Source organism: Harpegnathos saltator, unplaced genomic scaffold (genome assembly GCF_003227715.2).
Source record: "Harpegnathos saltator strain DR-91 unplaced genomic scaffold, Hsal_v8.6 scaffold8, whole genome shotgun sequence".
Classification (NCBI taxonomy): domain Eukaryota; kingdom Metazoa; phylum Arthropoda; class Insecta; order Hymenoptera; family Formicidae; genus Harpegnathos; species Harpegnathos saltator.
This window is the reverse complement of record NW_020230648.1, coordinates 674,995-747,083: the sequence shown is the minus strand read 5'-3', so window position 1 is coordinate 747,083 and position 72,089 is coordinate 674,995. Positions and strand designations below refer to the sequence as shown.

Here is a 72,089-nt window from a genome sequence, read left to right as displayed (position 1 = left end):
TCATAATATACTACGCCGAGCTGGTCCCACCAAATACAGAGCATGACCTTGGAGCCGTGAATATTCGGTTTGGCCGTCGACGTGAAAACATGGCCGGGATATGCCCATGATTTTCTGCGCTTGGGGTTATCGTAATGAATCCATTTTTCGTCCCCAGTCATAATGCGATGCAGAAATCCCTTCCGTCTTTACCTTTCAAGCAACTGTTCACAAGCAAACAAACGCCGTTTAACATCTCTCGGTTTCAACTCGTACGGCACCCAATTTCCTTGCTTCTGAATCATTCCCATGTCTTTGAGGCGTTTTGAAATTGCTTGTTGAGTCACTTCCAATGATCGTGCTAATTCTTCTTGACTTTGACATGAGTCTTCATTAAGTAATACCTCCAGTTCTGCATCTTCGAAAACCTTCTCTCTTCCACCGCTATGCCGGTCTTCGACGTGAAAATCACCGTTCTTGAAGCGTTGAAACCACTCACGACACGTTCTTTTACTAATAGCAGCCTCACCATAAGTATTTGAGAGCATTCGATGAGCCTCAGCCGCAGATTTCTTCTCTAGTACTCTAACTTTTGTTAAAATAATAAATTTGAAATTTCCAAAGGTCGATACGATAACAGTTATTAGGACATTATTATAGTAATATGTTCTTGATAGTAAATAAAGTAAAAAAGTTTAATACTATTTTTCCTGTCGAGAGAATAGTTAGCGAGATATCGTAAGTTAAATGTTGAAAAGTTACTAAGTTTTCCTTAAATATCTCAAAAAATATTAGGCAAATAAAAAAATATTTCAGACAAAAGTTGTTCAAATTAGTTGGTAAAAAAAGATGATACAATAAAAAATTGGAATTTCTATTTAAGAAAATTGATGATCAGTGAATATCTCGAAAGTGGCGCTATCTATAAACAAAATGCTATCGCTGTCTTATGTTCCCTTTCAAGCCAAACAACTTTTGTCTGAAATATTTTTCGCTTGAACGCTGTGTTTTTGAGATATTTGAGTGGATCCTTTAAAATGGGACACCCTGTTCCCTGCATCTGTTCGGTAGTGATTTTCTCGTCATTCGCACCCATCGTTCCAAATTTTTGCTATGGATCCTATTCCATCTATCATCCCACGTCGTAGATTAATCTGTGGCTTGTATATTAGATCGATGCTTTTTAATCATTTCTTTACCCATTCGATGTCTTTTCCTATGGCGATGTATAGGTTGTAGGTTCTCATGTGATTCTCAAGTGGTTCTCATGGCATTCCCTAGATTCGGCTTGCTGCATATCCTTTTTGTCTGGCGTATTCTTGAAGTCTGTTAATTCTAGTGTTCAGAGAGTGTATTTCCAACTTGATCACTAATTTCCATACTGATTTGGTTTTATACAGATGTCCAATTTTCTCAAAGTAAATTCCGAAGTTATATTGAAATTCCTGTATCTCGTATGCTGGGTCGAAACTGGATTCTGTAGCAGTTAGTCCTGTCGTCCCAAGGATTAATGCCCTGTAGTTGGACAGAAAGAGGTGTCTCGGAATTTCCCTTTTCTCCCTTGTCTTATGTTAGTTTTCGATGAAAAGTTTTAATCTATTCGCATGGGTGCGTATTGTTTTTCGTCCCCTTTTTATCGTATAATTTATGTCAGAATTTTTCTCAATTATCTCATACCGTCCTATCCATAACGTATCTAATTTTTTTAATCGTCCCCTCCGGATGGTTTTATCGTATAATAATATTTTATCACCGATTTTAAGCATGACTTCTTTAGTTTTTTGGTCGTAGTATGACTTGCTTTCCTGTTTTTCTTGTTTGAGGTGTTCCTTGGCTGTTTGGTTTGCAGCTCGCAATCTTTCTTTGATTTCCTGAGCGTCAAGGGTATAAGAGGGTTTGGGAGGTTGTAATATAGCGGATGATAAGAGAGCCTGATGTCCATATATTAATTCAAATGGAATAAAATTCGTAATTGTATGGTGTAGTGTTATAGGTGAATATAGCATAGGATATCCATTCGTCCCAGTCAGTTTGATCAGAATTAATATAATGTCGCAAATATTCGGCTAGTGTTCTATGAAATCGTTTTAACGAGCCATTACTCTGGGGATGGTATGCAGCTGTTTGAATTTTTCGATTTTTAATCATTTGCAAATATTTTTGAATATGTTACTTAAAAAATTTGTCCCTTGATCTGTTAATACTTTGTCGGGTATTCCGTACTCGAGTATAATTTTGGTCGTGGAATTCCTTAGCAATAGTAGATGCTTCTTGATTCGGAATTGGGATTGCTTTACTGAACTTTGTTAGATTGTTTCGGAAAGTTAATAAATATTTATTTCCATTATTGATTACCGGTAAAGATCCTACAATATCTAGAGCGCATTTTTAAATGGCTTATCAGGAGTGTCGATGAGCACTAAAGGTGATTTGATGCGGGGCGCTAATTTATTCTTCTGACAAATTCTAGACGCATTGGTTAATGTAATTTTTTACATCTGCTGTGATGTCTTGATTTAGTCGAAGCCTATTCAGTGTCCGTTGTATGCCTTGATGTCCTCCTAAAGAGGCATCGTGGTATTCATATAATAATTGCCTTTTTTCTTCTTCACTATATGTTCGTGCAGTACCCGGTTCTTCTTTTTCTTCATTTTAGATAGTGTCCTCTTTAGTTTCGGTACTTACTTTGAAAATAGGTGGGGCGACGTTTCTGCTTACAGCATCATCGTTCGAGTTTGCTTTACCTGGCTTATGGATGATTTCGTAATTGTATTCTTCTAATTTTAGTCTTCATCGTATTAATCTTGATCCAGGATTGGTAACATTGAATAGCCATGTGAAGGGCTTGTGGTCAGTAACTATCTTAAACTTAGTCCCATATAAATAAAGTCTGAAATGTTTAACAGACCATACGATTGCTAAAAGTTCCTTTTCCGTAGTATTATAGTTCTGTTCTGCCCGAGATAGTACTCGACTGGTGTATGAGATAGGACGATCTTGACCTATTGGTCCTTGCGATAATATCGCTCCTATAGCATGATCGAAAGCATCGATGATGACAATAAATTCCTGGCTAAAATCAGGATATTTAAGGATGGGCGCTGTTGTAAGCTTTTCTTTTAAGGCGTCCAAAGTGTTTTATTGCGCTGTGGTCCATATAAACTTCTCACCTCTTTTCACTAATTTCATGAGAGGTTTTGCTATATTCGAAAAGTTTTCAATGAATTTACGGTAATATCCTGCTAACCCGATGAATGATTGAACATCTTTTATTTTTATAGGAGTAGGAAAATTACGTACGGCTTCTAATTTTGAAGGATCTGCCTTAATCCCTTCATTGGTAATGATGTGCCCTAGATATATTCCTTTCGGAGAAATTCGCATTTTTCGGGTTGTAGTTTGAGGTTGCAATCTCTTAAGGTTTGCATTACTTCTTCGAGCCTCTGGTTGTGCTCTTATAAGCTGACTCCGTATATAACTATATCGTCCAAATATACTAAACACTGAAGTCCTTGAATTCCATGTAAAATGGAATAAAATTCATTAGCCGCTGAAATGTAGCGGGTTTTCAAGCCGAAGGGCATTCGGTTAAATTCATAATGTCCGTAAGGTGTGGAGAAAGCTGTCTTACCTTTGTCTTGCTCAGCCATGGGAATTTGATGATATCCCTATGTGAGGTCCAATGTCGTAAAATATTTAGAGCTGCCTAGTTGATCCAATATGTCAGTTATATTAGGTAGAGGAAAGGAATCTCCAATTGTAAGGTCGTTCAGTTTTCGGAAATCTACGACTACTCGCAATTTCGGTTCTGCGATAGCGCCACTTTTCTTCGGCACTACTAATAAGGGTGCGTTCCATGTTGCGACTGTTGTTTGAACGTATAATATATGTTATGCAGCATTTCTTTTATTTGACAATTTACCTCCAGTTTGTGTTTTTCGGGTAATCGATAAAGTCGAACGTTAACAGGTGCAGTATCAATAGCTAGTCCCACTCGGTTCGTGCATATCAGAGGTTCTCCTTCTAGCAAGTAAACCGTCAGAACTGTCCCTCAACAATTTGGATGGACTTTGGATATGTTGTAGAGGAGCAAAAAGTAATTAGATCATACTTTTTTTATCTGCGTATCTCGACGTTTAGGGATTGAAAACACCCCTCGAAAATAACGGATTTTTTCATTTTTTGGGAATATGTTCTAAACTATAAGATGTATGAAAAAATGATTAGATCTAAGTTTAATGGTATTTTATGCTCTATGCAATGGTATATTTAGATTTTCGAAAAATACCAAATTTTTTAATTTAACCCACCCCCCTCCATTATAATTTTTGCCAATTTCAAAATTTTTGCAAGGATAAAAATTAAAGAGCTTAAAAAGACTAATTCATCCATATACAGGGTGTCCCATTTTAATGTCCCGTTCCAAATAACTCTTCAGTATTGAAGTTTCAAGGAAAATGATCTACATAAAAGTTGTAGGGATTTAAGTGAGCTACCTTATGATGACCTTGACTTTGACCTTGACCTCTATTTTCAAGGTCATTTGAAGGTCATCTTGCGTTTTTTTAATGGGAACCCTTATTTTTTATTATATTGTTTTTTCTACTAGTTAATTTGAACAATTTTCGTAAAACATTTTTTTGTCTAATATTTTTTGAGATATTTGAGGGAAACTTGATAACTTTTTTAATATTTAACTTACGATATTCTCGCTAATTATTTATCGGAAGAAAAAGTGGTGCTAGACTTTCTTGCTTTATTTAGTCTCAAAAATATATTGTTACAATACCGCCCTGATTTTTGTTAATTTGATTATTTTGAAATTTCCAAAAATCAGTAAGTTAACAAAAGTCAAGGCGCTATTTCCTCAAATATTTAAAAAAATATTAGACAAATAAAAAAACGTTTTAGACAAAAGTTGTTCAAATTAACCCTTTGGCCTACAATCACGAGTGAGACTCGTGGTAAGCAATTTGGTCCATAAACAATAAGCACGAGTCTGACTCGTGGTACTTCGTTCAGACTAAACGTAAACAAGACGAGCCTGGTTCGTGGTTTGTCACTTGGGACAAACGAAAACAACACGAGTCCGACTCATGGCTCAACTGTTCTCGATAATCTCTTACTTTAGTTAAGTGTAAACCTTCGTTGCGTTCATACGTTCCGGTTATAATTCTCTAATAGAATTAAACAACTCTTATACTTATCATGTACATATACATGTCATATACATGTCATAAGAAGCATACATTTTGCGCAAGTTCGGGCACACGGCTGAGTAGCTAAATGGTTCGACGCGCGACCGACCTTCCTGTTTACTATGGCCCGAACAATCGGGAGATAGCATGTAGGTCAAGGGGTTAACTAGTAGAAAAACAGTATAATAAAAAATAAGGGTTCTCATTTAAAAAACGCAAGTTGACCTTCAAATGACCTTGAAAGAGATCTAGGTCAAAGTCAAGGTCATCATAAGGTAACTCACTTAAATCCCTACAACTTTTATTCAGATCATTTTCCTTGAAACTTTAATACTGAAGATTATTTGGGGTGGGACATTAAACTGGGACACCCTGTATAATAATATTATATTTGACCGATTACATTTTTAGAAAAACGCATTTGAAACTTCGTATTATAGGAGTTGCGCTGCGTTACATTGCACTATAGGCTTACATATCATACTATGTTATTTCTTTTCTGTAACATGATATTTACACAAACAATAACTGCATCTTCTGCGTATTGTAAATGAGCAAAAATTATTATTAATTACATCGTATGCAATGTATTATATAACATTATATGGCATTTGATAAATTATGCTGCGTAAGAATGGAAACGTATTTGGTGTCGCTATTGCATGCTATGAGTGAGTCTTGGAATAAGAAATATATACAATACACACACAGAAACATACTGAACATATATATAGAACATACACAGTTGTTTAACAAGATTTAAAATGAGACTTGATAACTCGTCGAGAATTATACAAACATTACATATGTATAAATAATGCACATGCGTAGTGTATTTTATAATTGCATATTCATCGCAAAGATGATGTTCATGGAAAATATGTGTTACACAAAGAGATTTCTTACACAAGAATATATAATTATTGCAGTTTGGCAAATGTCGCAATATATTTTTGTATTATTACTTTTGTACTATTACTATATTAATACTTTTGAAACAGAATTCGACAGGTGTTTGAAATTCTGTCGGTTTATTTTGCATATATCCACTTTTAAACCATGCGTATTTAAATAGATTTTAAAATCTAGGTGATGAGAACTGATTATGCGTTAATGATTGCAATTTAAGTATATTATTTCTGACATGAAGATCTATTGCAAGATCTAACAACATAACCATATCTGAAAAGTATTTAATAAAATTTTTCCACATTCGAAATCCATACACATCTAATGGCTGTATTTTTCCCGTTATACCAGTCGGAATAGTTAGTAAAACAATATCTGTTGCAAATTCTGATCTAGTTTCTGCAATAATATTAGGAAACTGATCAGTCCATGAGTCTAGTAGTAAAACTGATTTCGCTCCAATATTTGGAAAATATACATTTTTTAATCAAGTTTTTACATGTTGCGATGTTAATTTGCCTGATTTTGAAGCCATAATATAAATATTAGATGCTTTAAATATATTTTCCTGCACTCTTGGACCAAATATTCCACCTATTCTTTTAATACTATGAAAAGAAGCAACAATAATCTACCATCAGCGGTGATGGTCAGCTGTATAGTGTAACTATGCGTGGTTGATGATATTGACTGTACTACAGTTTGTACCTTCTTTTGTCAATTCTTCTTCTTTTTTCTCAATTGTTCTCACGGCTACTTAAAATCAGTTGTTCTCACTGCTACTTAAAATCAGTTGTTCTCACTGCTACTTAAAATCAGTTGTTCTCATGGCTACTTAAAATCAGTTGTTCTCACTGCTACTTAAAATCAGTTGTTCTCATGGCTACTTAAAATCAGTTGTTCTCACTACTACTTAAAATCAGTTGTTCTCACGGCTACTTAAAATCAGTTCTCACAAATCTTAGGCAGATTAAAAATTAAACGTTTTAAAAATGGCTGGCGAATTGTTGGAACCACTGAATCGTGAGGAAGTAAACAATAATTCAACTTTTCGCTAATATAGACACAGGATGCAGTCCTACAAAATATATATGAAAAAAGTATTCTAAAATATGAAGCATGAAAATCCAAATATTACATAGGCTGAAAAGGATTGTAGAAATTTGCTTAAGTTTATTAGAATGTAAATAACTTTGTTGAATTGTTGAATATTGTCGCGTTACGTGTTGGATTATTTTATGTGATTATTTTATATGACATGTACACCACAGCACAAAAATTATACATATAAAACTGCAGAATAAAATAATTATTTGCTAATTTATAAAATTAGAATAAAAAGTAATTTAAAATTATTATAAAATATTTACACGTTTATGAAAACACATTGCCAATAGATATAGTGTTACCAGGTATGTAAATATGAAACCGGAATTTTTGTAGAGAAAATACACGTTTATTGTATGAAAATGATAAAAAATATTTTATTCGAAGTATTGCCCATCGCTAGCTATACATTTTTCCCACCTGTCTGAGAATTTGTGGATGCCACGCCAAAAAAGCTGTTGCTCTTTTGAGGCAAACCAGTCATCGAGCCATTTTCGTACATTTTCGTAAGAAGTGAAGCGCTACTCAGTAAGTGCATGTCCCATCGATGCAAATAAGTAGTAATCGGACGGAGCCAAGTCTGGTGAGTAAGCCGTATGCGAAAGTATTTCCCAACTAAACGCCTCAATCGTTTCCTTGACCAGTTTTTCTGTGTGTGATGGTGCATTATCATGAAGCAAAATCACTTTGTGTTGCCTTTTTTGATATTCTGGTCGTTTTTCACGCAAAGCTTGATTCAAATCGATCATTTGTTGTCGGTAGCGTTCAATATTAACGGTTTCGCCAGGTTTTAGCAGCTCATAATAGATCACACTCTTCTGATCCCACCAAACATAGAGCATTGTCTTCCGTCCATAGCGATTTGGCCTTGCAGTCGATGTCGATGGTTCGCCTGGAGTCACCCATGATCTTTTACGTTTAGGATTCTCAAAATATATCCACTTTTCAGTCACAATTCGATGGAGAAATGACTTTCTTTTGTACCTGGCGAGCAGCATTTCGCAAGCGGTTTTTCGGTTTTCCTGCTGTCTTTCATTCAGTTCATGTGGATCCCATTTTCCCATCTTCTGGATCTTTCCCATAGCTTTCAAACGTATGGAGACGGCTTCTCGTGTCACATTTAATTGATCCGCGAGTTGTTGTTGCGTTTGAGCGTTATCCTCATCCAACAATGTTTGCAATTCGCTGTCTTCAAACTTTTTCGGTGATCTTCCACGTTCTTGGTTTCTCACGTAAAAATCGCCACGTTTGAATTTTTTAAACCACTCGAGGCACTGTGATTTACCAAGAGCATGCTCACCATAAGCTTCGACAAGCATTCGATGCGATTCTGCAGCAGTTTTCTTCAAATGATAACAGAAAATCAATGCTGTCCACAAATCGTAGCTTCCAGGCACAAAATTCGATATGTTCAACGCTATTACAAACTATATGAAACTTGTATTGTTGTGAGTTGAAAACTTTTTGTCAGATGTCAACAAATAGAAATGGCGCCAATGACGCGGTTTGACGGTAACTACATTGACAGTTAGGGCCATCTATGGGCAAATTCCGGTTTCATATTTACAGACCTGGTACCTAGTCCGTGATTAGTAATCATAAGTAGTGTCTTTTAAGACGCTCATACGGTTCTCTTGTGATTAGTTTACGACATTTTAAGACTGTGCTTAAGACGATTTTAAATAATAAGAATCAATTATGAACAATACCGGGATTTGACGTGCTTTCGTATTTGTATTGCGTAAATAATGAAAAGTTAATAAAATAAGTACTGCCTTTATTTCTTACGTAATAAATGAATAAAATATTGTCTAGTTACACAATATTATCTGAAAATAAAGACAAATGTAAATATTAGGTTGTTCGGAAAGTTCGTTTCAAATTTTTGAAATATTGGGTAAGTGCAAAAGTTCGTGCGGAGTTTCAATAGATGGAGTTATAAGCGTCGTAAAGTGTTGTCATTAATACTTCCATCTACATATTATATAACGTTGGAAAGGTGACGTCTTCAGCTGTTATTAAAAAAAAAATCATTTGTTTTCATACAAACTGCTTCGAGAAATATCACTTTAAAAATGAGTATCGATAAGGTGCATTTACGGCATGTTATGCTTTACGAGTTTCGGAAGGGAATAAACGTTGCCGCAGCCGTAAAAAACATTCAGGATGTTTATCAGGATGAATAAATTAAGAGCGTAATATTTTACACAAAGAGGAACTTTATTGAAGCAAATATGTACCGTTTTGTTCAACGACCTTGGCCCATCTTTCAGGAAGCTGCATGATGCCTTTGCTCCAAAATAAAGGTTTCTTATTGGCGAAGAATTTATCAAGATGACTTTTGAGGACTTTCAAAGACTCGAATTTCTTGTCCCGAAGAAAATTTTTTAAAGAAAGAAATAGATAGTAGTCAGATGGGGCAAGGTCGGGAGAATATGGAGGATGAGGAAGAACGTCCCATTCGAAGTCTAACAGCTTCCTACGGATAGACATTGCGACGTGAGGTCTGGCGTTATCATGATGGAAAACAATTCCACGCCTGTTGGCCAATTCAAGGCGCTTCCGTGCGATGGCAGTCTTCAGTTCGTCCAGTTGAAGGCTGTACTTCGCCGCGTTGATGGTTTCGTTTGGTTGAAAAAGCTCATAATATACCACGCCCTTAAAATCCCACCAGATACTCAGAAGAACCTTTTTCGCGTGAAGCCCCGGCTTGGCCACTGTTTGCGTAACCCCTCCAAGGGTCGGGGGTATCCATGATGGATTTCCCCTGCGTTACCAAAAAAAAAAATCAAGCGTATACATAGGAGTATACATATTTGTAACAGTGATTAAAAGTAATATATTTGAATTAACGTTTTTTAAGAGTTCTCTTTTTATTTTTTTATAATAGAAAATACAAAAAAGAACTTATTTAAAATTCAAATTGTGTGATATACTCACGTCATGGTCTACATTTACTTATTATTGCTTATGCACGTTAGCCTTTCAATATATATTTTCCTTACATGTTCGGCTTATTGCAAGGAATATTGCTGTAGCCTCAATGGTCAAGTTGGTTAAGAAAATAAATCATTGAGGCTATAGCAATATTCCTCGCAATAATCGAAATATGTAAGAAAAGTACGTAATGAAAGGCTAACGTGCATAAGCAATAATAAATAAATGTAGACCATGACGTGAGTATATCACACAATTTGAATTTTAAATAAGTTTTTTATATTTTCTATTATAAAGAAATAAAAAGAGAGCTCTTAAAAGACGTTAATTCAAATATTTTACTTTTAATCACTGTTACAAATATGTATACTCCTATGTATACGCTTGATCAGTAAATTATTCTTTAAATTTAATGATACTATTTAATTATCACGTAATTGTGCAATATTTGGAATAATAGAACGCTCACAGCTCGCAAAACATATTATACTATTTACATTTGTCTTTATTTTCAGATAATATTGTGTAACCAGACAATATTTTATTCATTTATTACGTAAGAAATAAAGGCAGTACTTATTTTATTAACTTTTCATTATTTAAGCAATACAAATACGAAAGCACGTCAAATCCCGGTATTGTTCATAATTGATTCTTATTATTTAAAATCGTCTTAAGCACAGTCTTAAAATGTCGTAAACTAATCACAAGAGAACCGTATGAGCGTCTTAAAAGACACTACTTATGATTACTAATCACGGACTAGGTACACGCGAGTGAGGCGCGCGCGTCGGCCCTGAGTGTTATATAGACAAGAGCGCTTATTCGTTAAATTTAACACGCTCTTCTGCAAAAATTACTTGTCGGACGCAATTTTGCTAAAGGAAAAAGTTGTTTGTTTTAGCATAAAGTATCATGTCCTGTATTCCGAATGCGGGAATTTCGGATCACCCAGTATATACTGCTCAAAAGAATTATGGCATAGATAATTTATTGTCGAAAATTGGCCAACTTTGACTGGCGATTACTTCGCGAAAAATTATTGTAGACTAATGACTTTTTTTCAAAATGAAGCTTGAAGTCTCTACTTTAAGAATGTATCTCCATCTTTTGCATGTGATGCACCTCTACTCCTGTAACCCTTGACATCTGAGGGCATGTTTGGTATACTGAAAATTGCAAAGTTTGACGGAATGCACGGACGTGGACAATTTTTTTCGGGGACGCTGTTTGTATCTTCATAAAGTTCAAATATTCCCCTTCAATTTGAAAAAAAAAATGGAGTCGCTACAATTTTTTTTCGCAAAGTTACAGCCTTTCAAAAATATCGTTGTTTTTGGCCTTCAGGCCAAGTGTGCATGCATGTGTGTGTATCGGTGACAGAAGAGATAAAGAGCCCATGATTCGTCACTTCCACAGTAATTATTGACAGTCAATTTTGAGATATAGCACAATAACCATAACATATCCAAAATTATCTAATTAAGATATCTTATGCAAAATCTCTAAAAAGGTATAGGATAATATTTAACGGACATCTATTATATATCCAACGATATCAGGGATAATTTTGAACATAATATGTACATAACATAAGTTTTTACAAGTACAAATGATATCATGTTATAACAATTTTACACGTTTATTAGTAGTATCCAATATTTAATTTATCATTATTTATTAGAACACTGAGTTATATGATTTTTTTACTTGTTATTATAACAAATTAATTATTATAACAATGCAATAAAAAATATTTAATACAAAAAATCTTGGCGCGGCTGCACCAAAAACTATTTCGAAGATGTATATACATAAAAGTCTAATTAGATATAAAATATTACAAGTACAAAATTTACAAGTACATTTTATTATAATAAAAATGCTGTCATGTATGTATTAAACAAGTTTTAGTCCGATATAGTTTTTGGTGCAGCCGCGCCAAGATTTTTTGTATTAAATATTTTTTATTGCATCGTTATAATAATTAATTTATTATAATAACAAGTAAAAAAATCATATAACTCAGTGTTCTAATAAATAATGATAAATTTTGTAAAAATTAATGTTATTGACATCTTTTGTAGCTAGTTTTTCTTGAATTTTCTTGAATAATAATAACCTTTAAAAGATATCTTTTTAAAATATTGGACAAATATTATTAATAAACATGTTAAATTTTTATAACACGATATAATGTTTACTTGTAAAAACTTATGTTATGTACATAATAAATATATATCTTAAAAAAAGGAAATAATTTGAATTTGAGATTTCTAATATCACTTCTTTTGGTATAAGTTTTACTTGTAAAAACTTATGTTATATACACATATATACTTAAAAAAGATAATTTGAATTTGTAATAATAACCTTTAAAAAGATATCTTTTTAAATATTGAACACTATTAATAAACGTGTTAAAATTTTATAACACGATATCATTTTTACTTGTAGAAAGTAATGTTAAGTACATTATAATAATAAGTAAAACAGTCATATAACTCAGTGTTATAATAAATAATGATAAATTAAATATTGGACACTACTAATAAACGTGTAAAATTGTTATAATATGATATTATTTGTACTTGTAAAAACTTATGTTATGTACATAATGTACAGGGTGATTCAAAACAACCTTCTATTATTAAAAGTATAAAATCCTGATAAAATTCTAAAACAACTTTTCCTTTTGCAAAATTTTGGCAAAAGCTTAGATTTTAAATTATTAACAAAAATAGTAGACCTATTGCGGGTCGGGTACGGGAGGTAGATAGGTGCGGCACAACTCACCGTCAGACGTGGGCGCTAACGCGGAGTACCCGCAGCAATCAGCTGATCACACTACACATGTTATACACTAGCTACGTTCCAATATTCATTGCCAGCATAAAAATCTGTATTTTGTATCTGTAATGTGGTGCGACGGATGTCTTGCTCGGTTGGGATACAGCTCGGCGTATCTTCGAGCAGCAGCGGCGACCTGGCCATGACAGGCTCCGAGTGTCAATAGCATGTCATAATATTCTTCGTTCGTGCATGCTGCCATATCGTCTTGACGTTAACGCTTCCAATAACCGCAGGATTATTGATTAACACATCGATTGTTCCAACGCATTTATACGATCGTCGCGGGATGTCCATTGGTCCATCCCCCACCACGCACGACCGCCGCTTCGCATTGGTCGTGCAATGAATACGAGTGAATGAGTGAGAAAGAGACAGAAAGACTCGGAGAGACCGAGAACGTGCTTGCATGTGTGTGCGCGTACAATCCTGGCTGTTTTTCAAAATTTTTGCCAGTTATAACAATCACCTTACGTCACAGAAAATACAGATTTTTATGCTGGCAATGAATATTGAAACGTAGCTAATGTATAACATGTGTAGTGTGATCAGCTGATCACACTACACATGTGTGATTGCTGCGGGTACTCCGCGTTAGCGCCCACATCTGACGGTGAGTTGCGCCGCACCTGTCTATCTCCTGTACCCGACCCGCAATAGGTCTACTACTTTTTTTAATAATTTAAAATCTAAGCTTTTGCCAAAATTTTGCAAGAGGAAAAGTTGTTTTAGAATTTTATCAGGATTTTATACTTTTAATAATGGAAGGTTGTTTTGAATCACCCTGTATATCTTAAAAAAAGGAAATAATTTGAATTTGAGATTTATAAAAATATTAAATATACGATTTCTCAGTTGGCGCTACTGTTTTAATATATCCCTTTTTTTGTATAAGTTTTACTTTTAAAAACTTATGTTATATACACATACATAAAAAATAATTAAATTAAAAATTAAATTAAAAATTAAATTAAAAATTAAACTAAAAATTAAAAATAATTAAAAAAAATAATTTGAATTTGAAATTTCTAAAAATAGCACAATATGTGTTGCGCTTGTACTTGGCGCCTTTTTTACCTTTTTGTTCAAAAAGATTATAATAAATTTTACATGTAATCATTTTTACTTGTAAAAAGTTATGTTAAGTACATTATAATAACAAGTAAAACAATCATATAACTCAGTGTTATAATAAATAATGATAAATTAAATATTGGATACTACTAATAAACGTGTAAAATTGTTATAACATGATATCATTTGTACTTGTAAAAACTTATGTTATGTACATATTATATATACAGAGTGATTCAAACCACTCGTACAGCCCTTTTATTTCGATTATATATACAGGGTGATTCATTATCTTATACAGGAACTTAATACCTCGCCTGTAATAAAATTGGATATCTGATGTATATAGTCATCGACAAGTTTCAAAGTCTGCAAAAAACAGTAAATACTATATAATAATATATAATATATAAGTGAATATTATAATCCGTAACCTTTGCATCTGCATCTGCTTCTGTATAATCAATTGCAGTAGTAAATATTACATTTGTTTATTATTATCTAAAAATAAATACAATTCATTAATTATATTATAAAGATTCAATTTGTTTTAGCGTAATATAAATAAAATATACTAATATCAAAGCTGAATCTGTATCATTCAAAGGATCAGATATATCCAATCCATTACTTGCATTTATTCCTATTTTCTCAGTCATAACATCTATTTCGACAACCTTATCGTGTGAAATATTGTAACATGCTTTAGCCTTAGAGAAATTTTTGTAATTATTAGTATCTGATATACAGTAACTAATGCGTTTAAAACTTCGTTCTGTATGCCAGATCCAGGAATTACTCTATAAGAATAAGACTGTAAGTTAATTACATACAAATAATATTAATGAATAAACGCATAAAACCTATTTCAACTAAAAATATATTAAAAGTATAAAACTTTATATTAAAAAAATTATATTTACTTGATCGTCTTGTTTTCGGTGAGAATGTGAATATCCTCCATCGGTGGCAGATATCGCAGATACAAACTATATTATCTGTTATACAAGCAATTGGAAAATTGCCCAGATATAGCGCATGAAGAGGAAGAAGGGGCCGACAACCTTATTGAAATATATTTTTTTTTATCTTTTATTTATTCTTAATATTCTTTCATATAATTAGTTTTTTGTAATTTGAATGTATTACAACTTTATTTTATATTACTTTAATCCGTAACCTTTGAATCTGCATCTGCTTCTGTATAATCAATTACAGTAGTAAACATAACATTTCTTGTATTATTATCTAAAAATAAATATAATTCATTAATCATATTATAAAGATTATTATATTTGTTTTAGTGCAATATAAATAAAATATACTAACATATCAAAGCTGAATCTGTATCATTCAAAGGATCGTCAGATATATCCAATCCATTACTTGCATTTATTCTTATTTTCTCAGTCATAACATCTGTTGTTTCGACAACCTTATCGTGTGAAATATTGTTACATGCTTTAGCCTTAGAGAAATTTTTGTAATTATTAGTCTGATATACAGTAATTAATGCATTTAAAACTTCGTTCTATATGCCAGATCCAGGGATCTGATATACAGTAACTAATGCATTTAAAACTTTGTTCTATATGCCAGATCCAGGGATTACTCTATCTATTAATGACATACAAATAATATTATTGAATAAACACATAAAACCTATTTGAACTAAAAATATATGAAAAGTTAAGTTTAAAACTTTATATTAAAAGAATTATACTTACTTGATCGTCTCGTTTTCGATGAGAATGCGAATATCCTCCATCGGTGGCAGATATTCGGCATCGTTCAACAACAAATGAAATGGTTCTCTTATGCCAAATATCTTAGAGATCAATCAATAAAAATTTTAGCAGATCCGACGCACATCGTGAAAAAACTTGGACAAGTCAACTTTCAGTCGAAAATGTGAGCGCAGCATTGTGATATCTTTGAGGTTAGGAAGCTTCAAAACCGAAATGAGTGATTGTCAAACCTTCGCTGTCGCTCATTGCTCGACGTAAACTACCAACGTTGCGATCACGTTGCTCGTGTTCGACTCGGGGTGCGTTTCACGCATATGCGCGCATTATCTATAGTTATGTCACATATACTATAAAAAATGCGCGCATATGCGTGGAAACGGACGCACTCTAAAATTCACGTGCTGTATAATATAATATATATTTAAAATAAAAACTAGCAATATTTTATTTTTATTTCACCTCCTGTTCTACCAACCGATATTCTTCTCTCTCTTATTCCCTATCGCTTGCTCACTCGCACTCGCTGCTCTTACTTCTTCAGCGCGCTCGTAACGCCTCTGGTTCGGAAAAACGAGAGTACAAATCCCCTCTCCTCGGCGGTCTATTCTTCTCTCTCTTATTCTCTATCGCTTGCTCACTCGCATTCGCTGCTCTTTGCATCTTCAGCGCGCTCATAACGCCTCTGTACCGCGATTCTGTAACTCGTTATTGGAGTTAACGACACTTTCGTTATCGTTGCGCAGCTTTTGTATACCGTAGAAAAGCTGCGCAACAATAACGAAACTGTCGTTAACTCTAATAACGAGTTACAGAATCGCAGCACTAGTGTCGAAAAAACGAGAAGCACAAATCCCCTCTCCTCGGCGGTCTAGCGTTTCTTTCTTACTTTCTTACTGAATCGTAATTTCTGTGATTCAGACTTTAATCTTAAAATATATCCACTTAGAGACAACGCAAAAAGCACAAGAACACTTTTCTTCCTATTTTTTAAGGCTGAATCGATTGGGACTAAAAAAACGTCGATCGGTTTCAGCCATTCCTGAGATATGAATATCTCACCTCGTTTCAACTCGCAGTTTCGCGTATTAATAGCCCACCGTGCCTCTTGATATGTTATTGTTATCAAAGAAGCACGGTAGTGCTTTGCGCCAAGTTCAAGCGCAACGAAGTGGTGCCTGAACGGCGCGAGCACACCGTGCCTATATTACGCGAAACTGCGAGTTGAAACGAGGTGAGATATTCATATTCAACCATGGTAAAATCGATGCAAAGTTTTTTTTAAGTCCCCTTACGAATTCGCGGGCTCCAAAAGTAGGAAGAAAATGTTCTTGTGTTTTTTGGATACGTTGTTTCTGGATAGAGTATATTAAGATAAAGTCNTGATTGCATTAAAACCTTTTTTTTCCGTGATACATTTGCTAGTCTATGTGATTCATGCAATTATTTCAACTGTGAGTGCGATCTTGTATTACATTGAGAAACATATTTCTTTTTCTCTTTACTAAAAAGTAATACTTATAGTAGATACATGATTTGCATACTTGTAACACTCTATACATGTATAGAGGTACATTTTAAATGCAACCATGATACCATGTTGTAATATTACTTCGCACAATGACGGATATATAAGACACAAATAATAACAAAATAAAGAAAGAAAATCGTACATTCCCTAGTTTTCGTAATTATGAATACGTTCGCGAAATTTGAACATTTGTGCTTCTTTTGTACAATTTTATACGTTCTATGTTACTTATTTTCTTTATTTTATTAAACGTATTTATTTTATTTGATATGTTTGTCCTTTATAAGTTTTCCTTCATAAATCTTTTATTTATTCGATAAATTTTTTAATTTTCTATTGAATACATTATTTGCTTTTATACTACCGTTATTATATCGTGTGCGGGAATATATCTTAACAGTCATTAAAAATTTTAATGCCTGCATACGATGATTGTAACACTTTTTATGAATGTCAAACCATTCAGCATGCATTTTATTAGTGGCATGTATACCTTCATTTATCATCTTTTCAAGAAGTTGTGTGGATGCCCAGTGATGTTGCCACGAACGATTAAAAGCCATTAACTGTGTTTTAATGATATTTATAAAAAGATTGTTGGTCGAACTAATTTCGTGACCATCGGCGCATCTTCGTCCGCATTAGGATATTCCCGATATTCGATATATTTTTCATTAGCTGTTACATCTTTTATTGGTGTTTTTAACATTATTTGACGACAATAGTTACAATCATTTTTTTCAATACATCGTCGTGCTACATATCCTGCAAAGAATGTAATAGCATTTTCATCATAATTACTTATTATATTCATATTTTCAATGTCTACATCATCGTATTTCTCTACAATTTCTGCATGTTTATCGAACAATTCTGTTTCTGAATCAACATCATTATCAACAACAACAGCGTCAGTATTATTAACACTTATGCAATATTCAATCGTTTTCATGAGATGATTCGGCTGATTAATAAGAGCCTCACTTTCAGAACATTGAACGTTGCCCTTATCGCTTGCCAGAATGTAACCCATAGAAAGAATAACAGACAGTCGTACCATTCTTGCGGTTGGATTAGGATTAAATCTTCCGCATTGTCGAAGTTTTGAAAACAAATGTTTCACTGAATCTTGATTACATAAACCTGTTGCAAGTTCAAACTTATCATATTTACGTGAAAGTATCTTATACAAAGTAAGAATAGCTTGTGTTGTAATCACGAAACCTTTGAAGCATGGAACTTGAAATACTTTATTCGGAAATTTTGACCATCCTGAACACCACTGCACAAAATTAGTCAAAAGTATTTCAATATCAGGATTTTTTTGGGATAATGGCCGTTTTCCACCAAATTTAACTTTAATATAAGAATTGCAAGCATCTATTACGTTATTCATATATTCAGCAAAATCAGCCGTAGCTTTCCATGTATTAGAATCTAATTCTTTTTCGTCACCGGCTATTTTAATTGCAGCTGCGAATTTATTACTAAATAATTGAAACGCTCTTTTCACGTTCATTGCTTCAAAACTATTTGGACGAATGTGTGCCTCTGTTATATGGGATAATAAATTTGAGCCTCCTTTTGTAGCATTATCGATACACCACGTCTTAATAAAATCTGAATATGATGCAATTATTTCCCCGTTGCAATATATCTTATCATGTGTTCTAAGGAAACTAGCTAATCTTTTAATTAAGTGCGGGAAGTCGAAGGAAGCATAATAGTTTTTATTTTTATATATAAAAAATGGTGTTTGTACTTCAACACCGAGTTGACTAAACGCAGCTTGATTGTATACACCTTGATCACATGTCATGAGTTGCACATCAGCACCTGTTTCATTTAATTTGTCTAAACATATCTTCACTAATTCAACTATTTCCTTTAATTTTAAAGCATTTCAACAAGTTCAACAAATACGCTAAAGGTTGTCGCCACGGATGATGTGCATTCAAACTATCAAGGCAAAGCACAAATACGCACTTAGCTCTTTCGTTTATTCTACCTGGAGGTCCTAGATCGACAAGACCTTCTATTTCATCTAATTTTAAAGAATATTCCTCATAACTTTTTATATACATTTCATCCCATTTTAAGGCACACACTCGTTCCTTCTGAGGTATTTGCGATATTTTTTCTTTTAATTTTTTAAATAAAAAATCGCAAAATCCCGGTTTTATATCATACTTTTCTAACCATCTTCTAACTATCTTCTAACCATCTTCTAACTGTTCGCTGTCCGGGAAAATTGCAACCTGCTTTCTTTAAGCGACAAAATGCTGACGCTGAATGATAACATAATTGCTTAGAAAGCATTTTTTCTTCCTCTTGTAACGGCCGAACTCCGCGGTTCGGTCGTCGCTACGCGTTTCACGCGGATAATGCTCGTCGGAGTCCGGGTTCGAGGAGGAGTAAAGCAGCGAGACACTTGAAAATGGCAATAGAAATAACTTAGCTTTATTCTACGCTTACTGAGATATAAGAGTTCGGTCCCGAAGGCGTTGTCGCGGGCCGCGTCTATTAGGCGCGTCGGTACGGTACGGTGCGGTACGGTGAGCGGTACAAGCGCGCGTACGGACGGATAGGCCGCGCGGAAGGTGGGGCCTATTACGCGACGCGTGTAGACGGTAACGACGGTAACGGCGCAGTGATCGGTCTCGCTTCGCGACGCTGGACGTCTCGGACAATTATCGCCCAATACTCGTCTCGCAATCGCTCGCGTATAGATGGTCACCGGACCGGAGATTTCGACTCTCGGACGAACGCACGCACGCAAGTCGCGGAATACGCGAAGTGATTTCGTCCGTCGGGGCCGAGGACTCTCGACAGAGAAGGCGTACGCACCTTCCCTTTTCCCTACGTTCGCGGAGGAAAGCGACTAAGTGCTGCGGACACTCAGTGGAGACGGCGGACACACCGTCCCGGGTTCTTGGTCGTTAGACGGATCGCCTAAAGGCTGAGTACGCTCAGCGGAGGAGTTCGCCGACGGACGAACCCCTGACTCAAGGCGGCGGGTAAAGGCGAGAGACTGTCGAGTACGCTCGACTGAGCACGCGCACGCACGAACCCAGGAAGACGGGAGACGGCCAAGTATCGAGTACGCTTGATCGAGACTGCGGACGCACAATCCCGTTTGCTTAGTCGCCGGTCGGGTAGTCGGAATACGGAAAGCAGAGCGAAAGGGTCCGGATATTCTCTCTTTCGGCATACAAGCGTCTAGATCGAATCGGCGGTACGGATCGGTCTGCTGTCTAGAAGCTCGATCGCCGCCGTTTTATAGTTGATCGCGCTACAATTGATACGGCGGCGATCGAGCGGCGCGCCTATCGGCGCGAGGCACGGCGACGGCGCGTGATCGCCGCGGCGCGCGATAGCGGTGGCGCGAGATAGCGGTGGCGCGATCGTTTCGATAGCTTAAGGTGGCAAAGCGCCGTTCTTCGGCCCGACAGGTGGTCGGTCGGGCCGGTAGTAACGAGGTGCATCTGCGCCTCGTTACACTCTGTATATTGTGTGCGCGGAATATGCAGTTGCAAATGTATCATACTTTTTGCAACAGGATTAAGTTTTTGTTTATTTATCAAATTCTTTAATATTTGTTTTTCCGACTTTTGACTTTTACATTTCTCACGCGCTTGTGTCATATATCGCAACTGATAATTTAAACGTTTAATTTTTTTTCGTAAATTAAGATTTTCTATTCTTAAAGCCTTGATAATTCAATCTGGATTGTTATCTGGATTTTCTTTACTTTGCATGCATTTTTCCTTACGTTTCACATTCTCACGTGTATGTGGTTCTGGTTCCAAATGCATCCATTCCATGACATCTTCCTCTTCTGCAGTAATGTCGAAAAGTACAGTTCCAGATCCATATGTTCGTACTGCAGACTGTTGAAGTTCTTCCTTTTCTAATATAATATTTGGTGATTGGGTAAAGATAATTCTACAACGTCCCTTTGTACCTCTCTTATTTCTATATTATCTTTATGTGCAGAAGAGGCATCTTTGTCGTACGGAATTGGTACGGCATCTCTACGCAATTTTATTTTTTGTGGGTTTTTAAAGGACGTCACAACAAAATGATCTTCGCACAATCCCGCAGCTCGAAGGGTATTCGGATACCATGTCTCCAACTTAGTATTTTCTGTAACAAAAAATAAAAAAACAAGCGATTACGCGTTTATTTCTGACTTTCGTAGCAAGAGATTTGTATATGTATTCCAGTAGAATAATTGTGTATTATACAGTAAGCATCATGAAATGAAGAATTTTATGATGGTTGCACTAAGATATTTGGCATCAAGTCATGGTTTCGTCTGAATATAATTTGAAAATAATATTTGTTCTAAATATCATATTACACATTTCCAATTTAGGATTTTTTGTTTTTCTTTGGATATTATTATATCAATTATTTTTATATTTAATAATTAATAATAAAGCATTTAATATTTAATAATGAAATCATAACTGTCAGTTTTTCATACTACAAAGCAACAATCACATTTTTCAATATTTAGAGCATTTTCAGACAAAAAAATTGCAATTGGGAAATTATGAAATAATTTTAATAAAATAAGAAAAAGAATTATAGGTGAATGTTATATAAATATTTCAATAATCTTTGTATTTATTAACGTTTTATTACATTATTTTTAAAAACCAACTTAATTTTTTACTGAAAAATTATAAGCACTGTACAGGGTGTCCCGAAATTAAATGTCAAAACTTCAAAAGCGTGTAGAGGATCGATAAAGTAAGAAAAAAGTCCTTTACAGATTTGCTCGTTTTAACTTCCTTGTGAAGAAAATCACAAAAAAACAAAAAAAGTGTTTATTTAATATTTACACTTATTTTTTTATTAATTTGTTTACACTTATTTATTACTTTACTTAATAAATAGATTGTTCAAAATGTTGACCTTTTGCAGCAATGCAAACATTGCATCTATTACTGACAGCTTGTATTGCAGCCAAACACTAATCTTATGATATTTGATGCACAGCAGCCACGATTCGATTTCTTAGCTTTGCCCCCCACACAAAGAAATCCATAGATGTTAGATCGAGTAATTGTGATGGCCAAGATATAAAACCTCAACGTTCAATCCATTGTCAAAAAATCTAAAATAAGTTTTATCTGAAATAAAATTTCAGTGAAATCTTACTTCCACTGATGAGAAATAATAAAATATAAATGGAACAAAAGAAAAAGATTTGTGTGCAGTGACACAGTCAGTATTTGCAAACTGCATCAATAACATGAACAATCGTTGTTATTCACTGATTCTTTTAGCGAAATTTTTGCAGTGCTATATTTAGAGCAAAAGCTTCTATTACAACTATAATGTTTCAATAAAGAATGCACTGATTATATTTTAAAGAGTATCGCGCGGATTGTGAGAATTTTGTGGTACTGAGATTTAGAATGCAACGTTGTTAAAATAATATGTAATATTAGAATGATAATAAGCCGAACAGTTGCAATTACAAGGTATCAAACTTTTTTACCATTTCAAAATTGAAATAGCAAAAAACGGTGAAATATTCCTTTTACTGATACAATAAAAAACATTTTTACTGATTCACTTTAAGAGAATACATATACGAATCTGCCTTTCTTTAAAAAAAAGGACGTTAATATATGAAACAGTAAGATCCCTGCGAGGAATGATTCGTCGATCGACATCGAAAACCACATAACACAAGATCTCCAAGGAATATGCTAGAGACTTTACGAAGTTTGGAAGACGTTTTGAAGTCTTCAGATTTCTTTCGGACGTTCTTAGGACGTAAAACATCCTCTAGACGTCTTTCGGACGTTCTTGTGATCGCGTGCTGTCTAGGAACGACGTCAGTTAGATGGTTGCTCGTATCAATTATCAATGATATATGGCCTTTCATTACATTCTCTAAGTTTCAATTGTTAATTTAACGATTCCTTTCACAAGTCAAATATTAACATGCTGATTTGAAACATAATGCGAAAAGCTCGAAAATAAATGCGAAGCAGAGAAGAGATTAACAATGAATGATTATTATTTAATATGCAACTTACAATTAAATGGACGTCAATTCGACAAGTCATTCTTCGCTGAGATAAAGATCTACCTGTATTGTATATCCATTGATGATATCTTGCGTCGTTTTGCATGGGAAACCTGAATAGGCGCTTTCCATTACATTTCCCATTACTGCAATTTTTGTACACACAGGTATTTGAATAGCGAACTGCACGGAACTGATTTGACATTGTATATTAATTTAGAATATATACAGTGTTATACACTGTATGAAAAAAAAATATGAAAAAAAAAAATCACAACACATGACAAGAAAAAGAAAAAAAAGAAGAAGAATAGACGCGATTCAACACACGCGTAAGCATACGCGATGTTTATATATAATCGCGTTAAGGTAAAGAAATCTGAAAAAAATAAGTGTTGTGAAATCTCGTTGACTCGCTAAGATAAGAAACACTGAAAATCCGCACAAGAACGAGAATCGTTAGAATACGGATTACGAAGTGCAGTCGTAAAGCTCGCCGCGAGTACTGATGACTGTCGCCGATAGATTGCCACGCCGCTCGTGTCAGAATACCTCTCCGAGGGGAGAGAACGTTAAGCGTTGCGCTTCTGTTGTTTCAAAGCCAGCAGATAATCACGATTGAACACTCGTAAAGTCAACTGAATTTTAACCATCTCGTAGAAACAAGTGCTTCAACTCATCAATATAAATGTAGAGGAAAGTAACCGAAACAGCCAAAAATCTCCTACAGAAAGGAAGAGATTTGAGCAGAAATTCATATTCAGTAGCTTCGAGACATTAAGTCAATTAGACATTCCATGTTAATGTAAGTTGCATATTAAATAATAATCATTCAGTGTTAATCTCTTCTCTGCTTCGTATTTATTTTCGAGCTTTTTGCATTATGTTTCAAATCAGCATGTTAATCTTTGACTTGTGAAAGGAATTGCTCAATTAACAATTGAAACTTAGAGAATGTAATGAAAGGCCATATATCATTGATAATTGATATGAGCAATTTCAATCGGTTCAATCGAAGAGCGTTCCATTGTGTAGGTTACAATTCGTTATATAGATAATATTTATAATCGTAACATCGTGAAAGATGCCGATGATTCAAAAACGCTAAGATTTAGTTTCATAATTAATTTTAACCGGAGTTTAAGACTTATTGAGACAAACTTGCATAGTCGTATTGTTCATATGCATAACTGAAGTAGAACAAATAATTATATGAAAGTGAAGATGATGTCAAAATTAAGTCAAAATAATTTTGACGTTATCTTGACCTTTGATGATTATTTGTTCTAGAGAAGGAAACAGATTAATTAAATGTATTGGGTGAGTGCAAAAGTTCGTGCGGAGTTTCAATAGATGGAGTTATAAGCGTCATAAAGTGTTGTCATTAATACTTCCATCTACATATTATATAACGTTGGAAAGGTGACGTCTTCAGCTGTTATTAAAAAAAAAATAATTTGTTTTCATACAAACTGCTTCGAGAAATATCACTTTAAAAATGAGTATCGATAAGGTGCATTTACGGCATGTTATGCTTTACGAGTTTCGGAAGGGAATAAACATTGCTGCAGCCGTAAAAAACATTCAGGATGTTTATCAGGATGAAGCACCAGCTAAACGAACTGTGGAAAAATGGTTTGCTAAATTTCGGCGCGGAGAATTTAACCTTGAAGACGAGCCACGCTCTGGTCGACCTTCTGACATTGATGACGATGTTTTGCGTACTTTAGTGCTCAATAATCCGCGAATTTCAACAGAAGAAGTTGCTACAGCACTAAACGTTGACCGATCAACCGCTTTTCGGCGTTTAAAAAAGATGGGATTCGATTTGAAGCTCGATATATGGGTGTCCCATTTGCTGACCGAGAAGAACAAAATCAAGCGAATTTCTGCAGCCGTTTCTTTACTCGGGCGGCTCAATAACGAGTCGTTTTTGGATCGACTAGTGACGGGCGATGAGAAATGGGTCCTCTACAACAATGTTCAGCGCAAACGGACATGGAAACAATCAGGTGAGCATGGTGACGCAATGCCAAAGGCCAGTTTGCACCCGATGAAGGTGATGCTCTCTGTTTGGTGGGATTGCAAGGGCATAATCTATTTCGAGCTTTTCCCCGCTGGCGAAACGATTGATTCGGACAAGTACTGTCGCCAATTAACCAATCGAGAAATAAAAGAGAAACGTCCGATTTTGTCAAATCGCAAGGGAGTCGTCTTTCATCACGACAACGCCAGACCACACGTTTCGAAAAAGACGCTGCGCAAACTGAAGAGCCTGAAATGGGATGTCTTAACGCATCCACCGCATTCTCCTGATATCGCACCATCTGACTATCACTTGTTCCGGTCATTGCAAAATTATTTAAATGGAAAAAACTTTGACTCTTTGGAGGCCTTAAAAAACGGCGTCTCTTCGTTCTTAGAATCTAAACCGCGCAGTTTTTATGATCGAGGCATCCGTATGCTGCCAGAATGTTGGGAAAAGATTATAGAAAACGATGGAGAATATATCATTGATTGAATAAAGATTTTTGTTTGCCTAATCACTGTGTGACTTTTACTCACAAACTCCGCACGAACTTTTGCACTCACCCAATAAAATATGTCTAATATAAATAATATAAAAGGCACGCTTGTACGGATTATGATTGGTTGATTTCCTTGTGCATATCAATGATGCGATTATGTAATTTTGTTTAGATAGGCTTTTAAAGAGTTGTCTTATTCAACCCAACAAAAAATATGTATATTTCGTTAATTTTTTTTGCGGAAGCGAAAAAGATCACATGATTAAAAGATTACGGGTTTTGAGAGTTTGCTTAATGATGTTTAAAGAATATATATACATTTTTCTACAAGTATGTAAGATTAAAAATATATAAAATATTGCAGTAAAAGCAAAGAGGTTGCAAATAGACGATTCCAAGGAATTTCTAAATGTGTGTGATTTAATTTTTCACAATTATTTTAAATAGCTTTTTATTTTCTATAAGTATAGCTATCGTCTGAACTACAATCGGAACACAAATAATAAAATAGTAGCATTTAGTACAAAAATCGTCTATTTCTGGCCTCTCGGTAAAGTTTAATAAAAAATATTAATTATTAATGAATTTGGTTAATTGTAGTTAAAACGGTAAAGAGAAGTCTATTTTATAATGCTGCCAAGTTGCAAGTCGATTGGTCAAATAGTTATTGAGATATCGTGCGCACCGTGGAACCTTCTTGTTTTCACTGCAATATTTTTCATATTTTTAATCTTATATGTAGAAATTTATATACATTCTTTACAAACATCACATTAAACAAACCCTCAAAACAAAAATCCTGTAATCTTAAAGAAACAGGATATTAATCTAAAAAATAGAAACGATCAGAAATAACCGCTCGGTACTTCTAATATTAACGAATTATATTCCGGTTAAAATAATATAAATCGTATAATATATTCCGGTTAATATAATATAAGTCGTATAATATATTCCGGTTAATATAATATAAGTTGTGAAACTGGACCTAAGTAAGACTTACGTTAAGCGAATGTTCTCTTGAAACTGAAAACATTAATAATAATAATAATGATAATTATATTTCTATTTATCTTTTTTTCTATACTATCTAACTATCTATCTATCTATTTCTCTATATCTATCTATCCATCTATCTATCTATCTGTCTATCTATTTATCCATCTATATCTATCTCTATATCTATCTATCTATCTATCTATCTATTTATCCATCTATCTTTTTTCTTCCTATGTATCATTGCAACCTATCCTGTTCTATCCATATTTCTTGCAAATGCAAACAATTAATATTACATTAATTTTTATATTAAAATATATTTTTTATACTATAACATGCTGAATTAATAATTAATAAAATTCAACAGGTTATACTATAAAAACAAACACTTACGTAAGAAAATTATTATATTATTAAAAAGTTTGCATTTATTTTTTGACGGAGATCACCATTTTCTCGCGGTTTCCGTTGAGCAACAATATGCACGTTATCTATTCGTAAAATTAAATAATAAAGTCGTAATTGAAATATGATAATAAAACTAATTTCTTTTTTTACTAGACTAAATTTATTTTTGCTACGAAAAGAAAAATGTAACAATGGAATATCTTTTACAAAACAAATAACATATCATTTAATTTTTAATTTAAATTTATTAACATAAATAAATTATTCTGTCATATACTTTAATAACAAATCATTTTTAAAAGATGTATATATTGGCTAAGAGTGGATTTCTATTAACTTTTCGTCTCTCATTATAATTCTCTCTTCTTTATTTGGGCATTAATACTAAATATTCTTTATATACATATACACTATATATGTGTCATTTATTTATATATATATTGTCATGTAATTAATATATTTAATCAAGCCGTAAGAACACGAGAAGAGAGGAAGAGCGAGCAAGTGCGCGAGAGAGAGAAAGAACGAGCGAGAGAGAGAAAGAGCGAGGTGTAGGAGTAGCGAGAAAAATCTCGCAGCTCACGCAGTCAATAAGCTAGACGAGCGGGAAAGAAACAGATAATATGTCGACGCTCGTCTAATCTCCCATGTGCTATCTCGCGTGCGTGAAAAATAATTCCTCGCTTCGCACGTTCCCTTGACACGAGACGCTACCGCGTCTTTTGATGTCTCTGGAGTGTGAAAGATGAAAGAAAAGCGGAGAGATGTTCACTTAGCGATAAGATCGCCACTACCTCGCCTCGTGTTTACTGCCGCGCGCCGCTCAGTAGTGAGACAAAGACGGAACGATTGTCTGTCGTCTGTCTTTTTCTAACCTACTATCCATTGCATGGAAGTAGTACGGACACGAACCTAGGTGCATTTTACTTTTATCACCGCGAAAGTGCGCCTAGCAGACGTAGTTTAGGCGCATTTTGGTCAGATGGCGTATCTAAAATGCGCCTAGCCGTACCCCCGAAATATGGCCGGTGGCCGCTCATTCTTCTCTCTGTTATTACATTGATGTAGTAACTCAAAGTCATTTAGTGAAGAGGCTTAAGGCTCGTCTACAATAGCTGTAAGAGTAAGGCTGTAAGGCTGTAACGTAAGCTGTCAGCGAATGAAAATATTTCATTTCGTGCCTTGCAACCTTACAGCCTTACTCTTACAGCTAATGTAGACGAGCCTTTACTCTTACAGCTATTGTAGACGAGCCTTTAGAGTTTCTACATCGACGTAAGGAAGACGTGTAAACGGACGCAGTGTAAATATGACAATAATACCAATATAAAAATTGAACATCTTAACTTGATTGTAAAATTGATTTATGTCATGAAAATTGTAATACGGGGTCCGAGATCAAGCAAATGATTTGGTGGTGTTAAATTCAACAAATGTAATATAATTTTTTTCTGACGCTTTCGCCGTTTAATCAAAATATTGCATCATCATATTTTCTACAATTTTCAAATATATAGCAACAAACGAGCATACGCTTTCCATATTTTCCATGATTAATTTTTTCCAAAATTGATAACCTAAAATTTTAATTTCATTTTTAGTTAAATATTATATTTTATTATATAAATTTTACTATATAGATATATACATATTTTATAATTTTCAAATTCATAATATAACCTAAAAGTTCACTTTATTTGTTGATTTATTTACATACTATTCTTTTCATATTCTAATTCTTTTATATTCAGACTACAATCACAATTATTTCATTTTTCGGCCTTTTATATTGGTACTAATGGAAATCCTTAACTCACTCGAAAGTTATTAAGTTATTTCAAATAGATTCAAATAGACTACAATCACAATCATTTCATTTTTCGGCCTTTTATATTGGTACTAATGGAAATCCTTGACTCACTCGAAAGTTATTAAGTTATTTCAAATAGATAAGCGTAAATGTGTAAACGCAACTCACCTTAAGTAGGAGTTATAACATTAGTGTTACTAAGTCGAAGTTAGAAGCCGTGTAAACGTAGTCTATATTACATTTATTTAATAACGTAGACATATGTTTATATAAAATTTTAAAAAATTTTAAATTAGCATTTTTTACGTATTTAAATATGTATTTTATCCCATACAAATAAATTTATATTAAATGTAGATACAATATTTTTAACCTTTATCTTATAATTATTGCTGTTGATATATTATTTAAAAATTATTTATTTAAAACTTTCTTGTACAAAAATACTGATGTAAATATCTTCATAAATATTTAGGACAGTTTTACGTTTAATCCATTTGTTTTATTTTAAGATATTACAAGAGGATGATGATTGTAATATATACCCACATAGCACCGCAATATTGCAGGAATATTACAGAAATGTTGCAGGAATGTTGCTACAATATTTCTTAAATGTTGCTGCAATATTGCAGGAATATTACTGAAATATTGCATAAATATCACAGCAATATTGCAAAAATACTTAATGTCCTAGGCATAAATCTCACAAAAATATCTCAAGCGTGGTCTACAATGGCAGTAAGCAGTAAGTAAACGTAAGCGATAAGAAATAAACCAATCACAGTCGATTATGACAAAAATAATCAACTGTGGTTGGTCCATCTTATCTTACTTACTACTTACTATCAAGAATATATTATTATAATAGTGCCCTAACTTTTGTTAACTTTTGTTAACTTTTGTATCGACCTTTGGAAATTTCAAAATTATTAAATTAACAAAAGTTAGGGCACTATTAATATATTCTTGATATTAAATAAAGTAAAAAAGTCTAATACTATTTTTTCTTTCGACGAATAGTTAGCGAGATATCGTAAGTTAAATGTTGAAAAAGTTACCAAGTTTTCTTTAAATATCTCAAAAAATATTAACCAAATAAAAAAATGTTTCAGACAAAAATTGTTCAAATTAATTGATAGAAAAAGAAAATATAACAAAAAATTCGGATTTCCATTTATGAAAATTGATTGTCAGTGAATATCTCAAAAGTGGCGCCATTTATAAACAAAATGCTATCGTTTTCCTGTCCTCCTTCAAGCCAAACAACTTTTGTCTGAAACATTTTTTTATTTAACGCAGTGTTTCTGAGATATTTGTGATGTGACATTAAAATGGAACACCCTGTATATAAATTATTTCACACTGCAGTATTGCGGCGATAATCAGAAATATTACGTGGCGGCCTGTCATGCTGGAATATAGCGGCAATATTCCTGTGATATTGCAATGAGATTTATCATCACGTGCAATAATGTTGTAATATTGCCACTATGTTGCCATACGATAGTCACATTGTAACATTGCAGTAATATTCCAGTGATATTGTAATATTCTAGTGATATTGTCTGATATATCGCTCATCTGTTAAGTCAAAACGCAAATATTTTCGGTAATCATAGCTTCAGAATCATAAATTTTATAAGATTTGTAAGATGCTATAAACCATAATTGCTAAAAAGTTTTTATTAAAATCAATATCTTATCATTATCATTTTTATAATAAAAATATAGATGTAATATTAACGTGTATATATATATATAAAACAATTTTCAATAATAGAAATATAAATATAATGATAGCGTAAAGAATAACGTTTATAGAAGTTCTCAATAAGAATTTTTCGCAAATCGAAAAAATTTTATGTCTTATTCAATAAAGGATTCTGAAACTGAGTACAGCAACCGTCAATAGCGTGACTATAAACTTTGAGCTAACAGATATTAAAGAAATCGCTAATAATTCTTTTCGGGAATAATTTTTTTAAGAGTTTTCGGGTAAGCTTTTTACAATTTGACCATTTAGATCTAAACAAAACGGTGTATTTTCTTCAGTCTGTCTTTTATGAAAATCATTGATTTCTTAAAAAAAATTGTTATTTTATATCGGAAACTACAAAGATCGCGTTATTAACATTTGTAAAAATATGTGGGTAGTTTTTTTCTAAATTTTTTTTCAATATGGTGGACTCAACATTGCAGCCGAAATCACGAATTTCATCTTATATCGATTTTTCTAACGTTTTTTCACTTTATAATGCTGATTTATTCAATCTGTCTGATATATCACTCCGCAACATTGTTATAATATTCTTGCGATATTGTAGATTGATATATCACATTGAAGTATTACTGCGATACTCAGAAATATTACATAGTGGTCTATCATGCTGGAATATAGCGGCAATATTCCTGTGATATTGCAATAAGATTTATCATCGCGCAATATTGTTGTAATATTGTCACTATGTTGCCATATAATAGTCACATTGTAACATTGCAGTAATATTCCAGTGATATTGTAATCTGATATATCATTCTGCAATATTGTTATAATATTTCTGCGATATTGTAGATTGATATATCACATTGAAGTATTACTGCGATATTCAGAAATATTACGTAGCGGTCTATCATGCTGGAATATAGCGGCAATATTCCTGTGATATTGCAATGAGATTTATCATCTCGCAATATTGTTATAATATTGTCACTATATTGCCATACGATAGTCACATTGTAACATTGCAGTAATATTCCAGTGATATTGTAATCTGATATATCACTCTGTAATATTGTGATAATATTGCTGGAATATTATATAATAATCTTGTGATTTATAATATTACTACGATATTATAATATTGCTTCAATATTGCAGTGCTGTGTGGGTATACTTTTTCAACAGTCTTTCTTATAACATATCTTATGTACAATTCTGCCAATGTCGATTAAATCTTAATCTAAGTTAATTCAAATAAAGACAAATTCAGATTAAAGTTTAATTAAGATTGGTAAAACCAATATTAGTAGCATAAGAATCAATGAAATGTAATCTTTTTTATAAGTTTTTATAAGAATATTTATAAGTTTTTAAAATTCTTATTTATTTTATTGTTAAATCAGATGGAGAATTATGCAGGAAGAAGGACACAAGAAATACAACCTATGGCTGATAATAGTAAGTAAAAAAGCAATTGCAATTATATAATTTAGTAAATTTTGTTATTTTTGATAATATATTTTATTTAAATTTTATAGATAGTAATAACAGAATTTATTGGGATGAGGATATGACAAAATTATTATTGCAAGAAATTAGTGTATGCATAAATTCCTTTGGTCATCAAGTATACAAAACTGTTTGGAAGTCTATTGCAAATGATATTAATATAAAAGCATACAATGTCAGTGCCGATCATTGCAACAATAAATGGAGAAGCTTAAAGAAAAGATATAAATCTATCAAAGATAATAATAAGCAATCTGGTGCTGATAGACAATACTGGATTCACTATGACGCCATCGATGACATTCTTAAGAAACATCCAGAAATAACACCACTGTCTGTTGCGTCCAGCACTAATGGTTTTCGAATAACTGGAAATTTAGATATAGATGAGGATAATGAAAATAATTGTGAAGAAATACCTTCATGTAGTAATCGAACAAATAGGCTTGGTAAGATCAGAAAACATAAAAATATGAATGAGCCTTACTGTGCACAACTGAGATTATAGCGTGAAAGACATCACAAAGAAATAATGGCACAAAGAGAAAAATTCTTATCTATTTTACAAAAACAGAATCAAATATAAGTATTTTTGCATTTCTGAATATTAAATTTACTATAATATAAATTTTATTTTTAATTTTAAACTGAGTTGATTAGAAATGAAATATGAGTTAATTAATGTTTTTTTGTTATCATATAAAAGTAATATTTAACATGTCATATGAAACAGTAAAAATATAATTACTGTGCTTATTAAAATACTGTGATGTTGAGTAATTCATTTATTTTATGCATTATATTTGTGCAATGTACTAGATAGATATGATAAAAACTTATGATAATTTTGTTTTATTTAATATAATGCGGTATTAAATGTAATATTGTTATAAAGTTTTGTTAGAAGTTATAAGTTTTATTTTCAGATACGAGAAAAGCTTTAATAAATTACATAAGACTGATAGATTAGAAATTAATATAAGCTATTAAAAACGTTAAGGAAATTTTATGTTATTATTATTATTAATTTATATATATAAGTCTTAAACAGTTTCACTATTTGCACGCATGTTACAAGGCAGTTTAATAAATGCAGGTAGTATTTAGTGAAAAAATTTGTGAGTATTGTTCAAAAAGAAGTTTTTCTAGTGCACAATATTTGTGTTTCGACTTTCATGTGGAAAAAATTGTTCCATACCATAATAATTAAATGTAGTTGGAATAATGGAGTATTAAAAAGATTATTATTAGACTTATTTGGATAAGGTGTGAATATATGAATGGATTGAGTTGTTTGTAAACCAAAAAAGTCCTTTTGCCAATTCTTCTTAATGATGTCTGAAATAATAAATATCTATCTATCTATTCCAAATTGTAATGAAATAAAGTATTCAACTTTTGAATATGCATATATAATTTATTACTTTTCAGTATTACAATATATTTATTTATATACATCGTTTTGTATATTCCTATCATAATTTTATTAATATTAATTATAATAAATGTGTCTCTTTTAACATTTTCTTCAAAATCTTCACCAATATCAATTTCATGCATGTTTATATACAGGATCAATAACTATTTCTTCATCTTCAATATTAATACAAATATTATGTAGAATACAACATGCAAGAATAAGAGGAACAAATTCAGTGTTATATATGTATATATATTTTAATTTTCGAAATCTGCTTAATAACATGCTAAACGCCCATTCGATTACAACAAGAGTTTTAGCATGTTTCGTATTATAATTAATTTTCCAATGTTGAAAATGTCCATTATCATGATATGGTGTGAGCAGGTGATTAGATAATGGTTACGCTGCATTACTAATTATATAATAATGATCTCGAAAGTAATTATGATCATTATTTACTATTAAATGCCTAATGTCGCTCATGTACCAAACACAGGAATCATGGACACTTCCACAAATACCGGTAAATACATCTATAAATTTTAATGTGGTATCACAAATTCCTTGTAAAAGAATTGAATGATAGCCCTTCCTATTAATGTAACAATGAGAGTCTGTTACAGGAGCACTAATCTGTATATGACATCCATCGATGGCACTTATAACACCAGGTAAATTAGCTATATTTGCAAACTTCTGTTGAGATTGGTTCATTTGTAATGGTTCAGGCCATTTTATATAATTATGTATGTTAGTACATAATACTTTGGATATTTAATATGCATCTCCATACAGTGTCTTTAGACACATCAAATCGGTCACCTATACATCTGAAATTAATTTGAATGTTATAAAATTTTATATATCATAAAATTGTAAATAATTGTAATTTAACTGAAATTGAGAAATTAAAATGAATAAAATGAAATATCTTTAAATATAAATATTAGTTATAAATATTATAAATTTTTACATATTTACTACTACAAACTAATAAAAATATTCAATTGTCAGCATTGATATAATAAATAAAATATATCTGAAAGTTTTATATTTAAGATCGTCTTATGTTCTGCAAATGCTCCATAGCCAATAATTTATACTACTGAAGATAAATGTAAGACGATTTTAAATATAAAGGCGTATCAAACTAGTATAGAACTCTTCTCATTTAATCAATCAAAATTTATTTTGAATTTATATAATTTCCGTTGTTTATATAATTATGTCAATATTAGTTATGATTTATATGCAATTAAAAATTAACTTTGTACTAAAAATAGTTATTAGATTAAAATAAACATCATATAATTTAACACTTTATTTTCAATTGAATAAGTTACATAATAAATAGAAATTTTTAGATGTTTTTCAAGGTATCAAAATATTATAAAATCATTTACCTATATACTTCCTGATTCCCAAAAAACCACAATGATATCGCAATCTGTTTCTCAGGTGATATTTTATTAGGGCCTCGATCTCTATACAATAATGGACTAAACTCTTGTACTAGTTGTTCAAATGTTCTTTTTTCTACACGAAAATATGTTTAAAAATTTGCAGGGTACATAAATGTTGTATTACTTTTTTTATATGTCTACTATTTATTGATGTCTTGTAATTATATATACTTTTCCTATCCTATAATAATACAAGTCAGATTAATTGTTACCATTTAAGGAGTAGGTTCCCACAATATGTTTTCATAAAAATTTATAATTTTTATATGCCGCTCTCGTACAAGTCCCAAGTACTCATCTTCTAATTCTTCTTCAAAAAATAAGTCCCACATATTTATTAAATCCATTTTTCTCCCTGTAAATATACGAATATCAATTATAATTAATTTATTATTACAACATGGTAGTATATGTTGTAAATGATTTGACATGATTTGTTTTTGAAGAAGTTATTTTATTTTATTAAATATACAATATATTTATCTTCTAAAATATAATATATTTATCACCTGCTTGAATGAAAATACCCGTGACAACCCAATCGCTATTTGAGACAGAAATGGCAGAACATGAAATACTAAGATTATAGAGTGGCATTCGTACTTTTGATCCGAAACTAAAGCTAAGACTCCATGCATGCGGTGAGCTCCGGCAAACGGCTGCGGTGACCAATCAGGAGACAGACGCATGCCGGAGCTTGCCGCAACCGGACTTGCGCCTCCCTCCTGCTTGGTCATCGCAGCATTTGCCGCAGCTCACCGCATGCATGGAGTCTTAGCTTAACCCTGCGCTGCGTTCCGATATTCACTATCGGTACTGAAAATAAATAGTTCGTGTCACGTATATTATGGATTTTCAGCACTGGCAGTGAATATTGGAACGCAGCCCTGAGTGCTTCTTCGTAAAGCCAGCGGCACATGGTGCTTGTTTTCGTGCTGGATTGCTTGCTGGATGAAAATACTGCGTTCTGATTGATGCATTTCCATCCATCTTCGGAAATGTATCAATCAGAACGCAGTATTTTCATCCAGCAAGCAATCCAGCACGAAAACAAGCACCGTGTGCCACTGGTTTTAAGCACCCTTTGTTCTGCTGAACCAGCCCTGTGTTTGCAACCTATTCTGGACCGGGCTTAAGTTCTACTGCACCGTTGAAAAAAACATTAACATCTACGTCACTTCTGCTAGAAAGAACGCTTCAGTGTACACTTTTTGAACTAATGCAGAGAGTTCAGCTGGAAAGAACAAACCCTTTGATTCCGTGTTACACATTATTTTATTACATATTCTTTCGTAATAAAAGCTAATAATTAAATTTCTAATATTAGGAGTACAAATAAGTTTTCGCCGTTTTCTATCAAAAATTAGGAATTTATTGTGAAATAACGGTACATTACGTTTTATTCAAAGTATTGTCCATCACTAGCCACTACTTTTTCCCATCTTTCTGACAGCATTCGGATACCACGTCGAAAGAACTCTTCATCTTTTGAGGCTATCCACGAATCGACCCAATTTTTAATATCTTCATACGATGTAAAGCGCTGCTTAGACAGGCCATGTGCCATCGACCAGAACAAGTGATAATCGGAAGGGGCAATGTCTGGTAAATATGGCGGGTGGGGTAGGACTTCCCAATTAAGTGTTTCCAAATAGGTTTTGATCGGTTTTGCAACATGTGGCCGAGCGTTGTCATGTAAGAGAATAATTTTGTCGTGTCTGGAGTAGTAATGTGCGCGTTTTTCCTTGAGTACTCGGCTCAATTTCATTAATTGTGTTCGGTAGAGAGCTCCAGTAATGGTTTCGCTCGGTTTGAGCAACTCATAATACACGATACCAAGCTGATCCCACTAAATACACAGCATGAGTTTTTTTCCATGAATATTCGGTTTGGCTGTCGATGTTGAAACATGGCCAGGTGGTCCCCATGATTTTCTCTTTAGATTATCGTAATGGATCCATTTTTCAGCACCAGTGACTATACGATGCAAAAAACTCTTTCTTTTATGCCTGGCAGCATTTCACACGTGCAAAATCGGCGTTCAACGTCTCTCGGCTTTAGTTCATATGGAACCCAATTTCCTTGTTTTTGAATCATTCCCAACGATTTTAAACGATGTGAAATTGCTTGTTGAGTCACTTCTAATATAAGTGCAAGTTCTTCTTGCGTTTGGCACGAATCTTCCTCCAATAATGCTTCCAATTCCATGTCTTCGTACACTTTCGGCCTTCCACTACGTTCTTCGTCTTCCACGTCAAACTCACCGTTTTCAAACTTTTGAAACCACTCACTACAACTTCTCTCACTTAAAGCAGTCTCACCATATGCTTCTGTAAGATTTAAAAGAGATATCGTCTATATCTTTGTTCCTTTCTCTTTTAATCTCTCTTCTTCTAGATCCTCCTCCTTAGTTAGAGAAAGGGGATGTTCAGGATGTAAAGGTTCCGAGCGATCAACGTGAAACTCCTCTTATAGTGAACAAGAATATAAGTATATGTATATTTTAAAAGAACTCAAATACAATAATACCGACACCGCAATTTATACTAAATATATCTCTTTACAAAGATTAACAATGTACGACTTGTTTATTCGACTCGACTTGATTATTATTACTCGTCTCAACGTTCAATGGCAAAAAGCCTTGCCTCCGCTTATTCGTCTCGTTTTATTCCATCTGTCGAATCGAATGCAGGAGCGGCCTTTCTCCCGTGGCTCCCCCGGAAGGGACTGGTGCTGTCCTCCCTCGTCTGTATCTTACACTTCTACAAGCAATCGACGCGTCTCAACTGCAGATTTCTTTAAATTAAAGAAGTAAATCAAAAGTTCCCGCAAATGACGCTTATTCGGCACAAAACTTGACATTTTCGCACGAAAAAAATTATGTGATGCTGATACGGAGTCATTAATACTTCAAAGTTATGTTGTTCCCAGATGTCCAAACTTACGATATTACGTTTTACATCTGACAATTTCAATATAATCTTCTGCTGGGGCCATCTTTTGTCAAACGGCGGAAACTTATTTGTACTCCTAATAGATAATTTTTAGATTTTTGCTAAAATAAGTACTAATGTATTTCATATTTCAGATATTTTATGTATTTTGTTTCTTTTTTGATATTTTCTAGCCTATTATTAGAATACAAAATTTTTAGTTGGCAAAATTAGTTTAACAAACTACAGAATACTCATTTTAGTCGAAACCAATTGTCATGTATGTATAATTATTTAAAAAGTAATAAAGAAAAGTTAATATTCGTAGATAATTAAGAATAATTTGATGTTAAGAATAATTTTATTTACTAGAACATAATATACTGAATGTGGCATAGAATATTTATAGAATATTGTGTGTTATATGTAACATGTTAGATGTAACTTTATATTTAAATGATATTACAGTTATATAACAAAAATGTAATGTGTAAATAACATGTAAAAATAAAATGTTTAAATAACGTATAAATAACATCCTGATTAGTTCCTGCTATCATTATCTGCTAGCAGATCTTGTATATCTACTAGCAAGTGTTTGGTAGTCTGTAACAAACACTGTGCAAAATCTGCTTTTATAGGTTTTGCTATCTAGAAAGAGTAACCTCCAAATGTTGCCATGTTGAGATTACCATTCTTATATGCATTAATGCTTCATATTTTGCATATTAGAAATAGATATCCTGTACAGAATGAACCAACATTTGTTATGTATACTATATATAATACTGTATATAAAAATGTTATATAAGTGTAACATGAACACTGTAATTATTATATAATATTTTACATTTAAATTATATTGCTATTATTTTGTTATAACCAGTACATAATAAAATAATATATTTTTAAAACAGTTATATCGCTGTTATATAAAGAAATCAAGTAACCACAATATTAATAACTTATAACAGCAATTCTATTACATATGTCACTTCTATGTTATATAATAGTTTTATTCTGTGTACTAAGGTAACTAATTCTCAGACAGTACAAACCTCCAAAGGAACATCTAGAAGATGTCTAGATGTCATTCATGTTGTAAGGATGTTCTCATTTCCAAGACACCTCTTGAAACTTTTATGTTGTTTAGGACATTTATTTATTTATATGAATCATTTTTATATATATTTGTATATGTGTATGTGTGTACAATGTGTATATATATGTGTATGAATAATGTATGCATACATGTGTGATTATATATATTAAATTATTTAATGTTCAGTTTTATTGATAATTATTCAGCTACGCTTATATGAGATAATAGTTACTATTTATTAATAATAATAAACATATACATATGTAAATTAAACATCTATATTTTTTATCTTAATAATAGTCAATAATTCATGTAAATTTGTTATTCATTGTTATATGTAATTTTTATGTTTAATGAGTTCATTATTCTATAAAAATTGACAAGTACTCTCATACAATATTTTAAGTTCTTAAAATTTTTCATTTTTAAAAATAATTTTTATAGTTTCATAAAAATCAATCTAAATTTGATTTGGATCAGCTGTTAACACAAACCTAGCCTAATCTAATGTCAATTCGTAATGACATCAACCGCATGGTGATGTGCGTTAGGTTAGTTGCACGTGAACCGCATGGCACATTTTAAATCAGATCATTTCGTAAGATATTTATTTCGGTAAATTGTATAATATGATTGATTACATGTGCTAAAACATACTAAAAAACGTCAATAATTTGTTATTTACGATAATATGGATGCCGAGAATACGACGAAAACAGAACTTAGACAACCGAGGAAACGAAAAGGAGAAAAGTCAAAGACTAATGGTAAGTTTTGATAATTTTATAGTAAATTTATTAATTAAATATATTTTTTTAAATGTCACTTGTGCAGCAATATCTGCAAGTATTTTTGTCACTATATTATTACTATATTTTGGAATATTGTATTATATCCTAAGTATGTAAAGTATAATTTTTAATTATAAAAATATGATATTCTCTTTTTGTATATGAAAATAAATAAAAAATTCATATTAATATATTATATGGTGTAGAGTATATATATATTATATATGTGATTATAAGGTGTTTTTTAGAAATAGGCGACCAAATTTTAAAGACATATTCTTTTCATTGTAAAGATAACGAAAGAGATCATATATAAATATGAGACCAGAAATTCTTCTTTTTCAAGTTATAAATATTTTTTATTTGCAACAAATTTTGGTAAAAACATAGATTAAGCTGCTATCTTGATACTGTTTTAACTTTTAAATGCTTAAATAAAAACTGATTTCAATTCCGAACAAACCTATCTGCTAATTTATTTGTTTTTAATAGAAGATGAATAAAGTATAATGCATGACATATCAATGCAATACATGTTGTTTATTGTAAATATAAAATGATTATAACTTAGAAAGAAAATATTCCCAAATCCATGTTTATGTGACCTTTCTTCATCTTTACAGTGAACAAAATATACTTCTAAAGTTTGGCTATCTATTTCTGAAACACCTTGTATTATATTTTATATTTTTATTTAGTATATATCCATAATTATATTTTATATTTGTAATATATATGTATCAGCAAATATTTTATTAATCTTATTATATATTATATTAAAATATCAACAAAACAAATATAAATAAAATAAAATAAATCTTTTTATATTTGTGGGCAGAATAATATTAATGTTTATTTAATAAAATATTGAAGCTAACTATAATAATTGATTGATAAAGATTATTTAAATTTAATAAAGCAGTATAAAATTAAAACTAAATATTAATTATTTTTCAATCTTCAAATTCAATTTATTCAAAATAAAGAATAAAAATATTTTATTTTCTATCATTAATTTACCTCATTATAATAAATTATTCCTTGTTTAATTATATAATTTTAGATATATCTTAAATAATCATTTTTACAGATGCTGATACTATAAACAACCATTATAAAAAAAATAAGACCTTTCAGGAAAGTATTATACAAGAGAAACAAACAGGACGAAAGAAAATAAAATTTATTACAGAAGAAATTGGAAATTCAGGGAGATCATTGGAGAAAGTCAAGTAAGAAACTTTTATTTGATAATACATATAAAAAGAAATCAGTTATTTTTCAAAATATATTTTAGTAGTAATTGTAGTAAATATTATTATATTTTCTACACATTTGTAAAAGTGATTAAATTTTAGAATTAATTTCAAATCCTAAATAATTAAGAAAATGATATTAATAAATAGAAAGATATGAAAATATCTAGTTAACAAAAAAATCTATGAAATATATTAGACTGAATAATTTATTGTAATAGTGATACTACTATCGATGAAGATATTCTGAAGGAAGACATTGATGAGAATACAAAAGCTTCGAGAAAACCATCTAAAAGGCAACTGAAAAGAGAAAAAGCTCTACAAAGAGAAGCTCAAAAGAGACATGCCAGTAGAATATATGCTATGCAGAGAGCATTAAGTTATGTGTCTAAGGTAGTCTTTCAAAACTGTTCATTTTTATATTACTTATATTTATGGCACTTAAATAACTGATTCTGGAATATACATGCAATATATGCATGCAACATACATATATTATACATATAACATACGCAATATACAATTATCTTTTCACAGTGGAAACATTCCAGAAGTGAATGGAAATTTGAGAAAATTAGGCAGATTTGGCTAATAGATAATTTATTGGATGAAAATTCTATACCTGATACAATTTTCCCTATTGTTTTGGAATACTTCGAAGGTTGCAAAGGCATGGCGCGGGAAGTGCTATTAAGAAAGGGAATGGACGTTATAAGGAAAGTAGAAGAGGACGAGAATGAAGAAAGCAGAAATGAAATTATGGAATCGATCGCTTATAAAAGAGCAAGGCAGCTTTTACAAGCTTTACCAACTGACAGATAGTTTTTAATTAAAAAAAAATTTTCGTTAGTAATAAAGCGTTGAAAAATAGACCTTAAAATTTCTCATGTGTCAATTCTGAGTGATAGTATATGACAAAATTTCATTATTTCAAACTGCAATATGAGGAAAAACTATAATGTTTGATCTGGAGTGGAAAGTTGAATAGAATTATATATATTAAAAGCAAGAAACTTCCAACATTTTAATTTGAAGAATAACAAAAGAAAAAATAAATTATATATATTGTGTTAGTCTACGTATATTGAACATTATTTAATATGACAGTTTAATATTACATTATATATTGTATTATGTACATATACATATGCATAGTTTTTCACGTTACTAAATGAATAAGTACTAAGTAAATTGTTTTCATACAAATATCATCCTTTCTTGGAAAGTTTTACCACTTTTGAAATGTTGGAACTTTCTAGCTTAATTTAATATCTGATACTTCAAAACATTATATTTGGTGTTAAATCAATGGTATAATTTTATTCCATAATTTAAATCTATCAAATAAAAACATTTAATTTAAAATACAATTCATGTCACAGTTTAATTGAAATTTATTAAATTTAGTCATGTATGCACGTATATATGTGTCAGACTATTTTACAGATAAATCTACATAATATATTGGAATATAATTAGTAATCAAGAAATATGCTATAAGTATAGTAGAAACACTTTTTGGAGTGCCATATATAAATATAAATATGCTATATACAGGGTGCACGATTTATCTGAAGACATTGAAATATCTCGAGAACTATGCATTGGATAAAAAAAAGTGGTTAATGAAACTACAATATTTAAAAATTGTAACTAAATTGTTAGTCTCGAAGGGGGACATCCAATGATACCAAACTCGACCTCCCACCCCACCCCCTGGGGATGGGGGTTGGGGACAACTTTGAAATCTTAAATGGGAACCCCCATTTTTTATTGCAGATACGGATTCTACGCCACAAAATACGTAAATTTTGTCTGAAACTTTTTTTTTGATTCGTGATAGATGGCGCTGTAATCGCAAAAAATTATATTTTTCGCAATTCTCCAGAAATGATCATTGGATTGAGAAATAAAAAATATCTGTTCAATATTTTTTAAAGAACATAATAAAAGTTATTCCCCCCCTCATCCTCTCGGGGTAGGGTGGGTGGTAACGTTCAAATCTCAAATGGGAACCCGAATCGAAGAGGGAACTGCTCGACGCGCCACTGTGGGTGTATGGCGAACTGCGACTTATTATAAAAGGCGGTGCAAAATTTCGAACACTTACTCTAATTAATTGAACAGTGAGAGGCAAGGGGACTCACATTAAAAAAGCACCCCGATCTGTGAGAGGCAAGGGGACTCACATTAAAAAAGCACCCGAAGGGAACATAAAACTACTACGTCCTCGTCGTTGTTCCTGTGTAACGCTAAAAGTAGTTTCTCGGAAAAATTCAACGCTATCTATTACGAATGAAAAAAATTGTTTCAATAAAAATTTCACGTACAATCTAATTCTGCAATGAAAAATGTGGGTTCCCATTTGAGATTTGAACGTTACCACCCACCCTACCCCGAGAGGATGGGTGGGGAATAACTTTTATGTTCTTTAAAAATATTGAACAGGTATTTTTTATTTCTCAATCCAATGATTATTTCTGGAGAATTGCGGAAAATATAATTTTTTGCGATTATAGCGCCATCTATCATGAATTAAAAAAAAAGTTTCGGACAAAATTTACATATTTTGTGGCGTAGAATCCGTATCTGTAATAAAAAATGGGGGTTTCCATTTAAGATTTCAAAGTTGCTCCCAACCCCCAGGGGGTGGGGTGGGAGGTCGAGTTTGGTATCATTGGATGTCCCCATTCGAGACTAACAACTTTCATTAACCACTTTTTTTTATCCAATGCATAGTTCTCGAGATATTTCAATGTCTTCAGATAAATCGTGCACCCTGTATACATATACATACATATATATACTGGATGATCCGAAATTCCCGCATTTGAAGTACAGGACAGACTTTATGCTAAAACAAACAACTTTTTCCTTTAGCAAAATTGCGTCCGACAAGTAGTTTTTGCAGGAGAGCGTATTAAATTTAACGAATAAGCGCTCTTGTCTATGTAGCGCTCAGGGCCGGCGCGTGCGCCTCACTCGCGTGTACCTAGTCCGTGATTAGTAATCATAAGTAGTGTCTTTTAAGACGCTCATACAGTTCTGTTGTGATTAGTTTACGACATTTTAAGACTGTGCTTAAAACAATTTTAAATAATGAGAATCAATTATGAATAATACCGGGATTTGACCTGCTTTCGTATTTGTATTGTTTAAATAATGAAAAGTTAATAAAATAAGTACTGCCTTTATTTCTCACGTAATAAATGAATAAAATATTGTCTGGTTACACAATATTATCTGAAAATAGAGACAAATGTAAATAGTAATATATTTTGCGAGCTGTGAGCGTCCTATTATTCCAAATATCGCACAATCACGTGATAATTAAATAGTAACATTAAATTTAAAGAATAATTTACTGATCAAGCGTATACATATTTGTAACAGTGATTAAAAGTAAAATATTTGAATTAGCGTCCTTTAAGAGTTCTCTTTTTATTTTTATATAATAGAAAATACAGAGAACTTATTTAAAATTCAAATTGTGTGATATATTCACGTCACGGTCTTTTATTTATTATCACGGACATTTATTTATTATTGCTTATGCACGTTAGCCTTTCAATACATACTTTCCTTACATGTTTCGATTATTGCGAAGTATATTGCTATAGCCTCAATGGTCAAGTTAAGAAAATAAATCATTGAGGCTATAGCAATATTCCTCGCAATAATCGAAACATGTAAGGAAAGTACCTATCGAAAGGCTAACGTGCATAAGCAATAATAAATGTAGACTGTGATATGAATATATCACACAATTTGAATTTTAAATAAGTTCTTTGTATTTTGTATTATAAAAAAATAAAGAGAGCTCTTAAAAGACGTTAACTCAAATATTTTACTTTTAATCACTGTTACAAATATGTATACGCTTGATCAGTAAATTATTCTTTAAATTTAATGTTACTATTTAATTATCACGTAATTGTGCAATATTTGGAATAATAGAACGCTCACAGCTCGCAAAATATATTACTATTTACATTTGTCTCTATTTTCAGATAATATTGTGTAACCAGACAATATTTTATTCATTTATTACGTGAGAAATAAAGGCAGTACTTATTTTATTAACTTTTCATTATTTAAACAATACAAATACGAAAGCAGGTCAAATCCCGGTATTATTCATAATTGATTCTCATTATTTAAAATTGTTTTAAGCACAGTCTTAAAATGTCGTAAATCTAATCACAACAGAACTGTATGAGCGTCTTAAAAGACACTACTTATGATTACTAATCACGGACTAGGTACACGCGAGTGAGGCGCACGCGCCGGCCCTGAGCGCTATATAGACAAGAGCGCTTATTCGTTAAATTTAACACGCTCTCCTGCAAAAACTACTTGTCGGACGCAATTTTGCTAAAGGAAAAAGTTGTTTGTTTTAGCATAAAGTATGTCCTGTACTCCGAATGCGGGAATTTCGGATCACCTAGTATATATATATACCAAGTTTCCCAAACGTAACGGATCCCCGTCTATCTCAGAATTTATGCATTATAAAGAAAAATGGCCCAAACAAAAGTTTTAGGGTTCATAAAGTTCTGTTTTTTTATGACCTCAAATTTGACCTTGACTTCGACCTTGAAAGTCATTTAAAGAACAACTTGCGTTTTTTAAATGGGAAACCTTACTTTTTATTACATTTTTTTTCTACCAATTAATTTGAACAACTTTTGTCTAAAACATTTTTTTATTTGCTCAATATTTTTTTAGATATTTGAAGAAAACTTGATAACTTTTGCAATACTTAACTTACGATATCTCGCTAATTATTTGTCGGTAGAAAAAGTGGTACTAGACTTCCTTGCTTCATTTAGTTTCAAGAATATATTGTTACAATAGCGCCCTGATTTTTGTTGATTTGACGATTTTGAAATTTCCAAAAATCAGTAAGTTAACAAAAGTTAGGGCGTTATTGTAAAAATATATTCTTGAGACTAAATAAAGTAAAAAAGTCTAGTACTACTTTTTCTTCCGACAAATAGTTGGCCAGATTTCGTAAAGTTGTTCAAATTAACTAGTAGAAAAAAACAGTGTAATAAAAAAGAAGGGATTCCATTTAAAAAATGCAAGTTGATCTTGAAAATAGAGGTCAAGGTCAAAGTCAAGGTCATCATAAGGTAGCTCACTTAAATCCCTACAACTTTTATTCGGACCATTTTTTTTGAAACTTCAATAGTGAAGAGTTATTGGGGTGGTCCGTTACTTTTGGGGACACTCTGTATACACACACACACACACACACACTCATATACAGGATGTTTCATACATCTTGATTATATCAAATATTTTTATTTTTTGATAATATGGAAAAATGTCGCAAAAAGTTACATTGTTCAAGAGGGCAATTATGATGATAGGAACACTTCAAATTTTTTTTCGGAAATTTCAAAGTCAAGATCATTTTGTTAAATGGAACTATACTGTTTTGTTACACGATCTTATAATCAATATTAAATGGATTTCAGCAACCTACAACAATATACTTACGGGCGATTCCTGATACAGAAAATATACAGAGTGTCCCATTTAACCTGACAAATCGTAATATCTGGAAAACTACACGTCGGATAAAAAAAGTGGGTAATGAAATTTGTTCGCCTCGATGGGGGACATCCAATGATATCAAACTTGACCTCCCACCCAACTCCCGGGGGGTGGGGGTGGGGGGCAACTTTGAAATCTTAAATGGGAACCCCCATTTTTTATTGCAGATTCGGATTCTACGCCACAAAATACGTAAGTTTCGTCCGAAATTTTTTTCTAATTCGTGATAGATGGTGCTGTAATCGCAAAAATTAGATTTTCTGCAATTCTCTAGAAATGATCATTGGATTGAAAAATAAAAAAATACCTGTTCAATGTTTTTAAAATATTTTGAAAAAACATAACAGTTATTCCCCCCCATCCCCTCGGGGTAGGGTGGCTGGTAACGTTCAAATCTCAAATGAGAACCCACATTTTTCATTGCAGAATTAGATTTTACGTGAAGTTTTTATGGAAACAGTTTTTTTCATTCGTGATAGATAGCGTTGAATTTTTCCGAGAAACTACTTTTAGCGTTACCCAGGAACAACGACGAGGACGTAGTAGCTTTCTGTTCTCTATGGGGTGCTTGTTTTAGGTGAGTCCCCTCGCCTCTCACCATCGGGGTGCTTGTTTTAGGTGAGTCCCCTCGCCTCTCACCATCGGGGTGCTTGTTTTAGGTGAGTCCCCTCGCCTCTCACCATCGGGGTACTTGTTTTAGGTGAGTCCCCTCGCCTCTCACCATCGGGGTGCTTGTTTTAGGTGAGTCCCCTTGCCTCTCACCATCGGGGTGCTTGTTTTAGGTGAGTCCCCTCGCCTCTCACCATCGGGGTACTTGTTTTAGGTGAGTGAAAAAAATGAAAAAAATTGTTTCCATAAAAACTTCACGTAAAATCTAATTCTGCAATGAAAAATGTGAGTTCTCATTTGAGATTTGAACGTTACCACCCACCCTACCCCGAGGGGATGGGGGGGAATAACTGTTATTGTTTTTTAAAAATATTTTTTAAAATATTGAACAGATATTTTTTTATTTTTCAATCCAATGATCATTTCTGGAGAACTGCAGAAAATCGAATTTTTTGCGATTACAGCGCCATCTATCACGAATCAAAAAAATTTCGGACGAAACTTACGTATTTTGTGACGTAGAATCCGAATCTGCAATAAAAATGGGGGTTCCCATTTAGGATTTCAAAGTTGCCCCCCACCCCCACCCCCCGGGAGTGGGGTGGGAGGTCGAGTTTGATATCATTGGATGTCCCCCTTCGAGGCGAACAAATTTCATTACCCACTTTTTTTGATCCGACATGTAGTTTTCCAGATATTACGATTTGTCAGGTTAAATGGGACACCCTGTATATGTTCCATAAAAATGGAAAAATAAAAAAATTTATATTTTTTAGGTGTTAGAATTCGCTGTCCGGCTTGATCATTAGATTTAAACTCATTAGATTTCTTTTTATAGGGATACTAAAAATAAGATTTTTGATGATAATCCTATAATATCGCAAAATATATAAGAACAAATCCTGCAAGTAATTCCATCATATTAGGAATAGTGCAAAAAGGTTATTTATTTACAAAAATTTATTTTTATATTAAAAAATATATTGAAATTGATGAATATCATTTTGATAAATACTTTTTGAAATAAACCTTTATACTAAAAAACATAATTTATTTTTCTTTCTTATTTTTCTTGGATATATATTTCTTATGTGTCAAGAACCATTTGTAAGACATACTACTATAGATTGTTGAAATCCATTCAATGCTATAAGATTATTATCCAAACAAGTTTGATTTAAAAAATTTTAGCTTCGAAATTTTCGAAAAAAATAACTTTAAAAAATGTCATTATCATAATCACCCTTTTGAATAGTAAATTTTTTCAGATTTTTTTTTTATCAGATAGAATAGATATCTCAAGTGGCCAAGCTATAAGAAACATTATACATACATATAAAAGGTGTCCCAAAATTCACGCAAGTAATTTTGATAGAAAAGGTTTATAATTTATTTATTTAGGTTTATAATTAAAAATTGTAAATTTTTTATTGATTCATAAAGTATACAGCATATGGTTATGTATGGAATAGCATATCGAGTAAATGGCTTCCACAGCTTTGCTGGCACTCTTTTGTTGAAATTTTCCATTATCGTTTTGCATAAATGTGGCTGAATTTCGTTGATACAGCGCTCAATTTCCCTTCTTCAAGGCGTGGATGGTCGTGGGCTTGTTGGCATAAACCTTAGACTTCAAAACACCCCAACGAAAAAAGTTCAACGGCGTTAAATCGCATGACCTGGGCGGCCAAATCTGATCACCGAAACGGGAAATTACACGACCAAGAAATGACTCATGCAGTAATTGAATTGTTTCTCGGGCTGTATGGCATGTGGCATCGTCTTGTTGAAACCACATGTCGTCTACATCCATATCTTGTAATTTAGGCACAAAAAACTGGATTATCATGTCGCGATAGTGAGCACCATTAACTGTCATTGCCTGATCAGCCGCATTTTCGAAGAACAATGATCCGATGATGCCTCCAGCCCAAAATCCGCACTAAACAATGACACGTTGTAGATGTATTTGTTTCTCAACAATCACTCGTAGATTTTCTGAACCCCAAATGCGATAATTTTGTCGATTAACCAAACCATCAAGATGAAAATGAGCCTCATTGCAGATGATTTTGTTCGAAAAATCAGTATCCACTTGTTGTTATTCCATAATCCATTCAACAAACTCTCTTCGCTGTGGCCATTTACCCGATATACCATTCCATACATAACCCTATACTGTATACTTTATGTAATCAATAAAAAATTTACAATTTTTAATTATAAGCCTGTTTTCTATCAAAATTACTTCTTGCATGAATTTTGGGACACTCTTTACATAATATGGCATTCCAAAAGTTTTATATATGTGTATGTACACATCATGTATACATACATATATATATGTATGTATGTATGTATATAGATGTACATATCTATCCATAGAAATTCTTTATACAAAACGAAAACCCCCTCAATATATTGCAATTGTTAAAAATGTATTTATGTAATAATTTTTAGCTACACTTTTTATTCTGCGTATTTGTTAACAAATTGTCTAAGTTTATCAGTATCTTGAAGACCAACAATTCTCTCCAAAACCTTTCCATCCTTCATAGCAATGAGTACAGGTACAGATCCAACCTAAAAAATATTGCAGTTAAAAATACAGGTTCTTTCTATATTGTGTTAAATTATATAATAGATTTATTAAATATTAATAAATTATGAATATATTTTTTTACTTAAGATTAATTAAAATTAATTGAAATTTGTTGGACTTCTGTGAAATTTAATTTGTTATGAAATCAGCTTGGATAAATTAGCCACTATATCAAGTAAATATATATATAAACAAATACAAATCATTGTGTCTGTTTATATATATATATATATAGAAAAACTTACATGGTAATCAAGAGCAAGATCTGTATTTTCATCAATGTCAACTTTAGCTAATAATATCTTTCCTTGTTTTTCAGCAACAACAGTTTCTATTCTTGGGGTTAACATGCGACAAGGATTACACCATCTGGAATAATAATGCTCAATTTATAATTAAAGAATAGATATACATTAAATAATCTTGTAAAACATTGAAGTTTGCTCTTATTAATTCTACTATAAATTACTTGCAATTTATAACTTACTATAAACTAATAGGTGATTATTTTTCAATGATGCTTCTTTTCTTGGATAAATATTTACATTAGGAATAACCTCACTGATTATTTTGACTTTGATATATGTTGTTAAGATCACTACTCTGAATAACTATCAAATAGTTTCAACTATGAATCATTACTTATTAAAAAGTTATTAACATAAATAATTTGGAAAATATAACAAATATCAGTGTTATGAATATAACTTCGAGATATAAAATTAAATTGATTAGATAAATTTTTGGCCTTACTAAATTGAGTTTACTATATATAAAAAATGAGAGCATTATAAAAATTAGTAGAGGCTATTATACAAAATAAACTTTGCATAGCCTTTATCAATCTTTATAATGTCTCCATTACTAGTATATGTAAATAGTAAACTTATTTAGTAAGATTAAAAAACTTCAGTAACTATTTAATGAAGTATAAATGACTAAGAAAAAATGAAAAACAAAAAACATAATTATGAAATAAAATCTTCCAGAAGACCAACATTTTCAAGTCATTATTGACGCTAAATAAGTGAACTTGATTTGTTATAATGTGATATTGAATACAAATCAGACATATCAATGAAATTATTTTAATTTGTGATAAATTATTTATGTAAAATTGTTTTCTAAAAATTATATTAGGTTCAGTGAAGCTAGATAAGAGTCAAAATTTTCAATCTTTTGTTAATAATGTTTTAATAAAAAATCAGCAATATTGGAATTTTTTAAATATAGTATAAGCAGATAGGTTATCCATTATATAAATATTTACTTTTTGTTCATAATACAAAATTATTTATAATTAAACAAATTTTCACAAAAATTGTGACTTAAAATAGCAAGATATAATTATCTCATAAATAATATTATTATATAGTACCTACGTTGCAAAAAAATCTATAATAACAGGTACTTTGGAGTTTTTCACTCGTTCATCAAAGTCTTTGAGATCCTGAACTTTAAAAGTAGCAGATATCACTTGTTTCTGCACAGTTGCAGTAGTATATGACTGACGGCCTAAGATATTACGAATAGTGCAAACTGCTATACGCTGCATTTTTATCCAGTTCTTACTATTAACAATTAAGATACAATAGAAATATTATGTGATCTTATAAATAAAATTCTTATAAAGCCTATCAATGTATTTTAAACTATGTTCATTTATAGACTTATTTTTGTATTGACATTTTGACACAAGTGGATATATTAAAATGCTCATGTATGAAACACAGAATACTATCTTGCACCAATAAAAAGTGTGATATAATAAAGAAAATTTAGAATTTTAGAAAATGTTATTATTAATAATGTTATTAAAAGAAAATGTTATTACTGATTAAAAAATTCTAAAAAATTATGATCTTTATCAATAAAGAAATTAAAAATAAAAAATCTTTTTATTACTTATAACTAGGCAACTATTTTATTAGTCATTCTTTATATATTTAGTCATAATAAAGTAATGCGTAATTTAACTTACTGTATGTTTAATCTATTGCGTTAAAATATTGCGTTATTCCTGACGTGCTTATGTCGATAAGTCAATTTGTAGATTCTTTGCAACTTTCCTATTTCCTTGTTTTTCTATTTTCAAAACAGATATTTTTCCTCTCTTATATGTAATAAACGTTCTTTAACTTCTTCCTGTAACACATATAGAGAGAAGTCTGAAAGTGTGACCAGAGAGAAGGAGAGATGCCATGGACCGCTTTTAGCAGAGAGGAACCTGAGAGCGGCCAACACGGCGTTTTCGGCGACACCGATTTTTTGCACTGGGAATGGACGCTACCTGCATCCATTTTGAGAGGGGAACTACGATGCTACATCCACTTTTAGGTCTCGACGGTAAAACCTGCATCTGGTGGCTGTCCGTGCTACATCCACTTTCAGGCGGTTTATGTCCGTGCTACAACCATAATAGCGTACTTGACAAGCACGGTCTCGCGCATTGTTATGCATTTGTAACATGAATTAACATGATAACATGCACAAAAAAAATAAGAATTGAGATTGTATATGATTAATATCATGAAGATTATATACGATTTATATCGATATATAAATATATGATAATAAAGCCAGCGGCACACGGTGCTTTTTTCGTGCTGGATTGCTTGCTGGATGAAAATATTGCATTCTGATTGGTGCATTTCCATCCATCTTCGAAAATATAATTAAGATAATTAATTAAAATAATAAATTAAGATAATATTTTGTGTGCACCCAAAACTATTTTTCCAAAATATTTCAGCGTTACGTTAGTATTTATTTATACTCAGTATTTTTTAGCGCAGTTGTGTCCGTGCATGTGTTGCATTGAAAGTATGCGTGACGAACGTGTGCATATATGCACTCACTCACACACATACACACACACATGTCATACGCAACAGATAGAATCTCAGGGTATATGCTTAAACATTTTCAATTCCTGTACGTTTGTGTGTAAGAATGCAGTCGGCACACACACACGGAGAAACTGATCCCGTCTATCCGTCTGAGGTCCCGCCCTTCGCTCGGCTTGTTTTGACGAGTCAAGCGAAAGAGAGAGAAAGAGAGAGAGAGAGAGTGAGAGAGAGAGAGAGAGAGAGAGAGAGAGAGAGAGAGAAAGAGAGAGAGAGAGAGAGAGAGAAAGAGAAGGAGAGAAAGAGAGAAGGAGAGAAAGAGAGAAGGAGAGGGAGGGAGAGGGAGAGGGGGAGAGAGAGGGAAAAAGGGAGGGAGAGGGGGAGAGAGGGAGGGAGAGGGAGGGAGGGAGAGGGGAAGAGAGAGGGGGAGAGGGAGGTAGGGAGAGAGAGGGAGGGAGAGAGAGAGGGAGGGAGAGAGGGAGGGAAGGAGAGAGGGAGGGAGAGAGGGAGGGAGGGAGAGGGGGAGAGAGGGAGGGAGAGGGAGGGAGAGAGGGAAGGGGTGAGAGGGGGAGAGAGGGAGGGAGAGGGAGGGAGAGAGGGAAGGGGTGAGAGGGAGGGAGGGAGAGGGAGGGAGAGGACGAGGGAGGGAGGGGGAGGGGGAGAGGGAGGGGAGGGGAGGGAGGGAGGGGGGAGGGAGGGAGGGGAGGGGGGAGAGAGCGGGGGCAGAGGGAGAGAGAGCGGGGGGAGAGGGGGGAGGGAGAGCGGGGGGAGAGGTGGAGAGGGAGAGTGGGAGAGAGCGAGAGAGGGAGAGAGGGAGAGAGAGAGAGAGGGAATGTGTTCGCTCCATCTCGCTCTGATTCGCAACGTTGCCGAGATTGTGCTTCCCGATAAACGGCCGAGACTGACGTTTCCCTCTCGGCGTGAATCCAAAGAGATGATCAATAGCAATCGATTTCGACCAAACTTGTTGTGTCGATAGATTTGCATGACAAATTAACATTGCACTTAAAGATGCGGCGTAGCATTGAAGCGTTTGCAAGAAGATCGCGATTGAAAATCGCGAGTGCTCAATGAACCAAATGATGGAGCTTCTCAATGAGTATGTGGCTTGGTGGAAGTGCGTTAGGCTCGCGGGGTTTGAGATCGGTAGTTCGCATCCGCTTGGCGGTCGGCGTTGTCTTTTTTCGCCAATACTTTTTTTCATTTTTTAGGAAAATGTACGTGTTGCATACAACATACGTGTATCACAATAAATTTTTTCTCATTTTTTAAGGAAATGCACGTGTTGTATAGAATATACGGGCACGTATTGCAAGCATTGCATGTTTCGTCGATGACATTTCATCTGAGACCCCGCCCTCCGCTCGACTTGTTTCGACGAGCTAAGCAAAAGAGAGACAGAGAATGTGTTCGCTCCATCTCGCTCTGTCTCGACATGCAGCCGAGGCTGATGTTTGTCTTTCGGCGTGGATTCGACGAGGGGACGACTAATAGCAATCGATTTCGACTCGCTGTGTCGATAGACTTGCATGAATTAACATTGCATGTAGATCGGTGTTACCTTTCTTTCCATTTATATTTATTTTTTTTTTACGTGGGGAAATCCTCATGGACACCCCGGCTCCTTGCCGGGGTAGTGCCGGACTTTTACCGGCTAAAACCTCACGGTGACTTACCTCTGGCACGATGTTTGGGAGGCCCTCCCGCGCCTATCCATATATAATTTTTCTTTTCGTAGGTCATATTAAATTTTTTCTGTAACTGTTATACATACAACACAGTTATAAATTGAAAATATATTTACATATATTCCTGAAAACCAGGTATTATTTATATCAATAATAATCTGCAATTTTTTGCAACCTATAGTTTACGTCATATCATAAAAAATGTTTGTAAGTGCAATATACACCTATTTGTATGTTCTTGTATGAGTATTCTCTATATTTCTATGAGAAGAGTGTTTTTCTGTGAAAAGAACCTATGAAATTCATAAAGTTGTGATGTATAACGTAGGATGCTGAATCGTTAAACATACAAAATTTTGAACTCGAAATAAAATATTCCATTTGTTGGCATAAATAAACATGACTTAAAGATCGCAATCACAGTTGAAACAATTGCATAAACTTTAGTCTAGCAGGACCCATTACTACAGGACGCATTTTCTGCAATATAAATATAATAAAAACCATTGGTGTATATGTGTGCGTGAATGCATACGTTACAAGCTGTTTCATATCACTATTTTTGCAAAAATTTCTTAGAAACGTATATAACGTATGTAAGCATGTAAATATTACAAGAATCACACACATAAATATTAACGCACGCGCGCGCGTTGTGTTTGTGTGTGTGTGTGCGACTGATTTTCTGTCAACATGTCTGTCAAAATCAGTCGATTTTGTAACATTTATTTTGCGATTATATAATACTTATTTCGGGAAAAGAGAACCATGCAGAGCATTTTACAAATGTATAGAGCAGATTTCAAATGTCATTTTAATGATATATTTCTTTTTTAACCGTAAATCACAGGAACTTTTGACATGCATTTCCACGTTTCCATCATCACAATCCAATATACCGGATGTTCCAGACTAGCCGGTTCACCCGATTTTTCGTTAACGCGACATTTTAGAGAAAAATATTTCAAATGAAAGTGTAAGGCTTCAAAGGATCTATTTACTGACGCTATGAATGTGATATTGGGATAACCTTGAAAAGTCCAGTCAAGATCAACATAAAAATCTTAAATGGATACCCCAATTTTTTATTACATCGTCTTTTTCTAGCAATTAATTTGAACAACTTTTGTCTGAAATATTTTTTTATTCACTTAATATTTTTTGAGATATTTAAGGAAAACTGGATAACTTTTTCAATATTTAACTCACGACATTTCGCTAATTATTTGTCAGAAGAAAAAGTGGTACTAGATCTTTTTGCTCTATTTAGTCTCAAAAATTATATTAATATAAGAATTATATTAATATAAGAATATATTATTCCAATAGCGCCCTGAATTTGGTTAATTTAATGATTTTGAAATTTCAAAAAATTACCAAATTAACAAAAGTCAAGCACTATTGTAAAAATATATTCTTGAGACTAAATAGAGCAAAAAGGTCTGGTACCACTTTTTCTTCTGACAAATAGTTAGCGAGATATTGTGAGTTAAATATTGAAAAAGTTATTCAGTTTTCCTTAAATATCTAAAAAAATATTAGTTAAATAAAATACGAAATATATTTCCTTCATCTTCTTCTTCGCTTGTACCTTAATATTGCATCAATAATGTGTTGTACAGTTTATAACATATCGGAGCTGTGCTTCCGCGGCTCTTTCTCTCTCTCGAGGCTCATCCCCGCCGTCGTCGTAGGAGCAGCATCGAAGCAGGGATCCGTGCGCGTTGCCACGGAGTCCCTCTCTCTCCTCGACGTGCGCGCGCAGGGTTTTGAGCAAGCAGAAAACACGAGAAAAGAGACGCTCTCGCAGCGTACTCTTGTTGAGTCGCGGATAGCCAAACGACGGCGTACGAGCGATGGCTGGACGTTCGCGGAGGAGCGCCAGACCCCCCTCTCGACCCGAGAAAAGCTGGTCGTGTACGCCCTCGGCGGGACCAGGAATCTCGGGGAAGAGTGTGGCCGGTCGGTCTCCCCTACGCGTCGTCTGAAATGAAACGAGAGACGATTTCCTCCTCCTCATCGTCGAGCGACATCGAACGCACACACGCGATAGCGGGTGTCTGTCTCCCGCGACCTCCGGACGAGGGGAAAGTCACGGAGACCTCTCTCTCTCATCGGGCGCGGCTGGAAGCGCGTCGTCGTTGTCAAGGTGGAACGAGCACAGCGAGGGAGGAGGGTAGGTTCTCTGCCGCGTCGAGCGCGCGCAGAGTCACCTCTACCCGCTGACCTCTGCGAGCTGGGACAACGAACGGCGCGCATGCCGGTCGACGACGCATGAGAGACAAAGAGAGCTTGTCTCCCTCTCTCGTCCGACTCGCGCGGTGTATGGCACTGTCGCGTGCAAGTCCGCACGACGCACAGAGACCCAATATCTCGCGCAGATGTCTGCTGGTTTGGATCGCGAGCCGACCGCGTGTCCGAGTCCACGAGGCTTCGTCCTTCGAACGTATACACACGGACCGGCACGTCGCGTCGTGACTCGTCTCTGGGAAGTCGCGCGAGAGCGCGACGCCCGCGAATGATCCGCCGCGCATCACGCACGATGCTGCGTTAAGCGCGAGATAGGGGAGGAGAGAAGTTTCTGTGTCTCTCTCGCACCGTCGTTTACTACGACAAGCGCAAACGTTGACGACGACCTCAGAGCAGGCGAGATTACCCGCTGAATTTAAGCATATTATTAAGCGGACGAAAAGAAACTAACCAGGATTTCCTTAGTAGCGGCGAGCGAACAGGAAGGAGCCCAGCACCGAATCCCGCGGTTCCGCCGCAGGGAAACGTGGTGTTCGGGAGGGTCCGACTATCCCGAAGTGTCGCATCGCGTCCAAGTCCATCTTGAATGGGACCTCTTACCCGCAGAGGGTGCCAGGCCCGTAGCGACCGGTACGCGCCTTGGGAGGATCTCTCCTTAGAGTCGGGTTGCTTGAGAGTGCAGCTCTAAGTAGGTGGTAAACTCCATCTAAGGTTAAATACGACCACGAGACCGGTAGCGAACAAGTACCGTGAGGGAAAGTTGAAAAGAACTTTGAAGAGAGAGTTCAAGAGTACGTGAAACCGTTCAGGGGTAAACCTAAGAAACCCAAAAGATCGAACGGGAAGATTCATCGTCAGCGGCGCTGGCTTCGCGTCGATCGGCGATGTCCCGCGGTTTCTCGCGCGGGCATGCTACCGTGCGCGCATGTCCGGCGTCGTCGTCGTGCACTTCTTCCCTAGTAGAACGTCGCGACTCGCTGGGTGTTGGTCTACGGCCCGGGTGCGGTGACTGCCGCGTCGCCGGTAAAACGGCACGCGGCAAACCCCCGGAAGACCGGCCGGCTGCCCGGCGGTACTCGCACGGTATCAGGCCGCAGTCTATCTCTACGCCAAGGCCGTCGCAAGCGCGTGCCACGGTCACTCGGAGGCACGGACCTAGCGCCGTCCCCGGTCCTGGCCCGCTGTTGGCCGACGGTGATCCTTTGACAGGCCTTACGGGGCGACGCGGAGCTGGTTCGCCATCCCGCGCTTGCCCCAATACCGGTCGGCGACGCTACTGCTTTGGATATTCTTAGGACCCGTCTTGAAACACGGACCAAGGAGTCTAACATGTGCGTGAGTCATTGGGACTAGCAAAACCCAAAGGCGCAATGAAAGTGAAGGTCGGCTTTGGCGCCGACCGAGGGAGGATGGGCCGCGTCGCGGTGCGACCTCGCACTCCCGGGGCGTCTCGTTCTCATCGCGAGAAGAGGCGCACCAAGAGCGTACACGTTGGGACCCGAAAGATGGTGAACTATGCCTGGTCAGGACGAAGTCAGGGGAAACCCTGATGGAGGTCCGTAGCGATTCTGACGTGCAAATCGATCGTTGGAACTGGGTATAGGGGTGAAAGACTAATCGAATCATCTAGTAGCTGCTTCCCTCCGAAGTTTCCCTCAGGATAGCTGGCACTCGGCCGTTCCACGGAACGCGCGCGAGTCTCATCTGGTAAAGCGAATGATTAGAGGCGTTGGGGCCGAAACGACCTCAACCTATTCTCAAACTTTAAATGGGTGAGATCTCTGGCTCTCTTGAACCTTGAAGCCACGAGAATCTCGGATCAGAGTGCCAAGTGGGCCATTTTTGGTAAGCAGAACGGGCGCTGTGGGATGAACCAAACGCAGAGTTCAGGCGCCTAACTCGACGCTCATGGGACACCATGAAAGGCGTTGGTTGCTTAAGACAGCAGGACGGTGGCCATGGAAGTCGGAATCCGCTAAGGAGTGTGTAACAACTCACCTGCCGAAGCAACTAGCCCTGAAAATGGATGGCGCTGAAGCGTCGAGCCTATACTCTGCCGTTAGCGGCAAGTGGGGCGGGGGCCCTAAACAGCCCCCGTCACGAAGCCCTGACGAGTAGGAGGGTCGCGGCGGTGTGCGCAGAAGAGTCTGGGCGCGAGCCTGCCTGGAGCCACCGCCGGTGCAGATCTTGGTGGTAGTAGCAAATACTCCAGCGAAGCCCTGGAGGACTGACGTGGAGAAGGGTTTCGTGTGAACAGCCGTTGCACACGAATCAGTCGATCCTAAGCCCTAGGGGAAATCCTATGTCAATGACGGCGTAATGCTCAGTGCTCTCTCGAACGTTTCATACTGAACATGGCACACGTCCGTCGGGCGAAAGGGAATCCGGTTCCTATTCGGGAACCCGGCAGCGGAACCGCATACCATTCGGGCCCTTGTAAGAGTGTTTGTCGGGGTACCCCAAAATGACCTGGAGACGCCGTCGGGAGATCCGGGAAGAGTTTTCTTTTCTGTATAAGCGTTCGAGTTCCTTGGAAACCTCTAGGAGATAGGGTTTGGAACGCGAAGAGCACCGCAGTTGCGGCGGTGTCCGGATCTTCCCCTCGGACCTTGAAAATCCAGGAGAGGGCCACGTGGAGGTGTCGCGCCGGTTCGTACCCATATCCGCAGCAGGTCTCCAAGGTGAAGAGCCTCTAGTCGATAGACTAATGTAGGTAAGGGAAGTCGGCAAATTGGATCCGTAACTTCGGAATAAGGATTGGCTCTGAGGAGCGGGGCTTGGTCGGGAAGCCGGTCTGGCTGACGTATCGGGCCTGGGCGAGGTGAACGTCCAGGGATCCAAGCTCGGTCCCGTGCCTTGGCCTCCCGCGGATCTTCCTTGCTGCGAGGCTTCCGTGGTGGCGTGAGCCGTCGTGGTCGTCCTCTTCGGCCGCCATTCAACGCTCAGCTCAGAACTGGCACGGACTAGGGGAATCCGATTGTCTAATTAGAACAAAGCATTGCGATGGCCCTCGCGGGTGTTGACGCAATGTGATTTCTGCCCAGTGCTCTGAATGTCAACGTGAAGAAATTCAAGCAAGCGCGTGATCCGATTCGAGGACACTGTCAGGCGGGGAGTTTGACTGGGGCGATACATCTGTCAAAGAATAACGCAGGTGTCCTAAGGCCAGCTCAGCGAGGACAGAAACCTCGCGTAGAGCAAAAGGGCAAAAGCTGGCTTGATCTCGATGTTTGGTACGCATAGAGACTGCGAAAGCACGGCCTATCGATCCTTTTGGCTTAAAGAGTTTTCAGCAAGAGGTGTCAGAAAAGTTACCACAGGGATAACTGGCTTGTGGCGGTCAAGCGTTCATAGCGACGTCGCTTTTTGATCCTTCGATGTCGGCTCTTCCTATCATTGCGAAGCAGAATTCGCCAAGCTTCGGATTGTTCACCCGCCAACAGGGAACGTGAGCTGGGTTTAGACCGTCGTGAGACAAGTTAGTTTTACCCTACTGATGACCAGTCATTGCGATAGTAATCCTGCTCAGTACGAGAGGAATCGCAGGTTCGGACATTTGGTTCACGCACTCGGTCGAGCGGCTGGTGATGCGAAGCTACCATCCGTGGGATTATACCTGAACGCCTCTAAGGCCGTATCCTTTCTAGTCAAAGGAAGCAATGATATTTCTAGGAGTCTCGTGAGTCGAAAGGCTCAAAACAATGTGACACTACTAGGTGACACTACTAGGCCGGTCCAAGGGCCGCTCGTCGCACGAGCCCGGTTTGCTGCATGGCCCCATCGCCCGTAGTCGGGATCTCACCGTACGACGGCACGGGGTCTAGCGGTCGATCATGGGTTTCGTAAGTTCGATGTCGAAACTCGGAATCGTCTGTAGACGACTTAGGTACCTGGCGGGGTGTTGTACTCGGTAGAGTAGTTACCACGCTTCGATCTGTTGAGACTCAGCCCTCGGCTTGGGGATTCGTCTTATCGGTTAGACGAGAAAACCCCCCCGTGGGCGCCACCTTGACGTGGTGGGGGGGTTTGCGTGCCCTGATGATGTACAGAGCTGTGCCGGCGGGGGCTTCGGCCCCTGGCAGGTTCTACCATGCCGGAGAGGTCTGTACAGAGGGGCCAGACTAAGAGCGTCCATAATACTCCTGGATGGGCAACTGCCTCCAGGTTTTATCCAGGGTCTGGAGGGTCTCATTCGTGGGACCCAAAGGACCCTACAGCGCGGGCAGAGCGGGCTCGTTAGCCTTGGCAGGCAACCGGTCTAGGGGAAGGAAAACCCCGAAATTGCACCCGTGTTGCAGAGGCACGTAAAACCCTTGCATTTATCGAGTAATGAGTTTTAAGGAGCATAACGCCCCGGTGTTCGGAGCCGGGGACCGGCGGGAAGGGGCGTATCGTCCCGGCACCCCTCCGTCGTCATCAAGCAACGGGCTGGGCGGCGCGTGCCAGGCGGGCGTGCCGTCGGAACGGACTACCGCCCGCAGGGAGGCTCTTGAGGACCAGCTGAGGCCGAGGGTGGGTCGGTTGGACTCACCCTCGACCTTTGCCGGTCCCAAGAGCGCTAAGAGGAAGCGGATGGCGGAAGCCCACGCTTCCCAACTATGGGGGGACAGGAAGGCGCACTTCCCTCCTCTCGGGGATGTTAATATCCCTAGGGAAGGGGGCAGTGCGGCTCCCGGGGTGCGTGGTACGGACGAAATGTCCGCCACGCAAACGTGGAACCGGCCGTTCCCGAGGGAGGAGTTCCCTCCGATCGAGGGCGAGGAAGTCCCTGCGGCCAGAGGGGCCCCTCTCCGTAACGCACGGGAGGGGACAGTCGACGGGGCGTTGGCGCAAGCGCCAACAGTGGGAGCTTCCGCCCGTGCGGAGGCCCTCACGGCTGTACGAGACCCGGGCCGCGGTGGCGATCGATGGAGTTCGATACCTCCGCGAGCTCCGGGTCGAACCGGGCAGGAAGACCGCGGGGGGCTATACCGGGAGACCCCTCGCGTATCTCAATGAGACAACGTTCCGCTGTCTCGAGGAGATAGAGACAGCGTTGGACGACGTGGGGATTATGGCGAGGGAGGGGGGCCCGGATGGACGCTTTGGGGCCCTGGAGGTGTAAGTCCGGGGCCTCAAGGCAGAAATCGCCCGCATTGGGCGGTTACTGGAGAGAGTGCTTCTCTCTCCGGTACCCGTAGCTGCGGGCAGCGGGGCCTCACTCCCTCGTCCCCCCACACGGCGACCGGCGGCTGACGGGGAGGGGCGTGACGGGTGGGCATTCGTGTCCACCCGTAAAGGAAAGGGGAAGGGGGGCGGGCAGAAGCCCAAACCTGACCCCAAAAAGGGAGGCAGTGCGGCAAAGAAGCTCGCACCGCCCCTCAAGAGTGGGAAGGCCAGGGAGGGAGGGGCCCCGAAGAAGGGACCCCTCCTACCCAAAAGGCTTCAGGTCTGGAACCCCCCGCTCAACCCGGTGGTAACTGTCATTACCTTGCCGGGGGGTTCAATCAAGGAGGTAATGGTGCAGGCCAGGCAGCAGGTTGACCTCCAAGAGGTCGGCCTGCAGCCTGGCGAAATAAAAATCAAACGCGCCAGAAATGGGGGGGGTGATCTTGGTGGTCCCTGGCCAGGACGGCAAGGATAAGGCTGATCGCCTGGCGAGGGACCTCCAGGACGCACTGTGTGGGGTAGCCATAGTCGCCAGGCCGGCGAGACGGACAGAGCTCCGCCTCGTTGGCCTGGATGACTCGGTCACCCCCCTAATGGTGAGGGCTGCCATCCTAAAGGAAACGGGCTGCCCTCCGGACGATCTCCAGACGGGAGAAGTCAGGAAGTCGTCCGGAGGGCTGGACGCGATTTGGTGCCCACTGGCACCGGCCCAGAAGCTCGTCGCAGCCGGGGGACTGCTTATAGGGTGGTCTAAAGTGGGGATTAGGGTATTGGAGGAACGGCCCCTCCAATGCTATAGATGTCTGAAGTACGAACATATGGCAGTGGCCTGCCAGTCCGAAGCGGGACTGGGAGGCCGCTGCAGAGGGGCCGACCACGTGGCTAGAGGGTGCACCTCGGAAGTGAGGTGCACCCTCTGCCAGAATGAGGGGAGGGATTCCGCCCACCGAATGGGTGGGCGAAAATGCAGAGCAGTCCCCCGGACTGCACAGAGAGGGGGGGTTACTCCTCGCCGTAAGCGGCGGAGGAGAAAGAAGGCGGCGCGTGGGGGGGGCCGGGAACGCGGTTAAGGGCGGTGTGCCCGCGCAGTCTCAGCCCGCCCACGACGTCGCCGCTAAGGTTACACCCGGGGCAAGTGTCCCAGCGGCAGTCCCAGAAGGGACCATAGAGGTAGGACTGGTAGGAGCGGGAGCGACGGCCGCCCCGCAAGCGCCGGACCCTCCTCCAGAAACGTAACAGATCCTGCCGTTCACAGCCTGATAGCAGACTAGTTACATTAATACAACAGATTCTGCTATATTCATTTTTACAATCCTCCCATTTTCCACTGTGACTCCGCGGGGCGCTACGAGCCCCGCGGAGTCACAGTGGTAGGTGAGCGATTTGCTTGAGGCTTATTTATGCAATTATCTCGGACGGCGCTTGACTCGCACAGATAATGAAGGTCGAGCCACCGATTAGTGATCGCGCGATGTGCGCCTCGAGCCTATAATATACGCGGCGGGTGTTTTCGCCGTGAGTTAAAGCGCGAGTTTGGGTGATTCGGCACGCGACTTGACGATGGGTCGCAAAAAAAACGGTACAAGAACGCGTCGCGACACGTCGCGCTCGCTTTTGTCCTCGGCCGCAGTGTCGATCGCCCTGGTGGTAGAGGGGTGCGGGCGACGGGAGTATTCCTTGCGGGCTGGGCCGACGCGCCAAATCCCAACTGATCAGCTCTTGCCTTCCCGGGGTCGAATTCGGCAGGAGCTTCTCGGTTGATCCTCTCTCGGAAAGAACTATCTGCGGAGACGGAACTCTGGAGACTTCCCTTTCGTCAAAATCTGCCGGGATTATATACCCGAGATTTTGGGGCTTCGGTTTTCTTCGCCCTTAATCGGAGTTAATTCCGCTTTTTAATCGGAATTAATCGTGATTATGCGGCGTCTGCCGAAGATAACTTCGGCGGTGCCGCTAGCTCGGTTCGGCGGCCGACCGTGCCCGAGCGTCGTTGCCTGGTAGTCGGGCATGTTCGGCCGAGCGCGAAGTCTAGGCGCGGTGTCAGCGCGGGTCGGGGGGTGTGCGCTCAGCTGACTGCCGCGTGCTGTTAGGCGGCAGTCAGCGTAACGGCGCAAAGATTTTTGTCTCGTTACAGCTGGCCACTGAATGGGTGGCTGGTCGTGTAAGGCGGTCCCCCGGGCTGCCCCGAGAGGGAGGGTCCCACCGCGAAGGAAGCGGCGGCGGAAAAAGGTGGCACGCAGGGCGATGGAGGCTGGCGTACAGCTGCAGCCGGCTGTTGGTGTCGCCCCACAAGTTATAGAAGGGGCAGTGGCCCTTGTCGCCGGCCCGGACAAGGTTGGCAGGGTAGAGAAGGGGGTGACGGAGGCTGAAGTGATTCAGCCTCCGCCATCCACGGATAAGGCAGAGCCGGCGGCGAAGGAAGCGACGGCCGCTCCCGGAGGGCCGGACCCACCCTCGGCGGATAAGTCGAGGGGGGTCTCCGAGGCGATGGCGATGGAGGTTGAGGCCTCGGCCACCCTGCTGGCGGAGGAGGGGTGAGAGGAGTGGGCGGCGTAGAGAGCGGGGAGCTCTCTCCGCACACTCCCCCGCAGGCCCGTGGGAACTGCCGGTGGGGTAGCGGCCACTGGCGGCCCCCCCACCTCACTCATGGGCCAGGTAGGAGCGGTCGGGGGTGGGCCGACCCCTTATGGGAACATCCCCGGCCGCGCCAGGAGGGATAGCCCCTCCTCAGGGTGTGACCCACGTCTCTGACGATTTGGTACGGAGGCGAAGGGAGTCCTGGGGAGAGAAGACTTGCCCCCCAGGTTAGGTGCTGTAGGGTCTCCCTCGGTTCCTCACCAAGGGAGGGGGGTCTGGAGGGGTCCCCGAAAGGGGACCCCCACACACCTTTTCCGGCAGCCAGAGTGGGTGGACCTCCTCCTCGCCGGATAGGAGCCACACACGAGTCTGCACACTGTGGGGCTTGGAACCCCCATGGTATCCGTGTGTGGTGGGGTGCTCCGGGCTGCTCGGACGTATTCCGAGGCCTGAGTCGGAGCACCCCGGGAATACCCGATGCACGGCGATCGCATCACCCTAAAGTCGCGCATCGGGTGGCGTGTACAGTGCTGGCCGCCGTGGGGGAGGGGTCCGGGTGGAATGCGGCACCGGTGACTTTACTCCTTTCACGAGGCCCCCCGCGTGGCGGCGCCCCTCACGGTGCCTGCAGGGTCGGAGCTGCTGGACTCTCGAATGCGGCTCGGCTCCCAGCGATGGGAGTCGGAGCGTCAGTAGGGGGCGGGAGTCCAGCGCCGAGGATGACACATTCCTTCGCCCCGCGACATATGCCGATTCCCTGGGGGAACTCGGGGACCTCCCCCCTGGGGGAGGCGGGCATGCCCGGTCGGCAGAGTCGTGAGGGGTGGTGGGTGTAGAACCAAAATGGCAAACAAATATTTAGAGAAGGTAAAGGAGGAGACGGAGTAGGAGGGAGGACCGAGTATCGCGTCCTCACGCGCCGTACCGCGCACAGAAGGGACGGAGTAGTACTCCGACGAGGAGTCGGAGCTGCTCCTAGACGAGGAGGAAGAGGAGGAGGTACTCCCTCCCGAGAATCCCTACCGAATGGGGGAATTTAAGGAATTCGTGGACTCCGAAAAGGAGTCCACGAAAAGGAGTACTGGGCGGGAAACAGGAGCCTTGGTGGGAGGCAGAAGCTCAGGCTTCTCAGGGCTCTTTCATATGTTCATGAGTTGTCGGAACGCGTCTGGTACCTCCAGAAGAGGGGTGCCAGATGCGTCAAGAGCGCTCGCGAGGATCAGGGGGTTCTCCTCCGTATGGAGGGCCCTCTGCGCCGAGACCGCACTCCGAGAGGAGGGTTCGGCCGGCCTCCGCGCGGCACTATGTGCGGCGGAGGCCGAGCTGGAGGGTCTGCGCAGGCGGGAGGCCCGCAGCAGACCAGTGGTGGAAGGCGTGGCCGTGGTGGGGAGGACCGTCCTGACTATGGCCCGCCGGACGCAACAACCCCCCGAGCCCCAAGTGGAGGCAAAGGCCGCGGCCGATCCCCCTCCATTGGAGGGGGACTGGACCGCGGTCACAAAGAAAGGGAAGAAGAAGAAGAAGAAGAAGAAGAAAAAGAAGCTGCTGGGGGAAACCCCAATAGCAGGGGTGGGGCCAGGCGGAGGCGCGACCAGTGGGGTAGCCACCACGGCGCGCACCCCGGCCAAGGTTAGGACGGGGGCGGGGAGGAGGTACCCCTCCCAAATCAAAGATAAGGTAGCCGCGGCTGCCGTCGACTGCGGCGGTAGCAATCTGGTTCGGCCCGGGGGCCTCCTATGCAGAGGCCATGAAGGAGGCAAGGGACGAGATCCCCTTGGGGAACTCGGGATCCGGAACGTGGAGATAGGACGGGGCGCGGATGGCGCCCTACTCGTCCGCGTTAAGGATCCCGGCCCCAGGGGGGAAAAAGCAGACGGGCTGGCGGCACGCCTCAAGGAGGTGTTGCCGGGGGCGACGGTGAGCCGCCCCGAGTTGAAGGGGGAGGTTCGACTCATCGGGTTCGATGAGTCGGCCTCCTCCAAAGAGCTGATAATGACCTTAGCAAAAAACGCGGGGTGCGCGACGGAGACTATTCAGATAGGCCCACTGAGGTGGGGGGCGAGGGAAAAGGGGGCTGCGTGGGCGCGGCTCCCGCTTGCTGCCGCCTTCGCGGCACGCTACCTTGCGTGTCCCGATGATGTACAGGGCTGTACCGGCGGGGGTTTCGACCCCTGACAGGTTCTACCATGCCGGAGTGGCCTGTACGGAGGGACCAGACTAAGAGCGTCCATAATACTCTTGGAGGGGCAGCTGCCTCCAGGTTTTATCCTGGAGGCAGCTGCCCCGTCAACTGGAGGGTCGTACTTGTGCGGCCCAAAGGTTCCTACAGCGCGGGCAGAGCGGGCTCGTTAGCCTAGTGAAGGCAGCCGGTCTAGGGGAAGGAAAATCCCGAAGATAAACCCGTATATGTAGGGCACGTATAACCCCACATTGCCAGAGGCTAGAGTGTTTCGGCACTCTAGTATGGGGGATCCAGGCGAACCCCGGCAGACCCTAGCCTATTATACCGTAACCCTAGGTCATGTCTCTGGGGCCGGGGGTCTTGCCTTAACTGGCCGGACTGTGAGGCAGGACCTCTATAAAATACCAGTAATCCTACGGTTGAGGAATGCCACGCCTTTGGGATGAATGGCAGGTACGTGACCTGTCGCTAGTGGTTCCTCACCTGAGGCACCTGGCGAACCTCAGGGAAATACTAGCCTTACTCCGAGTAATGCGGGAGCTCTACTCGGGGTCGACGTCCATTTCCTGCCGCACTCGTGGGACAAAAAATGGATTCCGCAAAACTTATAAACAAAAATCCCGAGCCTTCGGGCTCAGAGTCTTCGGGCTCACGGTCCCGCACGGATGGGCATAGCAGCCCGTCCAAGGACCTACCACCCACCCAGGTGGGTGATTTTTATTTTTGCGAAGTAGGGATGGGGGCAGTAGAGATGGGAGGGATCCACCAGGCAGGCGCCTCCTCCCCACCCCCCGGGGAGGTAGAGCGGATGGACTTCGGAGGACTAGCCTCCGGAGGATCATCTGGGTTAGAGGATCGACTATCGTCCTCTCTGGCGGACAGCCAGTTCTGCCCCTTCGACCGCGGAGATGGCAGGGTGAACCTGTCTGACAGGGACTTAAGGGCGGCCACCCAACGAGGGACGCGCAAGTTTCTCGGGTCCGAGGATGTAAACCGGTACCAGAGGCCAACGGACCGGGTCCCTCAGGCACCATGGTGCCGAGGAGACCCCCCCCACTTCCAACAAGGGGATGGGCAAGGGGAAAGGGAAGGAGGGGACCGCGGGACCTGGGGGAGCGTCGGAGCGGGTAGTCGAAGGTCCGACGATCCGTTCTGACATTTTTCTCCCGCAGGGGTCGAGATATCGAGTCCGGGACCTGGGTAAGGAGCAGGCGACAAAAGGCGCCAAAGGAGGAGGGGTTAAGAGGGGCACAGAGGCCACGAATAGCAGCGGCAGCTCCTCCTCTGTTACGGAGGTGCCGGCACTGGAGCCCGAGAGGAGGGGCCAGGAAAGCCAATGACAACGGGAGAGGGGATCAGCATCCGGCAGAGGAGAGAGAGGGAGGCTGAGAGGAAGAGGGAGAAGGAGAACGAGAGGCTGGAGGCGGAGATCCGCGGCGTCCTAGAGGCGGTAATATTACGTTCCCTTAGGAACAAGCGCCCAATGGAAGAAGTGTTCAGGGACCCCACCTCCCTGAATATACTCAGGGAGGCCGGGGTACCTGAGTTGGCCTCGGAAGTGGGCCGCGCGTTGGACGTGGTTCGACTAGTGTCACGGAGGTCCCGTACGCTACCCCCGGGGTCCCGGGCCAGCGACGGCAGCGGCTGTCCGCCCCTGCCTGTCCGAATTGACAGGCAGGAGGGGACGTGGACTATCCTTCTGTTTGGCGCAGGTGCTGACCGGGCACGGTTGCTTCGGTCGGTACCTGTGCCGGATAAGGAAGGAGCTCACCACTCGATGCCACCACTGCCCCGCGGCGGAGGACACGGCGCACCACACCCTGGTCGCGTGCCCAGCATGGGCGGGGGAGCGCCGTGTCCTCTGCGGGGCGGTGGGATGCCGAGAGGGGGAGCTCTCGCTCCCGCACATGGTCAAAGCTATGTGCGGGAGCGAGGAGGCGTGGACAGCGGCGGTCTCCTTCTGTGAGACAGTAATGTCCCAGAAGGAGACCGCCGAGTGGGGGCGAAGACAGTACCGGGGCTGCGGGGAGCAGCTCCCGGGCGGACAACGCCCACAGGGGGACGAGGGACACGACAGCGGGTCCGGGGCAGCGCCGGCCGAGGGGGGCTCACAGACCCGCGAGGGTAGGGAGTCCGCCTCGGACCCGCCACCGGTCGCAAGGGGGGAGTAGGGGGCGGCGAAACGCCTTCCCTAACTTCCCCCCGAGTGACCGGACAGGTAGGGACAGGGGGGAGTGGTGCCCCGGTTGGGGCCGGGCCCGCTCCCCTACAAATCCTTCCCTCCATGACTAGCAGGGAGGGGGGGTAAGGAGGGAGGGCGGATGTCCTCTCCCTCCTTGATAGGAGACACCAGAAGGCCAACCGGCGGGGGGTAACCCTCGTCGGGGACCGCGCCCTGGATTCCCTTCGTGGAACAGGGCGCGGTACACAGATGGCGAGGGGTTCCCGGAAGGGAGCCCTGGGGCCGGGGGGTTGGGGAGGGAATACGGGAGTAGTTCCCCCGACTCCCCTCCTCACGGTCCGACAGGTAGACATCCCGCAGGGGTTTTAGTCGGTAAGAGTCCGACATAACCCCCTTCCCCCCCAAGGGGAGGGGGTATTCATGATGGATTTCCCCTGCGTGACCAAAAAAAAGAAAAAGGTCCCGTACGCTTAAGGGGACCTTCGTGGCAGCGTTGAACCGCATGGTGGCCACCTCCGAAGCCGTCCTGGCTACGCTTATGGCCAGAGTAGCGGAGTCGGATGGGAGAGGGGGAGAAAAATCCGAAGCGAGGAGAGAAGCTGAGGAGCTCAGGGAGGAGCTCAAGGGGTTAAGGGTGGAGAACAGGCGGCTCAAAGAGGAGCTAGAGGCCGGCAGGGCCTCCGCCGTCTCCTTGCCCCTTCCTCCTTCCCCCCCTTTAAGAGAGTGGAGAGGGAAGAAGACCTACGCGGAGGCGTCAGGGAGCTCCATATCCGCGACCACGGAGGACGAGGAAATAAGGACAGAGAAGAAGGAGAAGAAGAAGAGGAAGAAGAGGATGAGGATGGACTCCAGACCATCACACTCAACTTCCGACGGGAGAGAAAGGAAAGAAGAGAGGGGAGGCCACGGGGACACCGTCGTTCAACGAGAATCCTCCGGACCATCCCCCTCCGCCGACATGGAGACCGGAGGGGGCGGAAGAGGAGCTCGATGCTACCATGGCCGCCACGGTCCCTACCTGCGACTGCGGGGCGGAACTCCACCGGCTGAAGGCCGTGGTGGACCGCCTAGCGGCCGCGGGTGGAGAGAGCCGGGCGGCCGTGGGGCGGGGACCTCGATGCCTACTCCGGTCCAGGAGCCGGGAGAAAGGAGGAGGAGCAAGGAGCAGGAGACTCCAGCTGAGAAGGCCCCGGTTCCGCGAACACCAGCGGAACCCGGCGGGAACGAGGAGGGGTAGAAGGGAAAGAAGAGAAGGAATAAGGAGAATAGGAGAAGAAGGAAGGAGAAAGCCAGGCTGGAGAGGGAGAAGAAGGAGGAGCCGGCGAAGGGAGAAGAATAAACGGAGCAGGACAGAGGATCCCGACCAGGAGGGGGGACACCAGCAGAGGAGCCGAGGAGAGGAGGACAACTGGTAGCCGGAGAAGGTAAATAGATGTAGTCCCAGGTCATCGGAAGGAGGGAGAAACAGAGGAAGCAGAAGGAGGAAAGGAGCAGGGGGAAGGTAGCAGCCCCCCAGAAACAGACGGGATCTGGGAGGGGGAGGCAGGAAGCCGTACGGGGCAAGCTGAGGCCGCCACGAACGGCGGCCGTCACCATCACATGCCCTCAAGGCAGATATCATGAATATATGATGGAGGCCAGACGCCGCATTAAGCCGGCGGACCTGAAGATAAATGGGTCCCTGAGGGTCCGCCAGGCTCTGAACGGAGCGATGCTCGTGGAGGTGCCTGGCCTCAATGCGGGGGCATCCGCCGACCAGCTTGCGGAGGAGCTCCTCCGCAAGCTGGCGGCGGAAAAAGGCCCCGGTTTTCGCGTCCAGAGGCCGACGAAGATCGCAGCGTTGCGAATCGCCGGCCTGGACGTGACGACCGGGGCCAAAGAGGTGGCGGCCGCGATGACCCTCGCTGGGGGATGCACACCCGAGGAGGTTTCCTCGGGGTGTGATGAGCGTCTCCCAGTGGGGAATCGGCGCGGTGGTGGTACGGTGTCCGCTGGCGGTGGCCGCTAAGGTCGCCGCCGCGAAGCGGGTCCCGGTGAGGTGGACCCGCGCCGGGGTGACGGCGCTGCCCGCTCGCGCAACCCTGTGTTTCTGCTGTTTAGAGCGGGGACACGTGCGCGAGCGGTGCACAAGCGCCGTCGACCGCAGCGGACTTTGCTACCGCTGCGGTAGCCCCGGCCACCGTGCCAAGGGGTGCCAGGGGGCGGCTCGCTGCCCCGTTTGTGCCGAGGCAGGCAGGCCCTCTGACCACAAGGTCGGGGGACCTGCATGCAGACCCCCCTCCCAGAAGAAAGAAGAAAGGGGGGGGGGAGTAAAGAGGAGGAGAATCGGAAGAAGGAGGAAAACACCTCCCCCTGCCAGAAGAGGTGACTCCAGAGGCGGTGCTGGCCCGAAGCACCGCCGGGGACTCGCTGGATCCGGCACCGCCCAGGGAGGAGACCAAGCCGGCCTCCTCCCCAGCGAGGGACTCCAAGGACCAGGAGGAGGAGCAGGATTCCCGCCCCCTCATCGAGTGGGAGGAGATGGAGGGGACCGGTTGGATCCCAGGAGAGGAGCGGCCGATGCCACAAAGGAAGAGGGGCAAAGACCGAGACCCAGAAGGAGAGGACCGAGAGGAAGGAGAGCCGGAGGACAGGACCCAGGTGAGAAAGGTGAGGAGGGTGGAACCTTCGGGGCTATTCCCAACGGACTTAAAGGAAGGGGAGTCGGTTAGAGCGTTACTCTCGACTCCCCTGCCGGTCGACTCCTCCTCATACCATCCCCCCGAGAGGAGGAGGACGCGCAGATAGGAACCCCCATGTCTCCGCGGAGGCACCTACGATGGAAGCCACCATGACCGAAACCCCCTCCGAGGAGACTGAGGCGGCTCAGCCGCCAGAGGTCTCCGAGGAGGAGGTGAGTGTAGCCAGCTCGGAGGAGGCGTGAAAGGCTTAGCCTTCACGATACTCCGGGCCCTACAGGCCGACCTCGGCTGCGGCGCCCAGGCTCAGGACTTCTGCATGCAGAGGATGACTGAGCTGGGCGCCGGGCTGGGGGTGGTCACCGAGCCGCACTGGGTGCCGATACGCAGTGCAAACTGGTTCGGCAGCCCGAACGGCTCGATGGCCATGGTGGC

At 39.0% G+C, this 72,089-nt stretch overlaps 4 protein-coding genes, 1 long non-coding RNA gene and 2 pseudogenes across 8 annotated transcripts; 3 read left to right on the top strand and 4 right to left on the bottom strand.

The window, feature by feature from the left end:
- Nucleotides 1-15,087: 15,087 nt before the first annotated feature.
- Nucleotides 15,088-15,415, bottom strand: LOC112590398 (uncharacterized). Its single transcript, XR_003114169.1, has 3 exons — nucleotides 15,384-15,415; nucleotides 15,235-15,302; nucleotides 15,088-15,118 (listed from the first exon to the last, which is right to left on the bottom strand). It is a non-coding gene; the product is annotated as an uncharacterized LOC112590398 (long non-coding RNA).
- A 2,498-nt stretch (nucleotides 15,416-17,913) lies between these two features.
- On the bottom strand, nucleotides 17,914-19,435 carry LOC112590389 (uncharacterized). Its single transcript, XM_025306704.1, has 2 exons — nucleotides 18,315-19,435; nucleotides 17,914-18,095 (listed from the first exon to the last, which is right to left on the bottom strand). Exons 1-2 carry the CDS (start codon nucleotides 19,147-19,149, stop codon nucleotides 17,914-17,916), a joined length of 1,017 nt encoding a protein of 338 aa, XP_025162489.1. The 5' UTR covers nucleotides 19,150-19,435.
- Nucleotides 19,436-28,552: 9,117 nt separating this feature from the next.
- On the top strand, nucleotides 28,553-32,932 carry LOC105189399 (hypothetical protein). Of its 4 annotated transcripts, none has more exons than XM_025306756.1 (3): nucleotides 28,553-28,749; nucleotides 32,251-32,305; nucleotides 32,386-32,932. In XM_025306756.1, the coding sequence occupies exons 2-3, from the start codon at nucleotides 32,251-32,253 to the stop codon at nucleotides 32,862-32,864; spliced, it is 534 nt and encodes a 177-aa protein (XP_025162541.1). In that variant the 5' UTR covers nucleotides 28,553-28,749; the 3' UTR covers nucleotides 32,865-32,932. The 4 variants fall into 4 exon arrangements, with proteins under 4 accessions (XP_025162541.1, XP_025162540.1, XP_025162539.1 ...); XM_025306755.1 differs by lacking the exon at nucleotides 28,553-28,749 and adding an exon at nucleotides 29,854-29,872; XM_025306754.1 differs by lacking the exon at nucleotides 28,553-28,749 and adding an exon at nucleotides 30,937-31,122.
- A 935-nt stretch (nucleotides 32,933-33,867) lies between these two features.
- On the bottom strand, nucleotides 33,868-35,322 carry LOC109504436 (putative nuclease HARBI1; annotated as a pseudogene).
- A 4,443-nt stretch (nucleotides 35,323-39,765) lies between these two features.
- On the top strand, nucleotides 39,766-42,342 carry LOC105187967 (uncharacterized protein C7orf50 homolog). The gene is made up of 4 exons (XM_011149137.3): nucleotides 39,766-40,047; nucleotides 41,162-41,303; nucleotides 41,549-41,723; nucleotides 41,868-42,342. Exons 1-4 carry the CDS (start codon nucleotides 39,972-39,974, stop codon nucleotides 42,150-42,152), a joined length of 678 nt encoding a protein of 225 aa, XP_011147439.1. The 5' UTR covers nucleotides 39,766-39,971; the 3' UTR covers nucleotides 42,153-42,342.
- A 7,578-nt stretch (nucleotides 42,343-49,920) lies between these two features.
- On the bottom strand, nucleotides 49,921-52,349 carry LOC105187966 (thioredoxin, mitochondrial). The gene is made up of 4 exons (XM_011149136.3): nucleotides 52,085-52,349; nucleotides 51,486-51,674; nucleotides 50,349-50,472; nucleotides 49,921-50,084 (listed from the first exon to the last, which is right to left on the bottom strand). Exons 2-4 carry the CDS (start codon nucleotides 51,656-51,658, stop codon nucleotides 49,971-49,973), a joined length of 411 nt encoding a protein of 136 aa, XP_011147438.1. The 5' UTR covers nucleotides 51,659-51,674; nucleotides 52,085-52,349; the 3' UTR covers nucleotides 49,921-49,970.
- A 4,920-nt stretch (nucleotides 52,350-57,269) lies between these two features.
- Nucleotides 57,270-60,855, top strand: LOC112590419 (uncharacterized; annotated as a pseudogene).
- The last annotated feature ends 11,234 nt before the right edge of the window (nucleotides 60,856-72,089 follow it).

Bases quoted from the DNA above. Each gene is read 5' to 3' on its own strand.
- LOC105187966 (XM_011149136.3), bottom strand. From the start codon at position 51,658: ATGCAGCGTATAGCAGTTTGCACTATTCGTAATATCTTAGGCCGTCAG. The intron at 50,473-51,485 runs GTAGGTACTATA...TTATTATTCCAG, and splicing joins ATTATAGATTTTTTTGCAAC to ATGGTGTAATCCTTGTCGCA. The intron at 50,085-50,348 runs GTAAGTTTTTCT...AATATTTTTTAG, and splicing joins ATCTTGCTCTTGATTACCAT to GTTGGATCTGTACCTGTACT.
- LOC105187967 (XM_011149137.3), top strand. From the start codon at position 39,972: ATGGATGCCGAGAATACGACGAAAACAGAACTTAGACAACCGAGGAAA. The intron at 41,304-41,548 runs GTAAGAAACTTT...TTATTGTAATAG, and splicing joins AGATCATTGGAGAAAGTCAA to TGATACTACTATCGATGAAG. The intron at 41,724-41,867 runs GTAGTCTTTCAA...ATCTTTTCACAG, and splicing joins CATTAAGTTATGTGTCTAAG to TGGAAACATTCCAGAAGTGA.
- LOC105189399 (XM_025306756.1), top strand. From the start codon at position 32,251: ATGGAGAATTATGCAGGAAGAAGGACACAAGAAATACAACCTATGGCT. The intron at 32,306-32,385 runs GTAAGTAAAAAA...TAAATTTTATAG, and splicing joins ACAACCTATGGCTGATAATA to ATAGTAATAACAGAATTTAT.
- LOC112590389 (XM_025306704.1), bottom strand. From the start codon at position 19,149: ATGACATGTGATCAAGGTGTATACAATCAAGCTGCGTTTAGTCAACTC. The intron at 18,096-18,314 runs GTGAGGCTCTTA...CATTCTTTGCAG, and splicing joins CAACGTTCAATGTTCTGAAA to GATATGTAGCACGACGATGT.